The sequence below is a fragment of the Lathyrus oleraceus genome, chromosome 1, assembly GCF_024323335.1.
Source record: "Lathyrus oleraceus cultivar Zhongwan6 chromosome 1, CAAS_Psat_ZW6_1.0, whole genome shotgun sequence".
Classification (NCBI taxonomy): domain Eukaryota; kingdom Viridiplantae; phylum Streptophyta; class Magnoliopsida; order Fabales; family Fabaceae; genus Lathyrus; species Lathyrus oleraceus.
Genome location: NC_066579.1, coordinates 121,466,238 through 121,538,326, shown reverse-complemented (window position 1 = coordinate 121,538,326; position 72,089 = coordinate 121,466,238). Strand labels below are relative to the sequence as shown.

The window sequence follows — 72,089 nt, the reverse complement described above, 5'->3', positions numbered from 1 at the left end:
AACTACGGGGTTATGGATTGGGTTTTGGACGAACGACGTTACTACGCAATCTACCGGATGCTCGACCTTTGGAGACTTACTCGCCTGTAGTAGAAGGAGTTAACGTGTTCTATGGAGAAGAAAAATCAATGAATTTGTTTGCGTTTTAGGAACGCTCATACAAAAGGGAAATCCTAGACGAAGGAACCTGCATAAAGTAAACACACAAAACATTGCCTCCTATCGAGGTCTTCCAGCTAAGAAAGCGGTAAAAATACGGGAAAATGTAAAAGTAACACACGGATAAAGATCCCAAGTAACAGTAACTAACGGAACAAGGAAACCCTGAGATCCTTCCAAGCTAACACCATCAAAGAAAGTGAGTCAGTACAGGTAATCGGAATGAAACCTCCAGGCGGTATCCCACAAATAAAGTGGAACACCAGGCAAACCATCTCTACAAGAGTCATATGAGCCCTCACAAAACAAAACTCTACAAACAGGTTAGAGAAACAAAATAGGGTAACCAAGAGTTTCCCCCAAATCAAAATGTAACCACATGAATCATGCCATTAAAATTCACAAAAAGCAACCAAGGGTAGGAGGCCTAAACCTCTTGTCAAACACATGCATCAAAAGGGTATCAAATTCACCCATAATACCTCATACATTTAGAGCATTCAAATTAAAGGCATAAAGATGATGGATATAAGGCAAACCTGATGGGAGAGATCGGTTGAAATCAAATGGCACGGCTGGATTTGCAAACCAATGTTAGGGAAAATCTGAGATTTTTTCTTTTATTTATTTATTTATTTATTTATTTATTTTATTTTTTTTCGTTTTCGTTTTCTTTTTTTCTTTTTTTTTCTTTTTTTTTTTGCATAACACGTGGGCTTCGCCTAGCGAGCATGACAGCTCATGAACAAACCTTTGCTCCTTCAAGATTAACGTTTTGACTGACGAATAGACCCCTGTTGGAAGTAACTCAAGTCTTTCCCTTGTGTTGACTGATCATCTAAATAGAACCCACAAAGTGTCCTGGATGATGTTCAAGCTTCTTGGAGCTAATCCCGATTGACATGATGAAATGCAATGTATCTAATGTTAAATGACCTAAAAATGAATGCGTGAATAAGGAGGGTAAACTTTGGGGTGTTACAGATGCCCCTATTCAGTCATCAGCTAACCCGAGCAGGATGAAAGCGAACAACTTATCAGACAAACAGGGTGAGCTGTGATTGAATACCAAAGACAGACCGAAAATTTGCGCTCCGAGAACACCAAAAAATGCTGAAATACACTGCGCTGTTTATTTCTCTTCCGATCCTCTGGCTGAATCTGAATTAGTCTTCTGACTTAATCTGGAGTTTCGATCCTCTGGATGAATCTATACTCAATTTAGTCCTCTGGTTGGATGTTAATTTTGATCCTCGGGATGGATACGGTTTCAATCTTCTGGCTAGATCTTCTTCGATATTCTGGCTAGATCTCCTTTGTTTCGATTCTCTGGCTGAATCTATTTTCTTTGATTCTCTGGCTGAATCTACTTCGATCTTCTGGCTAGATCTGAATTGTTTTAATTCTCCGGCTGAATCTATTTTCGGTCTTCGGGCTAGACCTGACTTCGATCTTCTGGCTAGATCTAAATTGTTTCGATTCTCTGGCTGAATCTGTTTCCGGTCTTCGGGCTAGACCTGACTTTGATCTTCTGGCTAGATCTGGATTGTTTTGATGATAAATTCCCATCATCAGGATCTCGCATCTGGGGCATGCGCTGGTTGACCCTCTTTCGAAATCTACAGTCTTCATGTTAGATATGCAGCTTCGAGAATATCCCACTTTTGGGCTTCGTACATATTCTTCAGGCTAGAACATGTTATAACAACTCTTCGATTAGACTTTTTTTTAATGCGATCTGCGGGCTGGATCCTCTTGTAGGTTGATTTTCTGTTGAGTTGTCAATCTATTCCTCCAGCTGGCTTGCTGGGGAAATAACGCTCGTAGTCGACTCTCTGGCTGAATCTTCGAAATGACCCTCAGGCTGGATCTCTGGAAAACGATTCTCAGGCTGAATCTTCGAAATGACCCTCATGCTAGGTCACACACACACTTGATCCTCTGGCCGAATCTCATGACTTTGGTTGTAAAGTAATTTTTCAGTCTGCTTTGAAGAACCTGTTTATCAGCTTATGTGTATGTTTGATATGCATGCAAATGCAAATGCAAATGTTATGTATGGTGCAAAAGAAAAAAGAAATCTTCTTGGGGAAGCAACTCTGGCAGGGAGTGGATCGCTGTATCAATCCTTGAATGCTCTGTGGGGAACGATCCGTCTGCCGGGACCGGGGAGCCACAGAAAATAAATCGGCCTTTTTTGAAAAGTTGACCTTGCTAGGGAAGTATCAACTATGGAAACTTTGCTTGGCGAGGCTCTGCGAGGAGAGTCTGTGAGGAAAGCACTTCCTGGGGAAATATCGTAGGAATCGACCTTTGCTGGGGATATGAACTTGCTAATCGTCCTCAGGCTGGGGATTAAAACAAATCTGTTAAAAAAAATAATCTGCTGGGGACGAGATGAACATTGGGAACACCACCCTCTTGTCTGTTGGGTATGCGACTACTCCGCTGTTGCTGGGAAGATACAGTCTGGCACTGTCGACTCCGCTGGGGATATACAGTCTGGATACTGTCAACTCTACTGGGGAACCTGCTCTGTAGAGGAGAGGCTTTGTCAACCGCTTGGGGGTGAGGATTCATGACTTGGCATCCGGTTCCTGTGACCTGTAACCAAAAAATACACGTATGCCCCGGGGAATTACTCGGTTTGAATTCACCGTCCGGGATTAAGCACATTCAAAGAAATTTTGATTGTTTTCCTGCGTAAGTCATCTGCAAAAGCCACCATTACATTCAGATGCAATATGTTTCCTCAAGAATTCAGACATCTTTTGCAAACAAACTGATAAATGAAAAGTAAAGAGGATTTTTAACTGAATTATTCGACTTTTGTTGGTTGAAAAATTTGTGCCAAGAATAGGCGAGTACATCAGGAAGCTGATCCCTGGAAAGAGGCGATCGCTATAAATTGAACAAGAGAAACTATCCTAATGGCAATGTGGAAACGGGGTCCCACCGAGTTTCGACTCTGCTATGGCTCGTATGTCCTCAAGACGCTCTACTCATCTTGCTTTCTGAAGTGGATGATTAGTCGATCTTTTACCTTCGAAGATTGTCGGATTGAATGAAACGGTGATATAACACGGATGAACTCAGATCGCAGTTATTCGCTTATTCCCTAACTTTTGCGTGGACCGCCCTTTTGGGTTTTCAATCCACCGGGATACCCTTTTTTGCCTGAGCCGCCCTTTCGGGTTTTTGACTCACCGGGTGTACATCTTTTTTGATTTTTATATCCCTAATTTTTGCCCGAACCTCTTCATTCTTTTTTTTGGTTCGTCGGGATGCCCCTTTTTTGCCTGGACTATTCTTTTTACTGTCTAGCGGGTCTATTTTATGCGAAGTATTTTTTAACTGCGTCTGAGTTGACAGGGGACGAGAAGTCTTCGCCATCCATGGTTGTTAGCATCAGAGCTCCGCCAGAGAAAACTCTTTTAACCACGTATGGACCCTCGTTGTTCGGTGTCCATTTGCCCCTGTGATCTGTGTTGGGAGGAAGAATTCTTTTGAGTACCAATTCACCGACTCGATACTCCCGAGGGCGCACTTTCTGATCAAACGCTCTCTTCGTCCGTCTCTGATATAGCTGGCCATGGCATATAGTTGCTAGTCTCTTTTCCTCAACTAGGCTTAGCTGATTGTATCGAGAACGGATCCATTCTGCTTCGTCCGGCTTCATTGTTGGTGCAGGGAAAAGTTATTCTGGCACAAAATGGCATATGAACCCCCTCCGGTGTGATCATCACTGCACCAACTCCGCGACCATTGACGTTGACCGCCCCATCAAACATCATAATCCATTTGGATTCAGGGTCAGGCCCCTCCTCCGGGAGTGGTTCCTCGCAATCTTTCGATTTGAGAAACATGATGTCCTCATCAGGAAAGTCGAACCTCATAGGTTGGTAATCATCAATCGGTTGTGCGGCAAGATAGTCTGACAAGACACTTCCTTTGATGGCTTTTTGTGAAGTGTATTGGATGTCATACTCTGTCAGCATCATTTTCCACCTAGCAACCCTGCTGGCTTTTCAAAAATATACTTGACTTGATCCATCTTTGATATCAATAGAGTCGTGTGAGTCAACATATACTGTCTTAGTCGGCGAGCAGCCCATGCCAAAGCGCGGCAAGTTTTCTCGAGCAGTGAGTATCTTTGTTCACAGTCGGTAAAATTTTTGCTAAGGTAGTATATTGCATGCTCTTTTCGACCTGACTCGTCATGCTGACCGAGCACACAACCCATTGACCTTTCTAACACAGTCAAGTACATGATCAACGGTCTTTTCCTCTTGGCCTGTAGACTGGCCCCGATCTTGATCTCTTTCTTGTCGTCTTCGGTACCAATGTTGATGGTCTCAACCACCTCCTGATAAGGTGTGATAGCTCGGTCCTCCTGTTTCAACAACCTGGCTAACTCCTCAGGCAATTCACAATCTTCCTCAACCCCTTCTTCGGCTTGATAGATAGGATTGTCGAAGTCATACTTGGCCATAGCAGTGTCGTTAGCAGTGAGATCCGGGTGAGGTGTTTTTTGGAAATAAAAACGAAAAAGAAACATGAAAAAGAAACATTGCCGTTTTTGTAAAAGTAAAAATAATTGAAAGAAAGAGAACACAAAATTATTTGCAAAAGCTGTCCTTTATTGATGATGAAAATAATTGCGAAATGTAACTAAATGGATGACCCTACAGATGAGTCATTACACCTTGGTCAAAGTGTAAGACTTTGTTATGCATGTGATAAAAGGAAAACAATAAAAATTACTCCTTCAGTAGAGTAAACCGGACGACTTTTTCAGACGACCAATTGTCGAGCTTTTCTCCTGGGACACACGGGCGAATCCAGCTATCTAAGTCACAGTCACTGTCAGCCTTGTCTTCATCTGCAACATTGACGGTGTGGGGAGAAACCAAACCCCCGCTGGAGAAAGTACCAGCTTCATTCTTCTGAGACCCCGGAGTATACCCCAATCCAAACTTGTCTTCTTTTATGATTGGCTCCACAAATTTGCCCCAGCCTTGGGCATTACCAGCCTTAACCACTTCAACAGCTTGCTTGTATGAAGAGATAGAAGTCCCGACCTTCTCAGACTCAGGTGAAAAGACAGTTTCGGGCGCGACCTCACTGATGTTTATGGCTTCGAAGCCCTGACACAGCATCTCATGCATCTCGCCATCCATCTCCACATACTTAAATGTAGACAAGTGGCTAACAAAAATATCCTCTTCACCACAGACGGTGACGATCTGACCTTCTAGTCCATATTTGAGCTTCTGGTGGAGAGTAGAAGTAACAGCACTGACAGCATGAATCCAGGGTCGACCTAGCAGACAACTATAGGCAGGCTGGATATCCATCACATAAAAGGTACTCTTGAATACCTGCGGTCCAATCTTAACTAGCAACTCAACTTCGCCACAAATAACTCGCTTAGAGCCATCAAAAGCCCTTACAACTAAATTACTCGGCCTCAGGGTGGCGTCATCGCAATCCAACTTCGTTAAGGCTTTCTTTGGGAGAACATTCAGAGAAGAACATGTATCAACCAAAACATGGGAAAGCACCGTCCCTTTGCATTCCATTATGATATTCAAGGCTTTGTTGTGATTCCTGCCCTCAGATGTTAGGTCATAATCGGTGAAACCTAGCGCATGGCTAGTGTGTACATTCGAAACTACTGACTCCAGCTGGTCAACAGTTATCTCTGGGGGAACATAAGCCATATTCAGTACTTTCAACAAGGCTGCTCTGTGTGCCTCAGAGCACATCAATAGTGAGAGAATGGAGATCTTTGAGGGTGTCTGATTTAGCTGGTCGACTACCTTGTAGTCACTTTTCTTGATAATCCTCATAAACTCATCCACTTCCTTCTCGAGTGCGGTCTTAGGAGGAGCTTCCTCGGTAGTAACCTCTTCGGTGGATACCTGTTTTCCTTTAGCCTTGGCAGCTGCCTCAGCCTCAACATTCGTGTGCAATGTTGATGGTGCAAATAGGCGTCCACTGCGAGTGAAGCCACCAATTCCTCCAACATTGTCTACAGCGGAGCTACCAATGTCAATGTCTTCTTCGTTAACTTTCTGCCCCTGGCAGTAGATATCAGCCCCATAGTGCCACGGGATAGCACTATCTTTCTCATACGGAACAGGTCCTGGTACCGTGATGGTGACCGGACCAATCAAAGTCGGTTGAGGGTTGCCAGAGTAAATTGGTGCTGGACTTTCTGGGAAATATATTGTTGTCGGAGCGGGTCTCTCGGGAACATATATTTCTTCAGGAGTGAAATAAAACGTTACTGTCGACACATCATTCTTCACTAGACGAGTCTGATCGAACTGAAGACAACCTTCATCTATCAGTTGCTGAATACCCTTTCTCAAACTGTCACATCCGTTCTCGGCATCTTGATAATTTATGCACTCTTCCCCACAGCCCAGGAAAATCCGTCCTTTCAAGAGTCGGTCTTTGACCAACGATAGCGAAGTCTTCACTTTAGTCACATCAGAAACCAAATTCAAAGTTTCCCCACTATCAACAGCATTAATCCTCTGCCCGCCGTGAGCTGGCATCGGGTTTTGGATAACATTAGGCACCGGAGAAAAATTGACGGCCTGGGCATCTCTCAAATCTTGTACCTTTAGCTGGAGAGCCTTGCAATTATCTGTAGTATGGCCAGGTGCATTGGAGTGAAAAGCACATCTGGCGTTGACATCATAACCTCTAGGCAGATTGTTGGGATCGACCGGTAGGGCCAGAGTTCTCAACGTAACCAGATTCATGTCAATCAGCTTGGGAAGTAATACAGAATAAGGCATTGGGATTGGCTCAATGACCCGGTCTGCCTGCCTTGGACGTTGTTGATAGGATCTCTGCTGACCCGGATTACCTCCTTGTTGTTGATTGTTGTACCTGGGTTGCTGTTGCGGATGATACTGCGGTTGTTGTTGTGGTTGAGGAGCAGGTGTAGGAATAGTGACTGCGGCCACTTGATCTTGATAATAATTAGCGCGTCCTCTTCCCCTGCCTCTGCCGGCATACACAACGCTTGTCTCGTCTTCTCTTCTTCGCTGACCGTTACCAGCAAACGGTTTCTTGGAAGCACTATTGTCTTGAATCTGGCCCATCTTCAACAGACTCTCGATTCTTTCTCCAGCAATTACTATCTCTGCAAAGCTGATTAACGGGCAAGCAGCCAATCTCTCGATATAATTGCCTTGAAGAGTGTTCATGAACATGTCCTCCATCTCCCTTTAAGACATAGGGGGTTGGACGGATGCAGCAATCTGTCTCCAACGCTGAGCATATTCTCTAAAGGTTTCCTTGGCAGTCTGAGACATTCCTTGCAACAAGGTCCGATTTGGAGCCATGTCCCAGTTGTATTGATATTGCTTGACAAAAGCCTCTGCCAAGTCTTTCCAGCTCTTGATGGTAGTACGAGACAACTGAGAATACCATTCACGAGAAGCTCCAGTTAAACTGTCTTCAAAATAGTACATCCACAGCTTTTCATCTTCAGTGTGAGCTCCCAACCTTCCCAGATAAGATTGGAGATGAGTGCGTGGGCAAGAAGCCCCGTTGTATTTCTCAAAAGTAGGGGGTTTGAACTTGTGAGGGATCCTTACTCCCTGAACCAGACCAAGATTGGTGACATCAAAACCTAAGGAATTTTGAGACTCCAAAGATTTGAGCTTCTCAGCAAGCTCATCCATACGGCGAGTGGTCTCGAGGGCCTCGTCGTGCAAAGAAAATTGATCATACTGACAATCTTCAGTAACGGGGTGCCCGTTAATCCGAATCCCTTGATTCACATTGTACCTTCCGCCAATACCATTCCCAACATTTCCCGTGTTGCCAACATTACCCGGGTTTCCATCAACATTTGCGTTACCCGCGTTTCCAGTGTTCACAGGGTTATCAGCGTTCCCAGGGTTACCAGGGTTCCCCTCAGCACTTGGTATTTCCACCTCTGGATCGGGCCTCGGTTGCTCAACCAATTCCTTCAGCTTCGCCTGGCCTTCTGCCATACCAGTCATCAATGTCATGAACTGATCCATCCTTTCACGCATATCAGCCAGTTCTTTCTGTATCTGGTCCATTGCTAGTCGTGGACGGTTTTCCTTTGTCGAGTACCTGTGAACTCGCTTGGGACTAATAATTGCCTGCAACAGGGAACAAACATTAGACACTACGGTGACACATGCAAAACAAACAAGGGTTAGTATGTATGGTATGCGATGCACTGCTTATTCGATTTTAAGCCCCCCCCCCCCCCTTAAAAAGGGAATACCCTGTAAATGAATAAGCATGAGATGTTGGATGCAAATATGCAGATGATGTTATGCAATGCAATGGCATGTCAATCAGAATTGCTGGATCCGCTTGAACATCTGTCAGGTTGCACTGCCTGGAGAGAAATTAAGAGGATCAAGCAAAGCACACCAAACAAAGGTCATGGGATGGATCCTGTTATCCTTAATATCAACCATCCATTTTTGGTGGATTATGGTTTACACCTTATCAACACCCAAGTTTCATTGATATTAAGGATACCTGAACGGATCAACCATGAATCAAGGGTTTGTTGCAAGTCACGAGCATGGAGTTTAGGTTAAGAACCACCCAAAGGGAGTGTACTAAGGTTTAAACCTACCAAACATGTTCTACAAAAAGGTTCCCATAGTCATAATCCCATCTTTCGGATATTATCGGAGGAACGACTATTCGTATTCCAAAAATATTCTCAAGAGAGACTCTTATGAGTGTAGTATCGCGTAACAATCGTATCAAATCTTACACTTGAACGACTTTCGCACTACGTCCTACGAATAGGCCAAGATGGGTTTGGTAAACTAAGGTCCTTGGCTTCTAAGGTCTATATTGGAAAAAGTAATGTCTAACCACAACTTACTTGTGTGACATTATTGATCCCAAAATGACCTCCACCAAGTGAATGGGCTTGCAAGTCAACTTGCTAAGGAATAACTCCACACAAGTCAACAAGACTATGCCATTCTCCTATCCTAAGTGCACTCGAGTTCGGGTATAGAACTCATCTCACAAATAGAACCAGCAGATACGGCAGTCATATGTACACAATGCAATAAAGCAGGTAAATGCTGAAAGATAAATAACTGTACAAAAGAATAGACACCCAATAAACAAACAACCTACAAAAGCTATGAGGGACTCGCTTAGGGAAACCAGTTCCCCAGCAGAGTCGCCAGCTGTCGCAACCTGAAAAATGGAATGCGAAAAAAAAAACGGCGAAGAAAGATAGGAGAGTCGCCACCGTTCGTTATTTATCCCAAAGGAGGGAAAGGAAACGCTCGAAGTAAACCTGGAAAAAGGAAAGGACAAGACAGGGTCTCGCAACCAAATCTTGGGTTCGGGAGTCGATTATGCGAAGGGAAGGTATTAGCACCCCTACGCATCCGTAGTACTCTACGGGATCCACTTTTGTAGTTCTTGTCTAAAGGGTGTTGGTTTATCTAATGTGTTATTTACTAAAAAAAGGGGTTAAAAGAAAATGACTCGCACGGATGTCGCATCCACTGCATACGTATCTCATCTGAATATGAGAATCAGAGTCTTCGTAGCTCGGCTACCTAGGGGTTAAGGGTAATCGTGCTCGGTAAGACATCACGTCTTATGCCTACGTATCTCATCTGGAATGAGAATCAGAGCAAGTTGTAGTTCGGCTAACTACGGGGTTATGGATTGGGTTTTGGACGAACGACGTTCCTACGCAATCTACCGGATGCTCGACCTTTGGAGACTTACTCTCCTGTAGTAGAAGGAGTTAACGTGTTCTATGGAGAAGAAAAATCAATGAATTTGTTTGCGTTTTAGGAACGCTCAGGCAAAAGGGAAATCCTAGACGAAGGAACCTACATAAAGTAAACACACAAAACATTGCCTCCTATCGAGGTCTTCCAGCTAAGAAAGCGGTAAAAATACGGGAAAATATAAAAGTACCACACGGATAAAGATCTGAAGTAACAGTAATTAACGGAATAAGGAAACCCTGAGATCCTTCCAAGCTAACACCATCAAAGAAAGTGAGTCAGTACAGGTAATCGGAATGAAACCTCCAGGCGGTATCCCACAAATAAAGTGGAACACCAGGCAAACCATCTCTGCAAGAGTCATATGAGCCCTCACAAAACAAAACTCAACAAACAGGTTAGAGAAACAAAATAGGGTAACCAAGAGTTTCCCCCAAATCAAAATGTAACCACATGAATCATGCCATTAAAATTCACAAAAAGCTCACAAAAAGCAACCAAGGGTAGGAGGCCTAAACCTCTTGTCAAACACATGCATCAAAAGGGTATCAAATTCACCCATAATACCTCATACATTTAGAGCATTCAAATTAAAGGCATAAAGATGATGGATATAGGGCAAACCTGATTGGAGAGATCGGTTGAAATCAAATGGCACGGCTGGATTTGCAAACCAATGTTAGGGTTTGCTTGAGCTGAAAGTGTGTGAGTCAGAATGAACCTTTCAGAGTTTCCTGGAGGTTGCTACAGATTAATTCTCACTCTCTCTGTCTAGGTTTCTCTCCAGGTTTTGTCCAGGGTTTTGTTCCAAAGAAACCTCAGAGTGTTTTGCTTCTCTTCCTTTTTATGTTTGTTCTCCCTCTTTTATAACCTGATTTTCATGGCTTTGTGGGCTCAAATGAGAGAGGTCCAAGTCTGAGATTTTTCTTTTATTTATTTATTTATTTATTTAATTTATTTATTTTTTCGTTTTTCTTTTTTTTTTTTCGTTTTTTTGCATAACACGTGGCCTTCGCCTAGCGAGCATGACAGCTCATGAACAAACCTTTGCTCCTTCAAGATTAACGTTTTGACTGACGAATAGACCCCTGTTGGAAGTAACTCAAGTTTTTCCCTTGTGTTGACTGATCATCTAAATAGAACCCACAAAGTGTCCTGGATGATGTTCAAGCTTCTTGGAGATAATCCCGATTGACATGATGAAATGCAATGTATCTAATGTTAAATGACCTAAGAATGAATGCATGAATAAGGAGGGCAAATTTTGGGATGTTACAACATGGACGCAATACGCCTCTTCGTGTTGGGAAATCCAGTGTCGACCTTGCTAGGAGATTTCTTTCATTAGGTGCACCACAGGAATGAGAATAAAAAAGGAGGATTGTTGAATTGTTGTGCGCCTTTGTTTTATAAGTGGTTCAGTTCTCACCTACCCAAATCAGGAGAGTTCATTGATGTCGAGGACTCGTTGAGTTGGTCGAAGAGATTGATGGGGTTGAGAGCTGAAGATATTTCTTGGTGGTCTGACCGGAGCTTGCTTCGGGCGGATATTATTCATAGTTGTGGGAACTTCCCAAATATACCGTTGGTAGGAAGAAGATGAGGAATCAACTATAATCCTTCTCTAGCAGTTAGACAGTTTGGATATGCTTTAAGAACTCCGCCTTTGGAAAAGGATGTGGAAGAATCTCTGTTTTTCCATTCTTCGCCTGATTTAACTGTATCCCGTAAGGCAGCTGAGGCCTGGCTCAAGGTGATCGAGAGAGGAAGAACTGTGCTTGGAAAAGGAGATTGTAGAACTTACCCTCAGTATGAAGAGTGGCTTCAAGGAAGAGTCGAAGAGTTTGGTCTGCCGTTTCCTATTGGAGAACCTTTGTATCCACCTACTCCTGAGCAGTCAACAATGGTGAGCCGAGAGGAGTATGACAAATTGAAGAATGCCATGGAGGAGCTTCAAACTGAAAACTCGGAGTTAAGTGTGAAGTTGTAAGACTGTATGCATCTATTCCATGAGGTAGAATATCAGAAGGGGGAAGCCGTCAGGTTGCAAGGGGAAGCAGAGAGGAAATTAGCTGTGGAGGTGGACTTCTTCAGGAAGACAGACAAAGCCTTAGGATCATCCAGTTCTGAGTAGAGGCGAGTCAAACAGCAGTTAACAGATGCCCATGGTAGGTTAGCTGGTTGGCAAGAGCAATGGGATGCATTCTCAGCTTCTAGGAAGGTAAAGGAGAAGGAGATGGTGGCCGAATTGACTGGTCAGATGGAGAAGTTGAAGATTCTGCTGAAGGAGAAGAACAATGAGCTTCTGTGCGCCCGTTCAACCAATGGCTACATGATAAATCAACTCGACAAGGCTCAAGAACAGATTGAAGAACTCAAGGTGCTGGCAGGTTTAAAGAAATCCAGACTTGAAGAGGTATTCAGAGAGGATGATGGGAATTACTACATAGAGCACATCAACGAGCTGGATGGGATTATTCACAAGAGGAATTTGCTTATCCGGCGTTTGACAAAATCTCCAAATCATCCCGACACGGTAGCATTACTGGCTGAAGTGAGGAGCAGTCATGGGTTGTATACAGGAGGCTGAGTCCTGATTTTGTTCCTCTCTTTACTTATTGTGTTGTTGCTCTGTAGTGATAATCCACAAGCTTGTTGTGGAGATCCTCTTTTGATGTACTATTGGCTAAAGCCTTTATCTTTGAACTCATTTATATGATGATTTTCTCTCTATTACATCTTGATCTCCGAAGGTTATGGCTCGATCTTCTTGTGAGACTGGAATCAAGGGGGTAGAATACCCTTTGGAATTAATAAACATGTCATTGCATTTACATATTCATTTGCATGTCTTGCATAACAGGTACCGTTGCGGTGTTCTCATATTATTTGGTGTTCCACTAGCAGGATAGCTGATTCAGGAATTCACCGGTACGGTACCCGCGGAAATCAGCAGAGAGCAATGGAAAGCTTACAAGCAGAGCTCGCCGAGATGAGGATCCTCATGACCCAATTCATGGATGTGGTTCAAGGAGTGGCTCAGGGACAGCAAGAGCTCAGGCAGATGATGCAGAGGAATCCCGCCAGTACCCAACCAGAGACGTTGACTGATCCTCCAGCTGGAGAGGTTAATGGACCCAGTGGACCGGGGCCTACCCCGATCCCGCATGTCAACTCCGGTCAACAACCCGTCCATGATGATCAGGATGATCAGTTCACCCAGATGCAGGAAGACTTTGGCATGGGCCATGGCATGGACCCCATGTTTAGAAGGTTAGAGGAGAGGCTGAAGGCAGTGGAAGGACAGAATCCTCTGGGAGTAGACGTTGCTGACTTGGGATTGGTCCCAGGCGTGAGGGTGCCACCGAAATTCAAAGTCCCAGTCTTTGACAAATACAATGGCAGTTCTTGCCCAAAGACTCATGTGCAAGCCTACTTCCATAAAATGGTTGCATACTCTGACGATGAAAAGTTGCTTATGTACTTTTTCCAGGATAGCCTAGCTGGGGCATCTCTGGAATGGTACATGAGGCTGGACAGAGCCCACATCCGTTGCTGGAGGGATTTGGCTGAGGCTTTCATGAAGCAATACCAATACAACGCAGATATGGCTCCGGACAGAGCTCAACTTCAGAATCTGTCTCTTAAAAGCAATGAGTGCTTCAGGGAATATGCTCAACGCTGGAGGGAGACAGCTTCCCATGTTCAACCTCCTATGTTGGAGAAGGAAATGGCTAACATGTTCATGAACACTCTGCCTGGACCTTACTTGGAGCGTCTGGTGGGGTGCAATGCCTCCAACTTTGCTGATGTAGTCTCTACCGGAGAGAGGGTGGAGAATTACCTAAAGACCTGCAAGATCCAAAGTGGAGGTGGATCTTCATCAGGGGTAAAGAAGTCGTTCATTGGAGAGCATAAGCAGAGAGAGGGGGTGTGAATTCTTTGTCTTCATATTAGAGCAGGGGTATCCGGAGGAACAACTTTCAACCTTATCATCAACAACCGTATGTTGCGGCTGTGACCATTCCAGCTGCAGCACCACTACAACAACAACAACCACAACGCCAACAAACTCAGTACCAACAATAGCAACAACAGAGGCAAAGGATGATGGACCGGCGTTTCGACACTCTTCCAATGTCGTATGCTCAGTTGCTTTCTAGTCTTCAACAACTACAACTTGTGCAGTTACGCACTCTGGCTCCTCCTGTTGGTAGGCTTCCGGTGAGTTACGACGCTAACGCTAGGTGTAGCTTCCACTCTGGGGAACCTGGCCACAATATTGAGAACTGCAAAGCTTTTAAGCACGTGGTTCAAGACCTCATAGATTCAAAGGCCATCAACCTTGCATCGGCTTCTAATGTCGTCAACAATCCCATGCCACAGCATGGTAGTGCAAATGTCAACATGATGGAAGGGGAGGCCAGATCCATCAAGGATGTGTTGAAGCTGAAGACTCCGTTGTTGGATATCAAGGACTACTTGCTGAAGGCCGATGTTTTCCCCGGTTGTGGGAAGGGTTGTGTGGATTGTGCTACTCAGAGTGGGGGTTGTTTGAAGCTACAGCAGGGTATCCAGGCCTTGCTCGACAAAGGTACCCTCCAGGTTGAAGACTTGTTTGTCCAAGAGTCTGTGGAAGGGGTTGAGGAAGAGGTGTTTAAAGGTGTTGCTGATGAATTCGCAGATGTTGTTCCTGTTGATTCTGTAATTCATGATGATGTTTTTAATTTTTCCAATGTTGTTGCTAATATCCCAAACAATGTGGTTGATTCCGATGTAATTGAACTTGATTCCGATGTTTCGGATGTTTATGTTTCAATGAATGAGATTTCTGAGTATGACTATGATGTTGCTACTATCACCATTTTCTACCCAACTAATCAGATCAATGTGCCAGAAGCGCAACCGGTGCCACTAGTGCGACCGTCCACTATGACTATCACAACCCCTGGTCCTTTACCTTTCACCAGCGAAAGGGCCATTCCTTGGCATTATGGGGGGAGTGTATACACGCACGACCATGGGGTGGAACGGCCACTGAAAGTAGAAGAGGGTCAGAAGTCTGAACTCGAAGTTGAAGGTCCCGCAGTGGACAATGTTGGTGGAATCGGGCGATTCACCAGGAGTGGTAGACTGTTCTCACCACCGGTTACCCAAGCCGATAATGTTGATGCTGCAGCGAAAGCCAAAGGCAAACAAGCTGTGAATGAGGGTACCTCTGCACCACAGGCTGGTCCTGAGCCTACTTTTGCGAAGGATGTGGACGAGCTCTTAAGGATTATAAAGAAAGCGACTACAAGGTAGTTGATCAGTTGATTCAGACTTCGTCCAAGATATCCATTCTCTCACTCCTGTTGTGTTCGGAGGCGCACAGGGAGGCACTGCTGAAAGTCCTAAATGCTGCATATGTGCCTCAGGAGATCTCAGTGAACCAACTGGAAGGGATCGTTGCAAATGTTCATGCAAGCAACGGGTTGGGTTTTACTGATTCTGACTTAACACCAGCTGGACGCAATCATAACAAGGCTTTGCACATCTCGATGGAATGCAAAGACACCGTGTTATCTCATGTTCTGGTAGATACAGGTTCCTCTCTCAATGTGCTACCCAAGAGAGCCCTGTCAAGGTTATAAGTAGAGGGTTTGGTCTTGAAGCCTTCAGATCTTATTGTGAGAGCCTTCGATGGTTCTAAGAGGTCGGTGTTCAGAGAGGTAGAATTGCCAATTCAAATTGGATCACAAACCTTCAACAACGTCTTCTATGTGATGGATATCAGTCCTTCCTATAGTTGCCTGTTGGGTCTTCCTTGGATCCACAATGCTGGGGCAGTCTCTTCAACTCTACATCAGAAGATTAAGTTCCCGGTCAACGGACGAATTATCACCGTCTGTGGTGAGGAGGATATTCTGGTCAGTAACCTGTCTACATTCAAGTATGTAGAAGTAGAAGGTGAAATTCATGAGACCCTGTGTCAGACCTTTGAGTCAGTTCAAATCAAGGATGCAACTCCGGTGGAAGAGGTTAAGGTGGGTGCCTCTATCTCATCCTTCAAGCAGGCGCAAGCCTTGGTGGATTCAGGTGTTGCTCCCGGTTCGGGACGTCTGTTGGAGTTACCAATGAAAGACGACAAGTTTGGGATTGGGTATCAGCCAGCTCTGACTTCTACAACTTCAGCACTTCAGACTCGTCAAGGGACGATTACTTTCTCCAGCGCTGGCGTCATCCAATATGGCCAGATCTCTACGATCAATGATGAAGACGGGGATAGTGATTACGACATCGACAATTGGGTGCGTCCGAGGATCCCGGGTGAAGTCATCAACAATTGGTCTTCTGAGGAGATTGTCCAAGTCACTTTTCTGGAGGAGTAATTTTTCTTGTTTATTCATGCATGTCTAAGTCTTACGTTCTTCCCAGGACGTAATGACTCATTATAGGGTTCATTGTCGCATCCGCGAAAAACAACCGGCGGGCTAAAACAAAACAAACAGAGCCGCCACCGTGCGTTATTTATCCCAAAGAGGGAAAGGAAACGCTCGAAGTAAACCTGGAAAAGACATGGTCTCGTGACCAAAGAGAGATGGGATCGGGAGTCGGTTATGCGAAGGGAAGGTATTAACACCCCTACGCATCCGTCGTACTCGACGGGATCCACGCTCAAAAGAATAGAAGAAAGGTTGCTAAACACTGCTCAAAAGAATGCACGCACACACTGGAAACAACACAGGTGGAGGAAGAGGGGAACGGGCTCGCTAGGATATCGCATCCTATGCCTACGTATCTCATCTGGAATGAGAATCAGAGCTACCGTAGTTCGGCTCACGCACGCCGAAACAAACCACACGCAGGAAACCGACTGCCAATCGCTGGACTTACATCAGACTCCGAACCAACAAACACACACAGGAAACCAACTGCCAATCGCTGGACTTACGTCGGACTCCACACAAACAAACACCAATAGGATACGGAATGCCAATCGCTGGTCTTATATCCATCTCCTAACACACAAGAAGGATTAACAACAAAACAAGTTACTAAGGAGTCTGGCACTCGAGCCTAGTAACTGTCAAGCAAACACACAAAAAAAATAAAAAGGGTGCCCGGAGAGATCTCGTACGATCTCCTGCCTACGTACCTCATCTGGTATGAGGATCAGGGCAACGTAGTTCCCCTTAACAGGGGAGAAACTTTCTCCTGACCAGAGACTGGGAAATGACAAACTAGAAGGGAGACTGACTCGAGCCTAATAGTTATCATGTAATCCACAATGGTCCTAGGTTGAGGTTTCTATCTAACTTGCACAGGCAGCAAGCTATCCTAAACAACACCAGCAAAGCAAACAAACACAAGAGCAAGCATACACACAGTTAGCACACACTATATACAAACAAAGTGGGCTCACACAAGGTTAGGCTTTAGTCAAGGGGTCATGTCAACCTCGACAAACAAGCCACTGTAACAGGGTGATGTTAGCTCTTAACCCTAACATTGAGAGTTAGGGTGAAGCAGATGAAATGGGAAGTGAGGGTAAGACCTCACAACTCTTATCCCTGGCCTGGGAGAGCTTCAGACAAATGAAAGTGGGAGTTCAGAAAGTTGGAACTCTTCTCCACATATGACTGACTCAACAAAGATCTTGGGTTAATATCCACAATGCATCAACACAAGGTGTGTGAGCAAAGTGGATGACACACTGAATAGCAGGAGATGGATTGCACATCTCTTTTATCTGCCAATTGCCTTATCAAAGGACTTTTCCTGCTTGGCACAAAAATAAACATTCACAAGCATTGCCTCTTAAGGAGGACTTCAGACAGGTGCCTGCCCAAGTAACAGGACAGGTCTTCCAGACTACATGAAGTCAGAGAGTTATACCTTAATGCTTAAGCAACCAAGCAAAAGCAAAATCAAGTTCAAAAGAACTTAAGCAACTTATGTACCTGAAAAAAATCTAACTCAATCAGTATACAACTCAAAAAGTCAAACAGACAACCAATAGTCAACAATCAAACAGTACACAGTCAAACAAGCAATGCAACAAGGTGCAAGCCACAAGCTCAACTCAAATGAGATAAAATTAACCTACAAAACAAATCAAGATTAGTCAACATCAACCAATTAATCAATCCAAATGAGTGAATCAATTCCAATCATGGCCATGTGCTTCTTAACCTGAAAACAAAGCTCAAACATATGCACAAACCACTAGGACAAGGCCTAGGGTCAAAGAGGGAGAAAAATCCAAAACAGAACATGAAACTCAACATGAATCAACTTAAATCAATTAAGAACATAATCCAAAAGGTCTCATGTCAATATCATCAACCAAATTCATTTCACAAACCAATCATGGCAAGGTATGCAAGTTGAAATCACATTGAAGCAACAAAATAAACAAATGCACATTAATTCAAAAATGATTCAATAAATCTCAACAAAATTCATGGCTAAACAGAACACACAACATGATCATCACACAAAAAATTAGGGCAATTGGACATGATTAGGCATGGAAATCAAATCCATCAAGTCAAGGCAATCAAAACAAGCTCAAATAGGACACAACTTAACACCTCAACTTAGCACAAGCCCAAAACAGAAATGGAAAATGATAAAGATCTCAAACCAAAGCCACAATAAACTTCAATATGTCTAAAAACAATGTGCAAAATTTCACATTCATAGGATAAACAACCAGCATTTCACAAATCATTGAAGTTCAAGACCATTCAAAAGCTCACAAATGATAATCCAGAAAGAAAAATCTCAAACAAATCAGAAATGAATCCAAAAATTCCAAGAAAATTCATGATCAATCACAACATCCATAAGACGCATCATGAAAACAATCACATCAATTGGAATTTATTTGGCATGGCAAAGAAATTAAACAAGTTGGACAAGCAAAGGTGTGACACACATTGTCACACCTACATTAACATGAGCATATCTCAGCAACCACAAATGATAAAACTGCAAACTCAACACCAAAATATCCAGCAAGATGTCTAGTTTAAACATGTCAAATTTCAAAAGCATTGGATTAAAACTCATCATTTCACAAAGCATATGGCAAGCAAGGTTCAAAAAGCATACATGTTAACATTCCCTAGGCCAAACAATTTTCCAGCCAGGCACAATTTGTGGAAAAATGCTCATAAAAACTAGAAACAATGAGGAGCATGATGCAAAAAATCCCACATTATTTGGATCAATACTTATTTAGTTATGAATTTTTAAAGTGGAGGAAAAATTAAAAATCATGAAGAACATAGTATGAATGGCATAGAATAAAATGTGAATGTCATTTTGGATTTGTCATGAGCCAGGAATCGAACTGAGTAGGATTTTGAATTGAGGCGCTAGTAGTGAAACACGCCGTTTCACTTATCCTACGTGGCCAGGCGAAGCAATATTATCCACTCATTATGCCATGCAAGCGACAGCTGGACCAATACATGTCCACAAACACACAAACACATGCAAAAACGCGCTGGAATGGATCAAACAGAGTTCTGGACATGAAACCCTAGCAACTTCATACGCGTTCATCACGTTCATACCAGGCCACGAACAAATGTCTCAGAAATACAAAACAAGCACATCAATGTGTTCATCTCTTAACATATAACATGAATCCATGCTTACTTTAACCTAATTCCACACATATTCAAAGAATCGAGCAAAAGAATGTTAATACATCAAACTTTAAATCACTATATCTACTTCAATACTGCATGGAAATCATCGATCTAAAGCTCAGCTTGCTCAGTGTTCAAAGATCTACCATAATCATCTAACAATTTCATGAATTAAGACATTCGAATTCTGACCTTGATGAAGATGCAGAAGTGAAACAGCTCGATTCAGGCCTTACTAAGCACAAACAGATGATCCTTAGCTCTTGTATGATTGAATGGATGAATAATGAAAGCTTAATCGTGCACAATCCTTCCAGAATTCTCAACTGCCATGGATGAACTTCAAGTTCCAACCAGCTTCCAATTGCACGATTTCCACTGAATCTTGCTTCAATAATGCTCCAATATGCTTCTAGGTGATGAATCAATCAAGGAACATGCAATGTATTTGAAGAAAATTGATGAAAAGTTTGAGAGAAGAATTTGTAAAAATGGATCTAGATCTGAAAAAGTGATGTTGTTAATCTGAAAAACAGTTATGGTTATGCTTATATATGCTCCACTAATCATGATTAATTAAATTAAACCAAGTGCTAATGAAAAATGGTTAAGTTTGGAGGTGTTTTGCAAAAATGATTTTTTCACCTTATGCATGAAAATTATTAGTGAACAATACACGTTTTTAGGATTAAATTCACTCAAAAGATCATTTTAAGGCCAATGGAAGTGGTACCATGTTCAAATAATGCACACATTTCAAATTCTATTTTTCCCTCCAAAAATGCATTGAATTTTCAAATATTTATGTGATGAGAATGCATGGCATGTGATGTATGTTTTGGATAGTATATGTCAAGACATGAACAATGCAAAAAGAACCACTCCATTTGGCCTTTTGGTTTGAAAGTTATGCTCCTTTGAAGTTCCATGTTCACTTGACCAAGATTGATCCATATATCTTCAACCATACATGGGAAATCCATGATATTGGACTTTTTGGAAATGGGAGAGCAATATCTACAACTTTCATGTTCAACAAAATTTCATTTGAAGCTTTCTTGATGATGTAATCTTGAGGAGAAAACCTTTCCATTTTTGGCAATTTTGAATTACAAGTCACTTTCTATTTTTGGAAAGTTTTGTCCTGACTTTATTTTCTTCAAAGTTGATTTTTGAAATGTCAAATGAGACTTGTTTGAATATGAATGAAGTATTTCTAACCACTTCCCACCTCCAAATCCAACAGTTGACTTTTGGTTGACTTTTTCAATTGATAGATGACTTGGTCATGCACAGATGAATTTGAGCCTTAACCTCTTGATGAAATGGCTCCAAAATGAAACCCTAGCTTATACAAGCTCCATAAAATCATATAATGATCCCCATCTCATGAAAGACCTCATCTCCTTGAAAAACCTTGATTGGCATAATTCAACTGATTAGGGTTGACCAGAGGTCAAAACCCTCATCCCAAGGCACATGATCAGGAACAATGAACCTCTTGGTGATGATGAGACCATGATGATGGTGATGTACCATTTCAACCCAGATAATACCCAATCTCCTTGAGGAACCAAGAAACCCTTATTGAAGCACAAACCCTCAGATGGCTAGTGATCAACTCAATAAGACCCTCAAGCTTGAATCTTTCAACCTCTTTATCTTCTGAGCAAGACTTAGGAGGATGACTTGGTTATTGTTTCCACATGATATGCAAAATGTAATGCCTAATGTCCTACAAGATGAAATGCAATATGCTAAGCTAGTCCCAAGAGAGGAGGGCAAATTTTGAGGTGTTACACTCATCTACGTGAATACCTGCATTTTTATCATAAATAAAGGACGTCTTTTTGCATTCAAAATTTTGTTCACTGTTTTTCTATTTTTGCAGTTTTCAAAATCCAAAAATCAAAAATATCTGGCAATGTTTTGTTTAGTTTTCACTTTTTTTCACACTCATAAGCACATACCATCACTCATGCAGATGCACATCACCGGATCCTATTGATAACATTTCTGCTATGGCTCGCTTCGACTTTGAAAGTCCAATCTTTCAAGTTGAAGAAGAGGGTGATGAAGACTGTGAACTCCCTGAAGAACTTTCCAGGCTGTTAAAGCAAGAGGAAATGGTCATTCAACTGCATCAAGAGTCTACTGAAGTGATTAATCTCGGCACCGAGGACGTCAAGAGAGAAATCAAGATAGGGGCCGCTTTGGAAAATGATGTGAAGAAGGGGTTGATTGAACTGCTGCAAGAGTATGTTGACATCTTCGTTTGGTCGTATCAGGACATGCCAGGGCTTGACACAGACATTGTGGTACACCGTTTGCCTCTCAAAGAGGGTTGTCCTCCAGTCAAGCAGAAGCTCAGAAGAACAAGACCCGAAATGGCTGTCAAGATAAAGGAAGAGGTGCAAAAGCAGTTGGATGCAGGATTTCTAGCAGTTACCAATTATCCGCCATGGGTTGCAAACATCGATCCTGTACCCAAGAAGGATGGAAAGGTACGGATGTGTGTTGACTACCGGGATCTGAACATAGCTAGTCCTAAAGATGATTTCCCATTACCTCACATCGACATTTTGGTGGATAACACGGCTCAGTTCTCGGTATTCTCCTTCATGGATGGCTTTTCTGGCTATAACCAAATCAAGATGGCACCAGAAGACATGGAGAAGACAACCTTCATAACCCCATGGGGCACCTTCTGCTACAAGGTGATGTCGTTTGGTCTGAAAAACGTTGGGGCAACATATCAACGAGCTATGGTAACTCTTTTCCATGATATGATTCATCATGAAATCGAGGTTTATGTTGACGATATGATTGCCAAATCTCAGACAGAAGAAGAACATTTGGTGAATCTGCAGAAACTGTTTGAGCGTTTGAGGAAATTCAAGCTGAGGCTTAATCCGAACAAGTGTACTTTAGGGGTGAGATCTGGAAAATTGCTGGGTTTTATTGTTAGAGGAAAAGGGATTGAGGTGGATCCTGACAAAGTGAAAGCAATACAGGAAATGCCTGAGCCGAGAACAGAGAAGCAAGTCTGTGGTTTCTTAGGAAGGTTGAACTACATAGCAAGGTTCATCTCTCACCTAACAGCCACGTGTGAGCCAATTTTCAAGTTGTTGAGAAAAGATCAGGCCATCAGGTGGAATGATGATTGTCAAAGGGCTTTCGAGAAGTTCAAAGAGTATTTGCAGAATCCTCATATCCTCATGCCTCCAGTCCCAGGGAGACCGCTGATTATGTACTTGACAGTACTAGACAATTCCATGGGTTGTGTTCTCAGTCAACACGACGAGACAGGTAGGAAAGAGCATGCCATCTACTACCTGAGTAAGAAGTTCACAGATTGTGAGTCGAGATACTCAATGCTTGAGAAGACATGTTGTGCACTTGCATGGGCTGCTAAGCGATTAAGGTAATACATGCTGACTCACACAACCTTACTGATCTCCAAGATGGATCCAGTCAAGTACATATTTGAGAAGCCAACTCTCACCGGAAGGGTTGCTCATTGGCAAATGGTACTGACAGAGTATGACATCCAGTATACATCCCAGAAAGCCATCAAGGGGAGTATTTTGTCAGACTATCTTGCTCAACAACCGATTGAAGACTATGAGCCGATGAAGTTTGATTTTCCAGATGAAGACATCATGTTCCTCAAGATGAAATACTGTGAAGAGGCAGTTGTTGAGGAGGGACCTGATCCAGATGAAAAGTGGACATTAACGTTTGATGGGGCCGTCAATGCCAGAGGAAGTGGAGTTGGTGTTGTCCTTACTACTCCGAAAGGTGCCCACATGCCTTTCACCGCTCGTATGACTTTCGATTGCACCAATAATGAAGCTGAATATGAAGCCTGTATTTTGGGTATTGAGCAAGCCATTGATTTGAGAATCAAGACTCTGGACATCTTCGGAGATTCAGCTCTGGTAATCAACCAAGTGAATGGTGATTGGAATACTCTCCAGCCTACTCTGGTCCCCTATAGAGATTACACGAGAAGACTGTTGACTTTCTTCACAATAGTAAAGTTGCATCATATACCTCGTGATGAGAACCAGATGGCAGATGCTCTTGCTACTCTATCCTCCATGATCAAGGTGATTCGGTGGAACCATGCTCCCAGGATCAATGTGATGCGCCTCGACAGGGCCGCGTATGTATTTGCTGCTGAGTTGGTAGTTGATGACAAGCCCTGGTATCACGACATCAAGTGCTTTCTGAAGAATCAAGAGTACCCTGCAGGGGCATCCAACAATGATAGAAAGACTTTGAGAAGATTGACAGGCAGTTTCTTCTTGAACAAAGACGATGTATTGTATAAGATAAGCTTCGACATGGTTTTGCTCAGATGTGTGGATAGACACGAAGCAGACATGTTAATGCAAGAAGTTCATGAAGACTCCTTCGGTACTCATGCCGACGGACATGCAATGGCTAAGAAATTATTGAGAGCGGGTTATTACTGGATGACCATGGAATCTGATTGTTTCAAATATGCTAGGAAGTGTCATAAATGCCAGATTTATGCTAATAAGGTGCATGTGCCGCCAAATCCTCTGAATGTGATGTCTTCGTCGTGGCCGTTTGCTATGTGGGGCATTGATATAATTGGAAGGATTGAGCCGACTGCTTCCCCAATAGGCATCGCTTCATCCTTGTTGCCATCGACTATTTCACCAAGTGGGTCGAAGCAGCGTCATTTGCAAAGGTCAGCAGACATGTGGTTGCCCGATTCATTAAGAAAGAAATCATTTGTCGCTATGGGATTCCCGAAAGAATCATTACTGATAATGGTTCTAATATCAATAACAAAATGATGAAGGAGTTGTGCCAGAACTTCAACATTCAACATCACAATTCTTCCCCTTATCGTCCTAAGATGAACGGTGCTGTTGAGGCAGCAAATAAGAACATAAAGAAGATTGTGCAAAAGATGGTCGATACGTACAGAGATTGGCATGAAATGCTACCCTTCGCCTTGCATGGATACCGTACTTCAGTACGTACATCGACCGGGGCAACCCCTTACTCCCTTGTGTATGGTATGGAAGCGGTTCTGCCTGTCGAAGTGGAGATTCCTTCTCTAAGAGTCCTGTTGGATGTCAAGCTAGACGAAGCTGAATGGATTCGAACAAGGTTCAATGAGTTGAGTCTTATCGAAGAGAAGAGGATGGCAGCCATTTGTCATGGGTAGTTGTATCAGAGTCGGATAAAGAGAGCCTTTGATCAGAAAGTGCGTCCTCGGTGCTTCCAAATCGGAGATTTGGTGTTGAAAAGGATCTTTCCTCCTCAGACAGATCACAGGGGCAAATGGACTCCTAACTATGAGGGACCATATATTGTCACCAAGATTTTTGATGGCGGGGCCTTAATGCTTGCAACTATGGATGGTGAAGACTTCACTTCCCCTGTGAACTCAGACGAAGTTAAAAAATACTTCGCATAAAATAGACCCGCTGGACAATAAAAAGAATAGTCCAGGAAAAAAATGGGCATCCCGACGAACCAAGAAAATGAAAAAGGTTCGGGCAAAAGTTAGGGATTTAAAAATAAAAAGACTGTACACCCGGTAAGTTAAAAACCTGAAAAGGTAACTTAGGCAAAAATGGGTATCCTGGTGGATTGAAAACCTGAAAGGGCGATCCAGGCAAAAGTTAGGGATTAAGCGAATGACTGCGTTCTGGGTAGTTCTGAATCTCATCCCGTATCGATAACTGGAAGCTTTCGAAGGATAAGAAACAATTCAATCACCTTTCCTAGAAAGTTGATCATCTGGAGGATCTTGAAGACGAGCGAGTCATAGCAGAGTTGGAATCCGATAGAAATCCATTTCACATTGCCATTAGATTAATTTCTGTTTTTATCTTTTGTGCAATTACCTCTTTCCAGGGATTGCTTCCTGATGTAAATGCATATTCAGAGGCCATTCAATCAATAAAATCATGTTATTCAGTACATCTTTGTGTTCATTTTCATTTTACTGTTTTGTTTGCAAAAATGACGTCCGAATTTTTGATAAACATTGCATCATGAAACATAAGAGCTTTACAGGTACATGCTCAATGAACATTTAAAATTGCTGTAAATTTTAAGTACTTTGAATCGTCTATTCAGAACAGGTACACTCGAGGCATTGCCTTAAGGTCCCCACCAAATGATCGCGGATGTTTTTCCTCAACAGTTGGAATTTGGTGTCTTATCCCTGCAGAGCTGGTCCGAGCGTTGGATTCTTCAATCCCGAACAGGCTCTCACTGTTGTACTTCCCCAAGCATGTGTTTCAGACTATACACTCCCCAGTAGAGTTGACAGTGTCAGACTGTATATCCCCAGCGGAGTTGACAGTGCCTGACTGTATCTTCTCAGCAGAAGTAGCTGCTCCTTAGAGTTCGATGCCAGATTGATGATCTCGATGACAGATCCGTGGTCTCTTTTCTTGGAGCAGAATCTCGGTAACGTATCGGTGTTTGCTTCCCTTGCTGAGTCGTCTCTCTCGTAGATTTTGTTTGCCAGAACCACCGTCGCTTTCCTCAGCAGCAGGCTTGCAGTGCCATTCTCTCCCTAGTCAGAGTCTTGTTATTTTGTTATTGCCAGAGCACCGTGTGGCGGGTCATCTCCCCATAGAGTTCATTGTGCTGTGCATCTCCAACAGCAATGCCAGGATCCAGAGGATTGTAATCATTTCCCCAGCAGAATTCCTTGCCTCGGCTTGGCATTCTTCCCCGCATTTCGCATCCCTGCATGTAGAATCATATTGCATTGCACCCTCCCATATCGCGTAGCATTTCCATTTTCATGGAGCATTACGCCATTGAAAAATTCAAACATACGCATGTGAAGCATGAAACATTCTCGGTATCTCAAGTGATAAGCCAGAGATTTGTTTCCAGTACTCAGACTGAAGAGTTTTTCATGACTTATTCACCCCAGCATAGGTCGTTGGCCCGCGTGCCGCCTTAACTATCATTTTCCCTATTTCTGCCGATGCTGACAGGCATGAAAGTTTTTCCGGTATTCAGACCGAAGTGGTATTCAGACCAATTTTCTGGTATTCAGACCGAAGTGGTATTCAGACCAATTTTCCGGTATTCATACCGAAGTGGTATTCCGACCAATTTTTCGGTATTCAGACCGAAGTGGTATTCAAGCCAATTTTCCGGTATTTAGACCGAAGTGGCATTCAGGCCAATTTTCCGATATCCAAATCGAAGAAGTTTCCGACATTCAGGTCGATGCAACTTGTGGCATTCAGGCCAATTTTCCGATATCCAGATCCAAGAAGTTTCTGACGTTCAGGTCGATGCAACTTGTGGCATTCAGGCCAATTTTCTGGTATTCAGACCGAAGTGGCATTCAGGCCAGTCTCCCGGTATTCAGACCGAAGTGGCATTCAGGCCAACTTACCGGTGTCCAGACCGATGTTAATAATCTCATATCTTTCGATGCTCAGATCGAAGTCATTTCCGATATTCAAACTGATGAGCGGCATTCAGGCCATGGGTTATTTCTCTGTGACCATTTATTTTGGTATTCAGACTTACATTCTTTTTCGGTACTCAGACCGATTCTCACCGTACCAGACGGATTTTTGTTCAAGACCACCTTTTTGCCGATTTTGACAGGCATTGTTACTTCACTTCACTTCAGTGTAAATTTCCGGGTTTTTATTGTATTTAATCCCTTGATACCTCGAAAGTGCGAAAGTCGTTGCTATCTTCCTTTCGGGTCTCCAGTTGATTGAATAGGGGCAGCTGTAATACCCCAAAATTTACCCTTCATTCTTCTTGGAAGCATGGGATTGTGTTTCACATTGCATTAGCATCATACTAGGTCATACTCATTGCATGCTGCATTAGTGACTTGGAAGTCAGGGTTTGATTGATCACTCCTTAACAGAAGGAGCCCACACAAAGCAAAGTTGAGAGTTGGATTTCATTCTCCAATTATACAAGTCTCAAGGGTCTCAAGGAGTTCCATATGTCTTATTATGTTCCTCAGTTCATCAGTGGAAGATTCAGAACTCTCAGAGTGTGCATATGGAGTTAATAAGAAATCAGGGTTTCAGGGTCATCTGCAACAGGCAAGGTTTGGTTGGAAGTAGAAGGGATCATTCATGTCATGATTAGAGAAGCATCTTGGCCTAAGAATATCCACAATTATCTCACAAAGATCCATTGGCAATCAGTGTAATTAGTTCCTGGTCATTTTTGCCCTAAAACCAGGGTTTGGTATAAAATCGGGATATTTTTGATTCCTTGGGTGAAACTCATTTCCATGGCCCTCCATATGTCCACAAGAGTCTACATACAAAAAATTGGCTCTTTATTTGAGCCGGAGATGCTTCAATTGATCAATGGAATCGTAAATCAGACAGATTGGGAAAAGTCAACTATGGGGCCAGAAAAGTCAACTCCTGACAGTTTGAAAGTGGAATCTCAAAATTCATGCCTAAGGAAGCCTACAGGTGAAATTTGATCAAGGTTGGATCATGGATTCATCATTTAATCAGGAGTTGGAAAAGTTGCCAAATTTGGAAATAGTTGGCTTTCCATTTAAGGCAAGTTTTTATGGTTTTTGCACCCACTTTAAGCCTATATTCCGTCAAGATGCAAGCCCCATTTGAAAATTTCTTCAACATGAAAGTTGTTCCTCTTGTTTAAATATTTCTAGAGATATAAAGTTTGTTTCATTTGGATTAAAAGTGAGAAAGTTAGGCTTGGTCAAAGTAAGACATTATTTTAGAACACTTAGAAATTTTTCTAAGTCCAAAATTTGCAAAATTTGTCAAGACTTATGGACCAAATTTCTTGCACTTCAAGGCATATTTTAAAAACACTTTCTTCATGACAGTTGTACCTTGATATGTCCTCTTTCACACCTTTTTGGAACCATCCCCATTTGGATCATTGGTTTGGAAGATACACTCATCTAAAGTTGGTATCATAGGCTGAATTTTTTGACAGCATTTAGGCCAAACTGGCCCAACCATTTTGCAGCCATGAGACCTGAACTTTATGGCCATTTTTCACCTCTTTCCACTCACCATTTCAAGATGTGTTCAACATGAAAGATGTTAATCTCCCTACCCTCTTTCTACTGTTTGCATTGCCTTGTCATTTGGTCATGTATTTATCAAGATACAAGGTCTTAAAATCACCCTGTTGGGCCATTTTTGTGTTGCACTAGAAAATCAAGTCAAACCAAAAATGACCTGAAATTCTAGTTATCAGACTTTAGATGTCACACGGTTTGTTATGACATCCAATTCTGCACAGACAAGAATTATGCAGAACTTAAAAGTAAGTGCAGTAAATAACACAAGTAATTGTTTACCCAGTTCAGTCCAACATGACCTACATCTGGGGGCTACCAAGCCAGGGAGGAAATCCACTATCAGTAGTATTAATTCAAAGCTAAACTCACCCATTTACAACTCTTCACTTAATCCCTACCCAATGCAATTTCAATCTTACTCTAAGATCAGAGTTCCTACTCACTCCCCCTCAATCACCTCAGTGATTACTACCTTTAATCAATATTAAAGACAATTTTGAAGTCACACTTCAAACAACTCTTGATTCTGCTTAACAGCTTTAATCAAGATACACAACACTCACGCTTAAAAGCTTTGAGCGACACAACACTTACAACTCAATGAACACCCAATGCCAAAGCAATCATCTACGTGATAATGGCTTGGCTAACAAGATATGTCTAATACAAGACTCACAAAAATACAGCAGTGAAGTATGATGGACACACTAAATCTTCACGCCTCAAAATCCCCAGTTCTGAATGAAGGAACGACTTCCCTTTATATTGCAGTACTTGGGCCTTTGCACTTGTATTCTCTTGAATTTAAGGTCACGCGAGTTCCCCTAAATTCCACATCTAGGTTACTAACAAATAGGCTATTTGTTAGGTTCATTAAATGTAGCTTGGTTGTTGATTTCCTGGATTTTCTCTCAGCTGTTGAATCCCTGAAGAATAGCCTGAGAAAAAGCTGAAACAGAAAACTGAACAACCTACAATATAGCATATGCTGTCAGGAATGAATGTCACGACATTCAGCTTGACATCAAGGATCATATGCTAAGTCTGTTTTTCCAGAATAAGGACTGTACAATTTTGCTGACCTGTATATGACCAAAATGACCATACTACAGTAACAGCTTACATTAATAAATGTCAAAGTATCCAATTTGACATTTACACATTTGGCCTTAAGTCAGTTCTGTTATCCTCTTGAAGAACAGACTAAGAAACATGTTGAAGTATAGCAGAACACCACTCTGTCTATTGTTCAGTATATGTTGTCAATGATGAATGTCACAACATCCAGTTAGACATTCAGTCAGTAGGCCTTATGCCAGGTCTGGTATTTCCTTGATAACCAGACTGGAAATAGATACTAAGTTCTAACAGAACACCAGCTGTTCTATTCCTTAGTATCTGCTGACAGGGATGAATGTCACAACATCCTGTTTGAGATTCAATAAATCTTGTATTAGCTAATCCTGCAGTAACTACTCAAGTGTGTCATGACATCAGTCAAGACATCAGAGTACAGTTAGATATTCTAACCTACAGTGCAGTCACACATACACACCATGTCATGACATCAGTCAAGACATTAGAATCCAGCTAGTGTTTTACCATATAATGCAGCCAATTAAACACCTACACGACCCACACACCACTCTTTACCTCATTTGGCCATTTGCTTTTGGTTCACTCACTTAAGATTTGCCACAATTAGATCTTCTAATACACCTCACCTTTTGGCACCACTTTTTGCATCATTTTGTCATAATCCAAACCAACATTCCAAGCCCATTAAGACACATTAGACCTACATATTTAAAGCTTCTAAAACCCTAATCTGAAGAGGGTTGGCTGCTATATTTTCAAGGTAAGGCAAGAGAGAAAGATCAAGTGTCATCCCATTTCCATTTCACAAGTCCTTGAAGTTTCAAAGAGCATATCATTCTTCCTTCCTTTCTTCCAATACCAAGAGGCAGTGGACTGTTTTCCACTAGGTAAGCCTTCTATTCCATCTTCCATGACTATATTCCATGCTTGTTCACTTCTATCTTCATGCTTACCATGCTTGCTTCATATTATTTTTTTCATTTATGCCATTATTTCCATGCTTATTTTTTATGTTGTTATTATGTTTTGCATGCTTATGAACCCTTCAACATGAAACATTGCCTTAAGTTGGAATTTTGTAACATTATTTTTTTTTGTTGAATCCGGCTGCCTGAAGCCCCCTTGTTGTTCGCTTTTCTACATGTTAGAGTAATTATTTTTAACGAAACAAAGCACCATTATGTTCTACATGTTCCAAACTCAAACTTTGATTTTTACATCACCTCATTTAGAGCCCTGTAGCATTAGTTATGTTGGTTTGAAAATGGAGGAAATGGGTTGTGTTTTTCATGTGTGCTGAATTTGGGTGCATGAAGCCCCCTTGTTGTTCACTTTTCTACATGCTAGGGCCACTATTTTTTATAAAACAAAGCATCATTGTGTTCTACATGTTCCAAACTCAAACTTTGATTTTGACATCATCCCATTTGGAGCACCATAGAGGGAGATATGTTAGTTGGAAGTTTGAAAAAAATTCCTGCGTTTCACGTGTATGCATGCATGGCTGTAGGGCTTTTTTTTTTTCATTTGCATAAAAAAATAACACGTATCCGTGTTAGACACGGTTCAAACCCGCACGCTCCCATACAATCCCAGCCGTCTACCCATTGTTTTGTCCGTTAGTGCATAAGTGGAAGCATGGCGAATTAATTCACATGTCACATGTTATTTCAAAATGTACATTTTTGTAATTATGTCACATGCAAAATTTTATTCCGCTGGACCTGGGCTGCACGCGCGCTGCTATCCGCCCCCCCCTGTATTCAGACCCACTAACACACTAATCCTTTATTTTCATTTCTATTTTCTTTCTTTAATTCTTTTATTCATTTTTTATTCTGTTTTGATTTAATTAATAAAAAATATTTTATTTATTCATAAAAATACCAAAGAAATATATTTTACATTCTTTAATGTTTTATTTAATTTATTTAATTTTTATTTTCATATTTTATTTAATGTTAATATTTTATTTCAATTATTTATTTCAAATAGTCCTTTTAAGTACACTTTTTATATTATTTTTACTTACATGACTTAAAATTATTTTTAGATTCTGATTTTTGGGATGAGGGTTGACCAATGTCTCATGGTCAACCTGACATTTTATTGGAATTTTATTTCCCATTTTTAATTTATTTTGGATTTATTTTTGACCTAGTTTGCTTGGTTAACTTTTTATTTGACTTCTGTTTTATTTCAATTAATTTTTACACTAATTTTCATTATTTTTAAAATCTTTTTGGGGGATGATGATGTCCTGACCCCACCTCATTTAATTTATTTTTTCATAATTTATTGAAATAATTTACTATTTATTTGATATTTTTTAAGTTGACTTGACTTTTCGGTTGACTTTTCTATGATTGATGTTTGACTTAGGGATTGCTTAAGGCAATTGAAGAGATCTTTTGATCCTCCCTTGTCCATCTCATATGCCACATATTAGAGGTTTTTCATCTTGATTTTATTTGATCCTTGCATCATTCCCCGATTAAATTATTCATTGATTCTTTGTATGCATAGTTTCACTTGTCTGATTCATCTGATATTTTTTATACTTGTTTCTTTCATCCATGCTTCTATTGTTTGATTGCTTAACATGTTTATACTTCTCATACAATGTCTAATGCTCATTCATTTCTTTCTTTAATTCATTTGATTTGATCATACACTTGTTTATATATCTTATTGTTTGATTAACTGTTGCCTACTTGTATGATGTATGAGGCATATATTATTATTGTTTGATTGCCATGAACAATCCCCATTCATAACAAATGTATCCCTCTCCCATGAAATGTATAATATTTATTCTTTCACTCTTTATTCATCTGTTATTACAAGAATTAAAATGAACATTCGATAACCATTTCAAAACAAGATCAGAACCTCGATCCAACGTCGAGTAATCATTTTTTTCAAAACCTAACAGAACCAGCATGTATTCATCCATTTACCTTGTAAGCCGATTGCTTTATGCATCGCCATCAACCTTGTAATTCGATTGCTTTATGCATCGCCATCAACCTTGTAAGTCGATTGCTTCATGCATCGCCATCTACCCTCATCCTTAGCACCTCTCCTTGCTCCATTCGTCGATTCTTGTTCCATTAGGTAGAAACCTTTGTATGATAACATAGGTAGGATTCCCATATCCTTTGTATGATAACATAGGTAGGATTCCCATATCCTTTTGTATGATAACATAGGTAGGATTCCCATATTCTTTTGTATGATAACATAGGTAGAATTCCCTTATTCTTTTGTATGATAACATAGGTAGAATTCCCTCATTACTTTGCATGCTAACATTAGGTAGATGTTCCCATTTGTAAATCCTAACTCATAGGTCACAATTGCATGACAACTCTAGGGCAGAGCTTCCCCACTTTTAGACCTTCCGTGCGTCTCCGATCCTGTGGCATGTCATTCCGTCCTATTGCAAAGATGTAACTGCCTAAGACTCGATTCAGTGAGCTGCGACACCTGCTGCTAGGACGTGAACACATTGCCCACTCTCCTTTGACACAACTGGTGTCCTCCTTTGTAAGTCCATGTTCAGATGGCAATCCCTATGTAGCCGAACTACGGCAACTCTGATTCTCATGTTCAGATGAGATACGTAGGCACTAGATGCGATGTCTTGCCGAGTTTGACTAACGACTAACAACTAATCCTTGTTTGTTTTCGCCCTCGTTGCGATTCTTTTCTCTCGCCCTCGTTGCGATCGAGACCTTCCCTTTCTCTTGCCCTAGTTGCAATCGAGACCCTTGTTCCCGTAGTTAGCTGAACTACGGTTTGCTCTGATTCTCATTCCAGATGAGATACGTAGGCATAAGACGCGATGTCTTAGCGAGCACATTTCTCTTTAACCCATAGGTAGCCGAGCTACGAAGACTCTGATTCTAATATTCAGATGAGATACGTATGCAGTGGATGCGACATCCGTGCGAGTCATTTTCTTTTGACCCTCTTTTAGTAAATAGTACATTAGATAAACCTACACCCTTTAGACAAGAACAACAAGAGTGGATCCCGTAGAGTACTACGGATGCGTAGGGGTGTTAATACCTTCCCTTCGCATAATCGACTCCCGAACCCAAGATTTGGTTGCGAGACCTTGTCTTTTCCTTTCCTTTCTCCAGGTTTACTTCGAGTGTTTCCTTTCCCTCCTTTGGGATAAATAACGCACGGTGGTGACTCTTCTGTCACTTCTTTCTCGCCGGTTGTTTTTTCGCATACTATATTTTTTAGGCTGCGGCAACATGGTCTAACATATATGGTATACAATCAATGCAATCTTGCAAATATGCAATAACAAATATGAATGAATGAATGCTTGTAAAGTAAAAGGATATGGAAAGGGAAAGATACACATAGATATATAGTGCTTCAGCATTCGTCCTCGCTTTGCCTACATGCACTCTTCAATGGATGACCCATCAAAACATAATCATAGTCTTTCACTATGATGATAAAATGTTTACAACATTTTGATTATAAAGAACTATCACATGATAGTCCCCTATGATGATGCAGACACTAAACTGATAATAAAATACAAGACCCCTTAAGATCTTGATCTAGTAACCTCGTTATCCATAATAACATGCTCCAAGTATTCGTGTGTGACGATCCCCCTGATCCCACCGATTTCTTGTTTGAGCGATTCTCATTAACTAAGCGTATATTAGAAAACTCCCAATTTTGTATGCAAACAATCTTTCTCCAACACCATCAAAGAAGGACAACTTTCTACTCCACCTTACAAATTGTTAGTGATTGATCGTGCCAAAGTCTTCTTTGGAGTATAATGGAAACTCTCATCTTGTTAGATGATAAGTCAATGTCAAACTCCACTCAAGAAACGATACATGCACCTGTTACAATAAAAACTAGCTACACACAAAAACTTTAGATACCATAATATACCACTAGTCTCCCTTACACTCAATACTTAGAGGAGGATCCATAAACAAATAAAAAGACTAAGGATGGAGATGGTGAACAGTGCCAGATCAACCACTAACATACGAGTGATTAGTCGACTGATTCCATTTTGATGAATGATGAACATACACACAAGGGTTAATCATGTTTCTAGATAAGTGGGTCTTGGCTCTTGATTGTTATGAAGAGCTTGATCAATTTTCAATAAGATTGATCAACTCATTCTCAAATTCACACAAGAATAAAAACCAAATTGCACAAAACAAGATACAACAAAAAAGATAAAGAAATGACATGGGTTCAATATCAAAAGGTTGGTGTTTTGAGAAGAAGATAGAAGAATGGTGTGAAGATGAACACACTAAGAATAGAAGACGAAAATCACAATTTTTGTATTTATGGATCACCATAGGTTTCTCACAACTGTTACTTTCACCATAAGAAATAATCATTTAAATAAGTGATGGAAAATTAGATTTTTTGAGGTTTGATTCAAATCAAGAAGGATTTGTGATTCAAATCAATCTGGACAGTGCCAAAAAGAGTGTTTTTTAAAGCTAATGATTCGAATCACTATTTTCACTTGATTAGAATCAAATGATGTTATGATTGTAATCATGTTCAGTTTTTGATCTAAATCATTTAATCTAGAATGATGCTCCAATTTTTAACAGGTGAGTGATTCAAATAAAAATAACACATGATTCAAATCAAATACCAAATCATCAAAATTCAAATGTTCTAACTTGTGACTCAAGCTACTCATGTGGAATGACAAAATAGTAAATTTTATAGGCTCAAAAAGAGAAACACTAACAAGGATCAAATTAATATGATTATGAAATGTAGAAGGTTCTTAGTGATACGATTTAGTAGCCGAAGCAATTACAATTAAATGGAAAGAATATTACAATCACACAGAAGAATTGAGATAACAAACAAATTACAAATACGCAATGAAACAATAATAATCAAATTGTAAAATATCAAAATACAATTGATACTTAAAGCACGTAAATATTACCAAATGATACTATGTGTTTGCACATCTGAGAGTTGAGAGGTTAAACAATTGATGATCCTTGAAATAAAAAAATTCACTTAAATGACGTTTAGCCATAGTGTTGACTTTAGATAGATGATTTTATCTTCAATAGAATCTTCAAAAGGATAGCTTGACACTTAGGGTTCATCTTGATCGAACACCATCACTTGATAAAAAAACTTGTCAAGTACCATCAGTTGAGCAAACACATCAAGCACCGTCACTTGAGTAACATACCAAGCATTATCACTTGATAAACAACTCGTCAAACACCACCACTTGAGCAAATATATCAAACACCATCACTTGAGTAACATACCAAGCACCATCACTTGATAAACAACTTATCAAGTACCATCCCTTGAGGAAACACATCAAGCAACATCACTGGAGTAAAATACCAAGGACCGTCAATGGATAAACAACTTGTCAAACACCATCACTTAAGTAAACATATCCTTGAACAACAATACTGATGAAGGCTCCTCTTAAGAGCATTGTCAACATTAAAATAAAGTTAACATGTTGTTGCAGTCTATATACCTTCAAGCACATAGATTCACGAATGTAGGTACATAAGTTGAGACCCACAGACCAGCCATCTAGATTACAACGCTATCACATCCATGATCGTGTCTCACGGTGATCGTTGTATGACATAAAGCAAATATAATTTGGTATGATCTGGTCAAGAGAAACTCGAAACAGCTCAGTATCCTGATTCCCTTTGAGTGGGATGATCGAGCACACACATGACAATGTCTTAAAGTAGTCTTCTGTACATACCCAACCGATCAAAAGTGGAAATTACTAGTGGATCCATGCCTGAAAATGGTTCAGATGAAGTATTAGTAATAGTGTAACATACGTATTATGAAGTTAATATCAATAAAGGTGGAAAAAAATTATCGTAAATGGACAGTTATTTCTTGTCAACTATCAAGTCTTTCATAAACTACTCTCAGCTAATTTAGTAGAGGTACACAAAATACGAAATCCCTAGTTGTACTCGTGAATCCTATCCAAATTAATGAAATATCTAATATAGGTAATGTCGACAAAGGTCACACTTTTGTCCATAAAAATGGACATTCTGACTAAAACCAATAGGGATGACCTCGATGCACTATGGTATGAAACTCGTGCATCATCACCATCAACATCCACAATTGTAGCTAGGTGGTATTGATACATATCCCCCAGGAATGAAAACCTAGCATGAAATCATCTAGTGTCATATATCACTTGTTGGGTTTTTCCCGGGTCAACTCCCAAATAAGTCACCATCATGTCCAATACCTTAGGTCTACTGGTTTTGGAGTAGTTTAATAATTTTCTCTTGATCGGGAGATGTAGAATACATGATACATAATTAAGTGTGATGGATATCTCATCAATCGTAAGATGAAATGAAGACGTTTATGTCTACCATCTCTCCACAAAAGCAGACAATAACCCATGGCTAATATAACCATATACAGTCTTGCATAAATCTTACAACACAGATAATTGCATGACATCTTGAAACCATGGCTCATCAGGTTGCACAATCTTTACAAGCTTCCTACAGGGACTGATACATTTTAACGTATCATAGTACTGTAAAAAATAAATACATCCAATGTTTGACAGTTCAAATATTATAACACAAATTTTTAAAAGAGTAATTAAAGATTTATGTTACATGTCCCTTCCACATGTGCCTACCAACATGGTCTGAATATAGAGGAAGAAATGAAAGGAATAATGGGCCTCTTGGGAAACCATCAAGCACAATAACATCAGGACACCATGGGATTTTAGGGAAGTAGGGGATACATGAACTTGGGAATATGATCTCACACCAGCAATCAAAGTCTCTCCGATTGCAGGTCGTGATGGTCTAGCTTTTTCTCTATGAACAGAAGCACGTTGGGTCACACTACCATGTCTTAGCCTTTCTTGATTTTAAGTGATTTTTTCTACAATCAAACAAGCACAGAGAGACATGTAATAACAAATTACAAATAAAAAACAAAGCAAAACAAGCACATAAACAAAGTAATCCAAAAAAAAAGATAATGGTAATTTCGAATTTTGTTCTCCGGACTAAGGGTCTGGATTTTAAAATCCAGACTACACTGAACCAAAAACATAAACCAGAAACAGAACATGCACAAATCCTAAGCTCTAATGTTCAAAATTTCAAAGCAAGGCAGTTAAAGACAAACAAAAATGACATATCTAACCATTAAAGCCTAATGTATCGTACTTATAAATTATTTAGGTAATGCATGTGAAATCAAAATAAAAAGGGAAAAGAAATGAGTAACTTACCAACGCAATGGAGTAGAACTTCATATATGCGCAATGAAAATGAGTAGACACATGTTAAGATTTCATGTAATGGATCAAATCCATGAGGATTATTGAAAAATGATGGAACAAGCTTTCAGAACTCAAATGAGGAGAAACTCTCTAGTTCTTTAGTTTTGCTCTATTTTCATAATGAAAGTGGGTAGGGAGAGGGAAAGGCGCGAATACTTAAACAGATGTGTCTGGATTCTAATCTCCGTAGGAAATATGGACATTAGACTCTGGAGTATTTTAAAATTGTATGATTATGGAATAGGTATATGTGTGATGTGTTAGGCGCGTCCGAAGTTTAATCTCCGTAACTTATTATATAGTGTCCAAAGTCCGGAATTTTTTTAAACTCTAACGCTGATGTGTTCTAAAGAGGGCTTGTTGTATATTTAGAGCATCCGGATTTTAAAATTCAGATTTGAGGATTATTTTTAGAATTTCACCAGGGTGTGTGAGTAACTCATGGAGTGTATTGAACAATCTCCTTCAAATTATACATCAAATTACCATTTTTCAAATATTCTTTTTGTTATCAAAGGCTCGCCAAATGCAATGGAAGGTCCTTTGAAGCGTTAATTGTAACTACCAATTGAATCGACATATCCCTCTTCTTTTAATATTTTTAGTTATGTTTTATTTTTCTGCAGATTTTCCAAAAAAATGTTTCCTTAGAAATTTCCTATGAATTTTTCAAAGATGCAATCTTGAAATAATACAAATTTTATTAAAATCTATCAAAAAATTTGTAAGAAAATCCGCAGAGAAAAAATATAATTGAAAAATGAAAATAGTGGTCCTGCCAATTTAATCAGTTATACCACTTTAAGTTTTTATTTTGAAAAATAATATAGTCTAATATATAATTTAGAAAATGTGGTAGTTTGATATAATTATATAAAAAATGACATATTAGGGCAAAATTAGATTTTTTTTTCAAAATAACCATTTTTAAAAAAAAATCAAAAATAACCAATTATTCAAGAAAATTACCAAAATAACCGTGTTTTGAAGAGGATGCACCAAATGAATTGGCGCATCCCCAATGCATGAAGAGGAGGCGCCAATAGCATTGGCGCATGCATTGGGCTCCTCATGAGGAGGCGCCAATGCTAGTGGCACCTGCATTGACCCTCATGAGGAGGCGCCAATGCTAGTGGCACCTATGTGTGCTTGGTTGTGTGGGCGCCAATTCATCTGGCGCATGCTTGCATATCATTGTGGGCGTCAATCCCTCAGGCGCCCACGTGTTTTGTACAATTGATGTTCCATCTCTATAAATACCACGCCTTGGATATAATATTTTTCACTCAAACTCATCTCATAATACCATAATTTGTCTAATTCAACCACCATGAATTTCAATTTTCTCTGTTTCAACAATGTTTGCATACATTCAAAAATGAAATGCTGATGTAATATTTTCCGCCGTTGCGGCTCCGATACAGATTCGACTTTGGAACACGGATACGTTTGAACGTCTTAATTGGACGTTGTATAGTGGTTAAAAGGAGAAATTGGAGAGGGTGAACGGATTAGAAGAATACAATGGCTTGTGTCCACGTTCAACCAAAACAGAGAAGTGCGTGAATGGGTGGATATTAAGACCGACCAAGACGCTCGTAGGATGATCCATTACTTGTTCAAAATTGTTTTGATGGTTGTAATTTTATAGTTCTTGTATTGTATTTGTGATACTCATTTGTGTTACTATTTATGTAATGGTACTTTCGTCACAGACGTCTAATATGAAATAAATTTAGTTTTTCATATATTGCAATAGAGGTACATGTAAATTTATCTGATTGTGCTCGTTCCAACACTAGGACAGTTATTACGATTGTGACCTGATTGACGGCATGAACTACATAGTCTAACCATTTTGTTCGCTGTATCCATTTCGGTTCGAATCCGGGTGTTATTTGGGCGACCCTTTTTCCTCTTTCGCATAACTTCGTTGTGCCAGACGATGTCCCCTTGATATTCTGGCCAATAATCCTCTTTTGCCACTACGGAAAAACTAATTTTATAAACATTTGAAAGGCTGAAGACTTTGTAAACTTCAGATAACAAGTAGGGTGGATCCCTTTGAACCTTTGAGCATGCCGCAATGACATGAGAGCAAGGGGTACGAAAGGCTTGGAACTTTCCGCAGTCGCACCAACCTATATCTAGTTCGACTCTGTACTGTCCCATCGGCATGCCCTCATTGTGATCCATGGACTCGACAACACTATACCAACCTTTAGTTCGGCCAAATACTGTAACCACATGTGTGTTTGCTTTGGCAGCTTCATGTCTGATGAATTTCATTGAAGCATCACTGAACAACTGTCAAGATTGCAACACTGAACTCCATTTTGAGCGTCTGGTTTCAAACAACACCCCTAGCCTGAAATATGTAGCCTGCACCAAAGCGGTTATTGGTAGGTTATGGATGCCTTTGAAGACAGAGTTCATTGATTCCACAAGATTTGTTGTCATGTGGCCCCAATGCTGACTGTTATCGTATGCCCTAGTCCACTTCTCCGATGGAATACTATCGATCCACTGTACCGCATCTTCGTTTGACAATCTTATTTCCTCGCGGTAGTGTTTGAAAGAAGGTTCTGATAATGCATAACCTGCATTGACAACCTTCTTCCGCAACGTCTTATCTTTGATTTCCTGCATGAAATTCTGAGCAATATGTCTAATACATAACACATGCGTCGAAGGAGGATTTTGCCAGCCGTTATCAATGTTATTATATGCACTGATGATTGAAGGGTGTCTGTCGGAGATCAAATATAAGTTAGGCTGAGGTGCAACGTGCAATCAGAGATTTCTTAGGAAAAAACTTCATCCCTCAGCAATCTCCCCTTCAACTAAGGCAAAGGCGGTTGGAAAAATATTGTTGTTCCCATCTTGTGTCACTGCCATCAGTAACGTTCCTTTGTATTTTCCGTACAACCATGTACCATCAATTTGTATAATTAGTTTACAGAAAGAAAAACCTATGATACATGGTTGATACGCCCAGAAGAGACGGTGAAATATTCTATTTCCAACAGCACATGTACCATCTGGTGTATAGGCAGGCAATGTTTCCATCTTGACAATTGTCCCGAGAGCATATTGCTTTAGAGCCAACAGGTATTTTGGAAGTTGTTTGTAAGACTCCTCCCAATTGCCAAACACTTTTTCAACAGCTTTTGTCCTAGCTATCCATGCCTTCCTATATGATGGAGTGTACTCGTACTTTGCCCTAATATGCGAGATTATTGTACTCACCTTTAACGACGGATTATCGCCAATGACATACAATATTTCATCGCATATTAGCTGAGAGCTTAATTTATGATGATCCTGCATTGGGTTTGTCAGCATGCATGTGTGATCTGGACCCATTGATCCAATCTCCCAAGACTCGCTCCTCTTCTGGTACGAAGCTGACAACCTAAAAAGGCAGTGCTCACTCGGACAATAAACTTTATACCTTGATGTGTCCATTCTGTCAACTCTGAAATCAGCTGATAGTTGCATGTGTAATTTCTTAATGGATTTTACACATTCCTCTTTTGTGTGAAATGTGTCTCCTTGATTCAAAGATCCTTGCATCTACACGTAAGGATTATACCATACATCTGCTGAAGGTTCATCTGAACCCAAATTCAACCTTGTCATGTGTTGGGGTGGGCAGTATACATGACTTACTGGTATTGGCTCCTCTTCCTCTTCAGCATTCACCACCGAGTCAACCATGATCTCAGCTTCTTCTTCTTCGTCATCTGGAACATTCACCTCAGCTTGTTCGTCATCAGTCTCACAAAACACTTGTGACTGATCAATGAACTGAGACACCTGTTCTTGATGTGGTAATATATACAACTCTATATCGTTGTAACCGCATTGTTCGTGACTGACAAACATATGTTGAACATCGTCATCATCTCGAATCTTCTTCTGATAAAATTTTACCTGGTTTTCTGCAAACCAAACCGGATTTTTATAGATGATTTGGCCCACATTACTGCACTTCAGTTTCTTTTCTATTCTTTGTTTCAGATGTGAAAATTTTGATTGTCGATTTATTGTAAATCGAGTTACCTCTGTGTTTCGAAAACAAAAAACGAACAACTGATGATCAAATATTTCACCTCCGACATGGGCACTGATCATGTACTGTTGTGTGGAAGATATTTTGTTCAAATATTAAATATGTAAATAGCTTTACTGGAATTGATTGCATGGGTAAGTTGTTCATCTGCATAACATAAATAGCGTTGAATTGATAACTTGGTCGTTGCATTGATAACTTGGTCATTGTCTGTACAAACTTGACCATGCATGCAGTAAAAAGAATCTAACATACAGTGAAAAGAGTGACAAGAACACACATGCGCCATGGAATCAAGGAATCTCTAAACCTTGAGCCCTAATATTCCCAACACGCGCCCATTCCCTAGACGCCATAAAGTAACTTGGGCACCAAGAGGAAGGGCGCCCCTTCACAAAATTTGTACCTAGGAGCCACTAGGAAGGGCGCCCCTTCCCATTTCCCTACACTAACGCGCCAAGAGGAAGGGCACCTCTTCCTTGCATATGAAGAATCACATGCAGGCGCCAAGAGGAAGGGTGCCTCTTCCCTTTGCATGTGGATTCTTCACATGCACCTAGAAGAAATATTCTTCACATGCTTTTTGAATTTTGTCATTCCCTTGTCTTCTCTTGCCATTGCATGCAACCAATCTCATTCTTCTTAGGTTGCAAACCTACTCACTCATTCAATCTATGAATAGCCTCTCATATCAACAATATCAAATCATCTTCATCAATACTCAATTATATTCTTCTTTGTCACAATAATCCTCTATCATTCTTAAGCTTTGCAAAATCAAATCATGTCTTTGTTGACTATGGACGATGAACACAGAGGCACACTCGAGAATATCTCGACATTTGTATGTTATCTCTCTCTTTTTACTTTTTCTGTTTTTAGTCTTATACCTTTGTTATCTATGTTTTTATTACTTCTTATAGAGTTGTGTTTGTTGATTATGTATTTCTTCTTCTTATTGTATTTTCTTGCTTTTTTGTTATTAGGATCTGAAGCGGTTTAGATGTCGTGTACATGAATATGTACCCCACGATCCTTTAATAGAACCATATATTAGAGGACGTGGATTTGGAAATCTACTCAACATTGTTTCGTACTCGGTGGACTACAAGTTCATTCTGGCTTTGTTGGATAGGTGGAGACCCGAGACCAACACATTTCACCTTCCGATTGGTGAGTGTACCGTCACACTTGAGTATGTGTACATGTTGTTGGGTCTCCATATAGATGGAAAGACAGTGAATGGTAGAGTTAACCAAGACAACAATATCTGCAATGAATTATTGGGTGCCTCTTTGTTAGACGATGAAATTGATGGAGACACATCTGGTCAAGCAAGGGGGCAAGGTATAAATTTAAAATACCTTAAACAATATTAGGCCAGTATAGTATTGTCCGAAGATTCAACCGAGTATGAGAAAATAATAAAAGCTCGGTGTTATATTATTATTTTATTTGGTAATTTTTTGTTTCCAGAAAGTACAGGTAATTCTGTAAATATAATGTATTTACCTTTATTACGCAACATTAATAAGGTAAACACTTATAGTTGGGGTTCAACTGTGGTGGCCCATCTATATAATGCAATGTGTAAAACTGCAAAAAAGAATACCTGTATCTTTTTCATGTGCGTATTTGCTTCAAGCTTGGGGTTAGTCAAGAATGTCGTCGCTCGCCCCGATAAATGAGTGTCCATTCGTGTTCCCGTTTGCAACCAAGTAAGTCTAACACTTTACCATTTACCATTTAGTTAATTATATTTTATATTATAATTAACAGTAAATAATATTTTTCACTTTTTTTTATCTTAGGTGGTCAGTAAGGGGAATGAACTACAACAGGTGTCTGAAACACGCTATTGTAGTCTATCGCAATCTATTGGACCACATTGGACATGACAATGTAACAATCCTATCCAACTATATTTTAATTTAAAAATACTTCTCAAATTGTTTTCCATCTAATCGTTTCGTATTGTTTTACAGTTTGTCTGGAGGCCATATCTGGGTCTGGATCATGATGTGAACCATGACGATGCCGCAGTTTGGACAGCGAAGACACCGATTATCCGATTCACTGCGGTGGAAATGCACCAGAGTGACCAGGTCAAACTGCAGTTCAGAATGCTACAACAGATTCAAGAATCTCCCACGTGTTTGGGGAATTGGCATCAAAAAAGGGTTGATGCACAATGAGATTATTCTGATTGGAGAGACTTTGCAAAAGAGATGTGTCGTCAATGAAGGAATCGACGACAACACATCTTAAACGAACCAGTCATCCATGGTGTAAGACTGACTCAACAATATATGACATGGTTTAGATCGGTAACAACTCAGCAATTTGTATCTGAGCCGCGGTATTTGATGGATCCACGCCAACTTGCTTCATCATCGTACGCCCCACAACAATTCACCACCCAACACCAATGTGAACCCACCCAAACCCAACAACCAACCACACAACATCAACCAACCACATACACACAACAACCAAACATCCAACATCGCAACCCGTTCATGCCAACCACCCAACAACGAACCATCCAACGTCACAATCCATTCATACCACTCACCCAAACACAAAACCAAGAATCAAACCCCGCAACCACAACCGTCTATAGCCCATATGATTCATATGGGTCACTTCATCGTAGCCCCCCACCAATGACCACTCAAACATCCCATCAACATAACACCCAACCATTGTTTAACTATAGTACGCCCCAGGAACCGTTGATTCATTTCCAAAACGACTCAATGGCCCAATTTGGGCAACTATACCGTCCCTAATTCACTCAACCCCAACGACCTAACTACGACGACATGGACACCGAACTCCATTACGGAAGCGCCGTTGGCCAAAGCCCCTCCGGATATTGGGAGCAAATGATGGCACATCTGTCAAATACCGTTGGAACTTCCGCCGGACCTTCCAACCAGTCATCGCTCGATCAGGTCAGCACACAAAGACCCCAAACACCTCAAGAAAATCGTGGGAGACCTCGGAGACAAACTAACGCACCGGGATGTGGAACATGGGGACGTTATAATCGGGTCGGTCATTAGTTTATTGTCGGTCCAATGTAACCAATTATTACATCATCAATGAATTTATTTATTTTCATTACTATTTCTTATTTATTAAATAATGAAAATTAATAATTAATAATTAAAAAAATTTTAAAAAAAAATTTAAAAAAAAAATACAAGGGGTGTATGCGCCAGATGAATTGGCGCATACACCAACCAAATACACATAGGCGCCACTAGCATTGGGGTGCGCCAATTTATCTGGCGCATCCTCTACAAAACCTGATTATTTTGGTAATTTTTTTGAATTATTGATTTTTTTTTTGTGTTTTTTTAAAAAAAAAATGGTTATTTTAAAAAAAAAATCGCAAAATTATCTTATAGTGACTTGTTTGTGGGCGCCTTTGTTCTTTTACGAGCCTCTTCCTAGAAATCAAAGTCCTCTGTTTCCCTCTAATTTACCTCATAATTTGGTTCAGCTAAAAAATCGAAGAGAAAGAGATGATTTTGGAGAGAAAATGTAAAGTTTCTCCGTCATTGAAGATTGTTGCCGTGTGTGACAAGCTAAGCTAGCTGATTTTTTCCCGCCTGAAAATTCATACATCTGTTATTGATTTCAAGCAAGAAAAAAAATCAGGTATAAATAAATTAGGGTTAATTCACCTATGTGAACATGACAATAGTATCATTATGTTGAACTATATGATTGATGCATTTGATTAAATTACCAACTTGTTATTGGTTTATTTAGGAGCTAGATACTACCACTGCTGTTAATGTTGATGAACTTCAATAACTTTTATCATAGTAATAATATGTTATTGGACTATATGATTGATGCATTAGATTACAATATGCTGGTTTGTTATTGGTTTTTGATATGTATATGGAGTGAATCACCAATTTAGTCCCGGAAGTTTTAGGGTTAATCAATTTGGTCCATGGAATTAGAGTTTCAATATTATGAAGTGGTTATTGTGGTATTTGGATCGAACTTTAGCCTCGATAGAGATAGCTTCATGGTTCGACAGTAGTCAAAGATGTGCATGTCATAGTCGAAGTCTGTTCTAGCATGCAGATGTCTAAATTAGCTTGTTGTTTAAGTTAGCATGTTGAGTTTGGTCCGTCTGTTGGGTCAATTGTTTAGTATGTTGTAAACATAATTCCCTAACGTGTAATTGAATCAAGAATCCAGAGTTTTATACCACTTTGAATTGTTTCTCTATTCTCAGTTTTCTATCTTCATGGTTTTCTTGCTGATAAAGAAACCGATCATTCTCTATTATTCTGGCATCGATTTCACATCAGTTATTGATATGATTATATTTTATATTCATCTGTCAGTGTAATTTGAATTGCTCTGATAAATATAAGACATTTGTTATTGTACTTAAAAAGATTGTCACTGATATATACATTTGTCTGCATCTCTACATGTATTTCATCAACATATACTCCAACCAAGTACATGCAAAACTAGACAAAAACATCAAGACTTTATAAAACAAATCAACTTTATAATGTTAATTAATTAGCTTATTAATTATTATTACCCCTTCATACTATTATTAAGTTCACATAGAAAATGAAGTTCTCAGATTAAACCTTGCTTAGCTCGAATTCCTATACTTGGTAACTGCAGTTTCATGCAATACTCACCAGAGTTGTTAGTTTTTCACTTCTTACAACTTCAGTTATCAAATCTTTGAAGATCAGTCTTTCAATATCCAACACAAGATTTGGTATCTCATTGCAGCATTCTGTAGTTGTGCAATGCTGCACCGAATCTTCCGCCACGATACTCGTCAAATACTCGTCCTCGTTAGCAAAGCCGATGTTCTTATTATTATACTGTAATTTATTGATTTCTGCGCAAAGCATGTCCAGAAGCTGTTGTCCTTCTGGTTTTCTTCCTTCTGGATGATATGGCTTGTAAGAACTTTCGGTTATTAGCTTTTGAAATAGAATTTCGTTAACCACGTCGAATACGAGCTTTCTTTGCATCTTCTCTTGAGTGTTGTTTGTCGGAGCAACGTTGAAATTCGTCGTGTTTGTTTTGATTTTCTCTAGTGCAAGAAACAATGTTGGGTTAATTGGGTAACCCGACAAATGCAATGCCTTGCTAGAGTCGGGACTGGTGAGCCTTCCCGATGCTAGTAGTATTTCTGCTATATATTTGTGGTCGGGATCTTTGTGGTCGCTGAAATTCGTGAATCTTTCATCGTCGCTGTGGTCAAATTGTTGAAGAACTTGAACCAAATTATGAGTTATCAAGTCAATAACGTTGGTTCCATCGCTGAAGTTGACTTTCGCGTTCGTGTTGGTTGAAAGAGCTACATCTTCTGAGTCCTCCTCACAAATACCACAATTGTTCAGAACTTCCTCTGTAGAAAAAGTTCGAAGGGATTATTCACAAGCGAATGACACAAAAAATGTAATCGGCGAAGTGATTCATTTGACCGGTAATTTTATACTATTTGACATTCAACTATGTTGTTACTTGGAAATGAAGTTATCAACATACCTAAATCTTTTGAGATGTCTGATTTTCTTTTAACCGGAGAAGGTGGATCTTCTCGATAGAAAGCATCAAGAACAGACACGGGACTAGGTTGTTCTGCGGTAGCTTTTGATTCAGCCGTAAAGTTTTCGTTGCTCGAATCTTTTATATCACCGCTAGAAACAGCTTCAACTTGCTTAAAATCCCTCCTTTGATAGCCGATCTCACTGAAGCTTTCATTTCTTTCCTTCGAAGTAGAGAATTTTTGTCTAGATGTTTTACTCGGGGAAGACAATTCCGTCGATTGCTTATTTTGTTGTCTTCTGTTACCGCTGATATCTGATGATGGGCTGGTTGGCGGGGAACGCCTCTCCAAACCAAACTTTTTTTGTAGTCTCGGGCTCCTGGTCTCCGCCATCATGCTGGAGCTGGTGTTGTTTTCTGCAATGACGACTCGAGGAACTTTCGAGGATTGGATCAATTTTGAAGTTATCTTGTTGCATTTATCGCGAGTATCTTTGACATTCGTAACATCACCGCGGTAAACCTTGTTACTTGATGATTTACCGGGAATTGAACTTTCTGTTGACGAAGAACTATTGGTTTTTCTTGCAACCTTTCCTGGTTTCATGATGACAATTGGTGATTTACTACCCTGAGTTGAATTCAGCCTCTCAACAGCGATCGATGTCGGGTTCTTCTGCCGTGTTCTCGGGCTTTGTACACTCAAGCTTTCACTGACACTACTATTACTCCTATTGTCATATGGAGAATTTGAAGCCTGATCACTTGTAATATCTATTGATTCTTTGTATCTGTGCATTGCTTCAAGAATCTGTTTAAGGGCTCTAAGATCCTTTCCGGACTTTTTGAACTCTAGATCCGCCATCCTTTTCTCAATTTCACCGTAAACCGAGAGGGATCGGTTTGATGCTTTTGTCGAAGATTCGCTACTCTTTGAAAATTGTAAATACGGTGTTACATTCGTGATCGAGCCATCCTTCCTAGATCCTATAAACGTCTCGCTTTTGTCAGTGTTGCAGCTGTCACAAGTCTCACTCCAATCAGGGAATGCTTCTATTCCCATCAACTTCGCCACAACGCTAGATGGTCTTTTCGCACTTTCTGGTTCTTCTATCTGCTTTCCGATTGCATTGGAGCCTCCACACGCTTTCTGTGGACCCTTCAAAAGGTTTCGAGTTTTCGTTCCTTCGTTGAAACTCTTGATTGATCTTTCCTTGCTGTCCAAGGAAAGCCTAGGAAGCTCCTTAAACTTCGTCGCAGATTTTAATGCACTTTGTAAATCTCTCCCATCATAGGAGAGTCTCGGTGAATCCCAAGCAGTCATAGGCCGCGGAGAGTCGACGTTTTTCAGTACTCGACTCTTCTTTTCCTGTTTAGCCATAGTTTTCACTGATAATCTTTGTGAATCTATAAGCATCGAGTCTTTGACAATCTCATGGAAATCAAGTGACTTATCGCGTTGCTTCACCGCTGCTTCTGAACTCGAGTTTTCGTGGATTTTCATTTGAGTTATCGACGGTGGTGGTTCTATCTGTATTGTTCGATTAAACTCGAGCGACGACATGCTTGACGAACAAGACGACGAAAACATCGACGTTCCTGATGACGATTCTGTCGAGGATTGTTGATTCTCTCTTGCAACCTTCACATTCTTTGTCTTTTGTGTTGCATTATTCACCTCTTTGATATTATTACTTGTCCCCCCTGCGAATCGAAATAGATTTTTAGTCGGAAACAATTTTACAAAATCAATACATTAAAAATACCTTTTAGTCAAAAACAACTTTACAAAATCAATTTTTATCACCGCAGAATCAAACACACGCAATTTTATGGTTGCGCTGCTGCGCGCACCCCCTTACGATACATGTACCTAACAGTACTAAAACTATTTAATAAATCATTTCTATATATGGAAGTTGCGTATGGAATCTTAGAAATCTTCATAGAAAATCTCAAACCTAAAATGCTTCACATAATTATAAGATTCTTGTCTTTTTTCACTAAACTACTATATGTTACTGAAATGTACAAATTCTGAAATTCTCCCAGAAAAATCAGCATATTCTAGCTTCCAAGTTCCAAAAAGTCCTTTGTTTGGTTTTAATAGTAAATAAAAAATAAATGAAAAACAAAAAATTTAAAAATAAAAAATGAATGAAAAACAAAAGAAAAGATAAACTTTTTTTATTTTTTTCTTCCAATACTGTTGAAAGAAAGTGATTTACACCTTCATGTCTATGTCAATATGATTTTCTTCATTAATCATGTTTGTTAGTTAAGAGAAAAATCAGTTTTTTGGCCCTATCAAAATCTTGTCTGCCAAATAGTTTGCAAAACACTATTCATTTAATCAAGACATTTTTTCACTTACTTTTACTCAAAATCATATCTAACTTATAACCAATTATATTATACATTATTTAATTAAAGATTAAGCCTTTGAAAAACTTAAAGATAATTTTTAAAAAAATTTCAATATCTTAACTTATGCTTAAATTATGATTAGAGGGAATTCACAAGACAAAAACATAACAAACACAATACAAAAGAAACATCATCATTCTTAAAACTTCATAACATAATAACATTAACAAAACAAAAGAAAACAAAGATGTTGTTGTAGATAACCTTGATTTGGTATGTTTTTGTGACTGTCGGTTTGGCCTGTGAGGAATCTGTGACGGTCAAACATCTGAAAAAATCCACTGATACATCCAATTTGTTTCTGCAAATCTTGATTTTCATCCTTCATTGATTTCAAACCCTTTTTAGACATTTTTTTCTTCTTTTTGCACCCCCTTCAATTCTCAGAATTCTCTACAAGGCTTTGCTTAAATAACTAAACTACTTTCCTTTGACCCTTTTTCTCTCTCAAACTGAATATATAAGAAAGTTAGTATCTTTTGTTTTGGGTCTCAATTGTTGCAAGAAAAATTTGATACGTCACAATGTAATAAGAGTATTGTATAAAAAAATAGATGAAATTTCACAATGACTTGTCATGAGACATGTGTGAAGAAGATAAGAGAATGTCTCTATGAATATGAAGAGAAACAAAAAAATGAGATAAATTAAGGATGATGTTGGGATTACACATAACAATTGGAGAGAATATGTTCTGCAAAAGCAGAAGGAACAAAAAGAAGTGGAAATGAAGCAATACCAAAGTGATATATGCTAGAGCAGTAAATTCAGAGAGATTTGATAGACCCAAGAAGAGGTGTTTTTATATTATCTATCAAAGAGCAAGAGGTGTTGTTAAGGCTATAAAGTGATTGTGAGAGAAATTGTATTATATATGATGTGATGATATGATATGATGAAGGGAACTTAGGCAACTAGGCAAGTGTTGAATTAGGTTTATAAAATAATAATTTGTGTGATTTAGTGGCAAATTTTTAATTAGATTACTTAAGAGAGTATTGATGTGAGAGAATGTGATGGAGTTAGTATTAAAATAGCATAATAGTCATAATCATACACTTTCCAAGGTTCATTTTTTAATACACTTCTTTAATCTAGTCAAGTTTATATTAATCTCATTGGTCTTCGGTCAATTGCACAGTAAATTTTCATTAAGTGTTAACAATTTCTGTGTTGGATCGGAACAAGTCATATAGAATTTTATTGGTGTTGTAAAATTAGAGATTGAATAACATTTGTGAAGAAAACTAGTTTGGAGAAAAGAAGAAAGATGGTGAAAGGGAAAGGTGTGTATGTATGAGAAATGGTGGGTCAAGGACTCAGATCTGCTATGGTCATTTCCTATCATTTGTATGTGTAGACAGTACAACGTGGGTGGGTCTGTGGGTTGGACCTCTAGCAAGGAGCATGTGGAGTTTGTCAGAGGGAGGAAAGACACAAAAAGAAGAGGAAGAGAAAGAGTGGAATTTGTACCAAAAGAATATCAAAATTGAAACAACAATGTAGGGGCCAAGAATAGTATATAGTTTAAAATAATCAAAATATTTAAATTAATCGTTGTAATAATCAATATATCTGATCCATGTTTTTTATCTGCGTAGATGGTAAATTTGTGTAAATGAAGAAATAATCAATATATCTTATCCATGTTTTTGATCTGCGTAGATGGTAAATTTGTGTAAATGAAAAAATAATCAATACATCTGTCTGTAGATGGTAAGTTTGTGTAAATGAAGAAATATGTGGGTTGATGTACTTTTTGTGCATGGTGAATATTGAAGCTTAAAGTATAATTGTGAAAATGGGAAATGAACAAGATTGGATACAAAATGATTAAGTGCTCTAATGTATTATGCCAATCAAGCTAGCAACAAGAGTGGTTCATTGGCAAGGCTATGTTTGGCTGTGTGGTTTTTTGTAGATATAGATTTCAGAAATGTGGTCCAATTTTGTAGACCCAAGTATCATGCAAAGCTAGACATGTACCTACTCTAGAGTATGTTAGGAGGACCATTAGCATTTCCAAAATATTGAGTTTATTAGAGAATAAGCAAATTTCAATGAATCCTCTAAAAATTCTATCATTATTTTTCCTAAAAGCTTTTGGTCCCATGCTTCCCACTTCTTTCAGACACTACCACATGTTATATTAATATTAAATATATTAAAATATTCATTGGATCACTTATCAGATTTAAGAGAGACGCGAGAAGTTAATATTCATTGGATCACTTATCAGATTTAAGAAAGACGCGAGAAGTTAAGGGATCGTTTCACTCATAACCCTAAATATGCAGTAGTAACATTTCATAGCTTTTGAATTTTTTAATCATGTAAAAGTTTTGGTATAGCCATTCCAATGCAAATGTGGCTACATTTTATTTTGTTGATGTTAACATTGGTGAAGAAAGTTGTATATATATTTTTATCCTGAGACATTTAAAAATACAAAAATTTTATAATGCAATTTTTTTTTAACCTGTGAAAACAGCAATTTTTCGAATGTTAAAAAAATAAGGTAATTTAAGATTAACGTATTTTTGTGGAAGTGGAGATTTCTCTATTTGTTAAGAAACTCATAACAAGTAATAAAAATTTGCCATTCAGCAAGTAAGTATAGCTCAAACAAATCCATTCTATTTCTCGTCTCACCAAAAATAGTTTCACATTGCTTTGAAATCAAGGGCAAGAGTACTGTATATTCAACACTACAAAGCGCTTTCTCGAAAGAACAAAATCGTAAAAATTCTCACATCCAAAGCAGATAATATCTCGTAGCCGCAGTGACGCGGACTTGAAGTCGATAAGAACACTTGAATACACACATTGCACACAAATCACTTGCATTTCTTTTTATGAGTAGGAACCAAACTCGGTACTTCCGGATTTAAATCAGTCACACACATTGCACACAAATCACAATGAGTAGCAAAAGATAAACTATTGTTGCATATACCACAATGTCTGAAGGATCAAACATGTTGAGATTCAATATTGTAGCCAAGAAAACACTTATTGGCAAACAAGACAAAACCACACTGATTATAGTTTAGAACAATCAGGACATGGAAAGTAACCTCTGGCTTGACAATTTACACAAGCTATCTTCTTCACCTGCGATTCGCGATTACCGATTGTTTCAAACAAATCATCTATAAGGTTAAAACTAAGTAACCCTCCTTCTTTGATCGACCCGGTTCCTTTGCATTTAGCGCAAGCCGTTCTTCCTACATTGCCACACCGCTTGCACAACCCCAATGAGCTGCAAGTAAAGAGTTGTGACATATATATGTCAAAAAAGAGGCAGCAAAAAGAATAATCTATTGTGTTACTAAAGTTTGGTTTTGTTTAGATAAACAACTTGATCAAACACTAATAGCATATGAACTTATCATATAAGTGCTTATTTAGCATAGAATTTTGACAGAGAAGAAGTTTTGCAGTAATGATAACTTGAGAGCAGAGAAAGACAGATACATTAAAAGGCACATGTTATTGACAGAGAAGAAGTTTTGCAAGATATGTTTAGAACAGCCAAAACAAAACAAGGAAACGGGTTGTTCAAAAAGGAAACTGAAAAATCCAAGAAAAGTGATTCTTAATAACTTTCTCCACACAAAATTAAGGAATGTCAACAGAAAAACAACAACATAATGATAATAAGATAACAACATTCACAGAAGTGACACATAACTCAATCAACATCTAGAATTGCATAAATAAGCAGTCCTCCAAATTCATAAAAATATAGAAAACATGAACTAGTCAATTATTGGAAAACACAGAAGTTCTAATTAGATCCATTCCCTACTAGAAAAATCACTCATTTTAAGCTCCGTAAAACTAGTAAACTCAACCTATGAATTGTCTGATGTTCATCCGGCGACTCTAACTTACTGAGTGCTACATGATTTCTTCAATCCATTCTAGATTTTTGCAAAGCTAGACTAACTTATTTTGGTAACTAGAAAGCTTGAATCAAGATCTCACCTTCAAGGGCAGAGAAAAGTCCATAGTGTGTGTTTATGGTAGAATCACAACACACCACCATGATTTTGGCATAAGCTATACTTTAGAACTTCAACAAAATAACGGTGCCACCGTGAACACCATGAATTCGTCAAATTCACTGTCATTTCAAAGACACCGACACTGACACGTCTACACTACCGGTAATAATTTGAAAAAATAAATAGATTAAACATAACCATAAATGTCTATGTCAGTTTCAGACACCGACACCGACACAAACACACATTTTTCAGATTCTGAAGTTAAGAATCTAATATAACTGATAAATATTGAACACAACCTTTCAATAATCAAACCTATCTCCACTTTCTACCAACCTTGTAAAATTGCAAGAAAGCTATATAAATTCACAAATAGTACTTTTAGGATTCAACACAAAAAGGCATAAACTTTGATTTCATTCCTCTATCTAAGTGCTTAATGAATCATTTAGACAAATTGTTTTAAAAAATGGGTCATTGAAGATATACGAAAAACACTTAAACAACAAGAGATAGTAACAAAAAAAATAGAAAACGAGTTAGAGGAAAAGAGATAGAACCTGCGTTGAGAAGAAGAGAAGAAAACATCGATTTTGGGAGCAGCAATGGTAGCAGAAAGAAGCAGAACACCCACTGCCAAACCAGCTACTTCGCTTGCCGTAATATTATCCATTCTCTCTTAAATGAATATTTAATATATTTAATATTAATAACATGTGGAAGCATGGGACCAAAAGCTTTTAGGAAAAATAATGATAGAATTTATAGAGGATTCATTGAAATTTGCTTATTCTCTAATAAATTCAATATTTTGGAAATGCTAATGGTTCTCCTAACATACTCTAGAGTATGTACATGTCTAGCTTTGCATGATACTTGGGTCTACAAATTGGACCACATTTCTGAAATCTATATCTACAAAAAACCACACAGCCAAACATAAAGCAATCAACCCTTTTCATGTGCACTTTACTTGTTACTTCAATTTCAACATTATTAATTGTGTTATAATAAGAGTTTATCTTCTACAAATTATTGGTATAATGGTGGTCCTGTATAAAATACTAAATACGGTAATGTATTTAGTTTCATCCATAAGCTCCCACAAATTGTACCTACAAAGTACACTATTGTGGTACTTGTTATTTCATGCCTTAGGAATCTCACCATGTGCACAATATATAAATGTATTATGTATATAATCACTTTTTCTATCAAAACTAAAGTTACCTTAAATTTTGTATTTATTTTGTACAGATTAATACATAACCGGTTACAAGCTGACACTGACTTGAAAATTTTCCATTTTCAAGGGTGGTAACCGGTTACTGATAAAACATAATCGTTTAAAGACTTGCTAAAACTCAAAAATTCACTTGTTTCTCATGTTTTCTCCGATCCAAACACATGGTTAACATGTAAAAACATATAGGGAAGTCTAACAAACATGCCACATAGCACTTGCAAAAATAAATTTCACACACATTCAATGTAAGAATGGAATTTCATAAGATGAAACAAGCAAGTTTCAAGAAATCAACTCAATTCTCTTCATGCAATGATCTTAGGGATTATAATCCCAATTAAAGCCTAAAAAAGAACCCCACCTTAAAAACTTGAATTTAATGGTAGTGAGATGAATTTGAAGATGAATTCTTGAAGCCTTGCTCAAATTAGCATTGATTCTTCTTCGAAGTACTCTAATATCACACATGCAAAGAAGGATCTTCAAGCTTGAACAAGAATTTTCCACACCACTCGCCCTTTATCTCTTTTCTCTCCTCAAGTTCTGAACTTTGAAGCAACAAGTGAATGATAAATGAGGTTTTCTCAAATTTTGGTTTATATATTTAAGGGTGGAAGTTACCCTTTTGCCCTTGCCACTTAAGTCATATTACTAATCAAGTTGTGAAGCTGATAAGGTAAGGATTGTCAATCTATTCAAGTTGAATGATTAAAACCAATGTTACTAACAAATCTAAGAGAATTTTACATAGCACCAATTCCATTATACATGACACCCAATTAATAGCATTTTTACCCCCAACATCCTTAAATTAATTTTTTAGCAATTAATATTGGATTAAGAAAAAAAACCAGTATAAAATCTATATTTTTATACTAAAAAAACGAATATAAAATCATATTTTTTTATACTGAATTTTCAAATATTTATTATAAAATTATATATTTTTGAAAACAAATTATTACTTTATATCAATGTTTTTCTAACATTTAAAAAATTACAATATATACTAGATTTATCAAAGATTCCGATAGTATTAACTTGTTTTTTTCAATAATTACTATAAGATATGGAAAGTGCCAAATATGAGTTCAGGAGTGCAAAGTAAAATTTTCCAAATCCAAACAGAGTGCCAAATTCAATTCAGTGGGATGTTGATCATAATAATAGAGTTTTAACCTTTCAAATTATTAGGATAACTCTCTTAATTTTAACACATTATAAAAAATGAAATTTATAAACTTAATCCTTGATTATTGTCATAGTGTATTAATAACTTATCCCACAAATTTATAAAAAATTAAAAACCTGTAGCTGTATAATTCAATCATCGTAGTTTAGTAATGGACAACTGAATTCTTTGTCAGAATCACAACCAGGCAAGAATAAATATCATGTGCTATTGGATTGCTTATCATAGAAAAATAGCATAAAGTTTAAAATATTTAATCAACAAAATGCATATATTAAATATAAATTAGCTAGTTGTGACCTGTGAGCCTCTTTCAATTATATATAATATATATTGTCCTCAATTATGGTACCGCCATAATGGTTGGGCAGAGAGAGGAAATGGGACAATGTATTTATTGTGTGTAAATGAAAAATAAATACTACGTACCATGTCTTTACAAAATACTAAATACTTATGATACATATTATATATTTATGACAACCAAGTTTGCTTTAGGTCTTACTTGATATAGTTACTGCACTCGAGTACTCTTTTTATTTCTTCAAGTAAGGTATATTTTGAGAATGAAGAAGATGAAGTTGGTCCTAAGGTTTATCTTGTAAAATTTTGTACAAAATGTTGTTATCCATTTAAGTTATAAGATAGTCAAACAAGAGATTCACTGTCAAATACTGAAAGGAGCAGACAAAAAATGAAAAAGTATTTGATTCATCTAGATAACTTTTTTATATATAATTCTTTTATTCATATTATTAAAATAAAAGATGTAATAAAACATGCATTTTAGATATTATTTATATCCGTTTCATTCCTTACAAATATCTATCAGACAGATATTCGTAAAAATTGAGATATTTACGAATATTTTTGTAAATAATTTTTTTTATAAAAATATAATTAACTAATCTTTTTTATATATAAAAAGATTTTAGAATTTAGCACAAAATAATAGTAATCATAAAATAAATCACATTCTTTTAATTTATTCTTTTATCATAGAACTATACTAGAATTAACAAAATAATAATAATAATAATAATAATAATAATAATAATAATAATAATTTTAGATTCAACAAAATAATTTTAAATAATTTTGACAATTATTAATGGATACGGATAGTCATGGATATGAATACCACCAAATCTATATATATACACGTGAACTAACAGGTAAATACCCGTTAATTTTACTTGTGGAACCCAATAAACCATCAAATGTGTGTCTGTGAGGAGTTTTACCAACAGACTAGTGTGCATACATCAGGTGTAGAGACGAATGACTTCTCCATTACAATAGGTTTGCATTAAGGTTCAATCATAAGCTTCTACTTTTTTACTTTAATTTTTTATGTGCTCATGAAACACATCCAACAGCTAGCACTGAGATGCATGCTTTCCATAGATGATATAATCATACTTAGAGAGTCGAAGGAATGAAAGGTTGAACTTTGGAGTCAAACTTTTAGAAACACATGGTTTTTGCCTAATCTGAAGTAAGACGGAGTATATGGAATGTAACTTCAACAAAAGAAGAAGTCTTTCTAACCTAAAGGTAAAAGTTGGAGACCGTATCATTTGACAAATCACGTTATTTAAACATCTTAGGTCCATAATATAAAACGATGGAGAAATAGAAGGGGGTGTAAACCGTCGAATTCAAGCTGGGTGATTGAAATGGAGGATGAATTTTGGGGTTTTATCTGACGCAAATGTATCACTCAAGTTGAAGGGAAAAATTTATTGGACTGTTGTAAGACCTGTGATGTCGTACGAGATAGAATGTTAGACAATTAAGAATCAATACGAGAATAAAGTAAGTGTAGTAGACATGAGGATCTTGCGTTAGATGTGTGGTAAGACTAGAAATGATAAGATTAAAAATGACAATATTATAGAGAATATTGGATTAATATCTATAGTTGAAAAGATGATGGAAATGGGTTTAGTTGGCGTGGGCATGTAGAGAGAATATATGTAGATTATGTGGTAAAGAGAGTAGATCAAATAGAGAGGAATCAAGAGTCTAAAGGTAGAAGAAGACCTAGAAAAACTATAAGAGAAGTTATTAAGAAATATATAAAAATAAACGATTTTGATAAAAGCATGGTTCTTGATAGAACATATGACAAAAATTTATCTATATAATCGACTTCACTTAGTGGACAAGATTTGGTTGTTGTATATTAAAACAAAAGATGAATAATTTGGTACCATAAGGTTTTGTTTGTCATTTAATATATATTTCCTTCAACATTCAATAATTTAATAATATATTATTTTATTTATTTAATTATTTTAAAATATTTGATATTTAATTAATTTTATTTGTATCAATACCATATACAAATTTAGAATACTCACCTTTGAATAAGCCTAAATTAAGTTATTGTGTTTATCACGTGGTGGACAATAACATTTTAAATTTATAGACTAATCCACAAATGCCTTTATTAGAGTCGATATTCGTTCAAAATATACATGTTGAAAAAATATCACATCATCTAGTAATGTAAAAGAAAAGTGTACTTGCTAAAAAGTACAATGAGAATAACCTGGTGTTTAAGGGTGTTTGGCTGTATTTAGGGTTAGCTCGCGTAGGGTAGTGAAAGGTTCTGTATACAACTTTTGTGGGGAAGATTGAAGATCCTCCATCATCCCTAATTTTGAGGTATTTATAGAGGCTTCTTGAGCCTGCACCAAAGAACAATTCCCATAACTCCCTTACCAGATACGTGGAGAGGAAGGGACCCATTCTCCCTTGAATCATGGAGAAGACGATTTCTTCCTTGACTCCCTATTTAGTTTGTTGTTGCTTGGACATTTCATCTCGCACTTTTACTAAGTAAGGAGATTTTATTCTGATACCCCCCATCTTGAATTGGAACCCCCACATATTTCCATAATGCCCATGTCACCCTCTTCAAAATTTTATAAAAAAAATCCAGACGAAAAATCCGACAGAACAATCAAAATATCTGGTAGTAATTGAAAAATATGATAATGTATTTAAAAAGTTTGGTGTATCGGATATTTTAAAAATCTAGTATATTGTGGGACATACTGGTTTTTTAAAAGTACCTATCTTTACCAGATTTTTTTATTACAATTGAAAATCTGGTAGTTCAAGATGTACCATTTTTTAAAACATTTGTTACTTACCAGAGTTTTGTGGATCAGTGAAAAATATGGTAGTGTTAAGAAAAATATCTTACAATGCCTCAACTTTTTTCCAAGGAAGAAGTGTACTTTAACGAGGTAAAACCTCTTGTAGAGTTTCAGCTCCCAGAGGGCACCATATATCTTGTTGTTCTTAGATCCAAGTTGAATAATATGTTGTTCAACACCGAGAATAGAAAGTTGAGTAAGATCGAGTTTCATGCAGACTGGATTGATAGTGATGGAAGTGTGAAATACGAGCTTATAAAGTTGAAGACCGATGAAGATTTAAAAGTTATGTGGAGATCATATCACTGTAGGATAACTAAGGGACCGATGCGACAATTACTAGATCTGTCGATGACATAATCAAGATTTTGAAATGTCCATAATCATCCGGTAGTGTTTAGGTTTTCTTATTTATTATTGTTTTGTTAAAATATATAATCGTCTGTTCAAGTTAGGTAAGCTTTTGTCAAATATTAAGTTATGTTCATCATGCATCACTGGAAGTGCAAAAATCTTATATAATAAATAGTGTTGTACAAATGTCTAAGTAATACTACATATAATATACAAATAATACAAAAATGATAATACAATCTAAATAGATCCCTCGCATATTATATGTGTTGCATGAAATTCCAAAGTATAAACCTCACCATATGGATTCACAAACTCGTGATGTTATCCATAATGATTATTATCATTTGCAGACGTTGAGCGTCATCCGCACCACGTGGAGGCGATGGACGTGACGACATGTCATCAAAAGGTACTCCAACATCAGCATGAGAAGATTCAGCATGGGAAGATCCAGCATGGAAATCTACATCATCATCTCCGTGTTGTTTAGGTGGAATGATATGAGGGTGTGATACAGTAAGGTGCCACTCCAAGCACCCATCCACACACTTTGTATGGAACTAGACATCAAATGCATGATCTCTAATGTCACGTGTGTAACACCTTGATTTTTAAATTAACATTTTATTTAATTATTGGAGTATTTATGTGTAATGTTTGAGTTATTTTAGTGTTTTGGAAGATTTATGGGTATTTTTATAATTTAATAATTACTGGAAATATTGAGTTTGAGAGCAGAGAAATAAAATAAGAATAATTTGAATTATTGGAGATAATTAGACAATTTTAATTTAGTAATAATTGGAGAAAATAGAAAAATTAGAATAATTCACTTTTTGAGGATGTGTATTAAATACTTATTTTACTTTAAAAAATTATTTAATTAAAGTAATAAAAATATGAGAGTTGTGAGTGTTTGGGTCAAATTATAATTTTAGTGAAATTGGAGTAGCAGGGAGTATAAGCCCAAGAGTTGAGGGAAAGTTGCGAGTTAACATAAAATACTTTAGGTTATTTAAATAGAAAAAAATAAGGATTTTGGGAAATTTTGCTGATACATTAAAGTGGAAAAGAGAGAGAAAGAGGCAAGAACCCGAAGGAACTCTAAGAAGGAGAAGTCATAGCCAAAAGGTTGAAGGTTCTGCAATTCTAAGATAAGGGAAGAAATTTCCTTTAATGATGGATGGTTATATGCAGTCATGGTGGTAAAGGGTTCTTACCCTCACATCAGCGTCAGGGTTTATGCTCTATTTTCTTTCTGAAATGTGTTGGCCAAATTAGGTTTGGACAAAATCTTATTGGTAATGATCGATAGATAATTTATCTTCTTTTGATTACTCTGGGTGATCAAATGAAATTTAGGATAAATCCCATATGACCACCTTAGATGTTTTGTTATTATGAGTATATGTGTTGTGGTATTACATTGTTATAACATGTGTTAACTTTTGTGATGTATTGCAAGAAGAGTAAGTAGGTTATTGTGTTTGGACAAATAGGGTTTCGACAAAACCATATTGGTGACCAAAAGAGATTTAGGATAAATCCCCTATGGTCACCGTAATATCATATGTTGTTGATTGTAACATCATTTATTATTGATTGGCATATTTGTTATGATATGAATATATGTTTGGTCGAATTTTTGAGCATTTGGGGGCGGTTGGGACTCAAGTAGGCGAGTTTTGATTCGGTTCAATACGAAGAAAAACACAGACAAATTGTGAAAGACTAGGTTGCATTGTGGAAAATAAATTCGTGGTTGACCTTTGTTTGGACTCAATACATCACTTGAGGACAAGCAATAAGACAAGTTTGGGGTTGTGATCGGTCACCATTTCCATTGAATTCCAACCGTTAATCCGACATATTTTCATCACTTTGGTAAGATTTATGTTTGTTTATAGTTGCTTCAGAGTCATTTATCATGTTTTGTTGGTTTGGTATCGCATTGCATTTGATTACAAGTTTATGTCAAAAAGATCTCTTTTACGCTTCGTTTGGTAGTGTTATTGTTACAGGCCATTGCATAGGTTTAAAAGCATTAATAGTGAAGTTATGGATACTCAGAAAGGCAAAAATATGAAGAGACAGCAGGTCAACACGGGCACCCGTGTGCTACAACACTGCTCGTGTTGTTGGTCAGGCAAAGCAAAATGGGAGAAGAAAAACAGAGATCAACACGGGCACCCGTGTGGTGACACACGGCCGTGTTGTTTAAAACAGTGCATTAACACGGGCACCCGTGTGGAGGAACACGACCCGTGTTGTTGCCTCTGTAGCTTGATTTGAAGATGCCCATTTTGGAGAGCACACACGGGCGCCCGTGTGTACACACACGACCCGTGTTGTTTGGCGCGGCTTGGAAACCTAAACTTTGGCTTTGTGAACCTATTCTGCTCATTAAGGGTAGTTTGGACCTTTTGCTTGGAGGAGATTCATCTGAAGCTATTAGAAGGCTTGGAAGGGAAAGGAGAAAACACTTTTTGACGTACGAAAGAAAACACGGCGTTGAGAAGATAGCTACTACGGAGGATTCGAAGACGGCGAGATTCAAGGGTTCCGACCATTGAAGATCCAAATCTCCTAGTTCTTTGTAATGTCTAATTTTCATACTATGATTTCGTTTCCTACTATGAGAGGCTAAACCCCCCTATGTTAGGGGGATGGTCCTGATTTGATCGTCTGTTATGAATTTGAACAAATGATTTCCTTATTACTATGTTACTTATTTCAATTCAATTGTGTGATGTTATTATGCATTTGTATCGGACAAATACAAATTGATCTATGACTATCAATAACAGGATTGTGATTGTTAGGGTTTTCACACAATTAGGTTTATGATTGCATCATCTAGGACTAGTAACTTTTGTGAACCACCGCAAACCTTGATATTGTTTATGATTAAAACCAATGATTAATTGAATGGATATTTGAGTAAGAATTGGTAGTTTAATAGTTTCTTCCTTACGGACTTAAGGAAGAACATTCTGAGGTTAGGTAATTGAATGTGTCATATGTATTAAGGAAACCTTGACTGAATTCATAACTGGTTAAATCAACCACTTCCCCTAGCATGCTTTAACTCAATCAATTACATTTTTACTGTCTTTTGTGTTTATTGCTGAAATTCCTAAAACAACCAAACCATTATATTTTTGTTCTGATAGAATCAAAGTTAAATAAGTATTTCCTACGCAATCCCTGAGATCGATACTTGGAAATAAAACTCCTTATTACTACATCGGTAAAAATAGTACACTTGCTATTTTTCCGATCAAGTTTTTGGCGCCGTTGCCGGGGATTGCCAAAACACATATTTTAATTTCTATTCTATCGAAATTTTGTTGCTCGCCAACCAAAATTTTATCTGTGACAATTTTGTTATTCAATTCTAATCTTTGTCTAACTTGTTTATGCGAGGTAAGGCCTCAGCGGATTTTCCTTTTGACGCAGATCCAGAAAGAACTCTTCGCACTAGGCTAAGACAAGCTAAGAGAGAGAAACTGGAATTAGCAGAGAAAGCGGAGGGGGAAGTTGTTTCAGTGCACTCAGAGAATTCAGATTCAGACGCGGAAACAGTTCCTGAAATCATGGATGCTAATCCACCACCACCACCACCAGAGAGACTCCTCGGTGACTATGGTGAAACCAACACCCCGGGTGGTCGTATGACAATTGTCAACCAACCGGTTAATGTAGAACAATTTCAGCTGCATCCCAGCACCATTAATCAACTCGAAAGACGGTCCTTTTCTGGAAGAGTGAATGAAGATGCCAACAAGCATTTGCAAAGGTTTTTGACTATGAGCACAACACTGAAAATGCCTGGATATAACGAAGAAGCAATCAGACTTCGTATGTTCCCATTCACTTTAGCAGATGAAGCCGAAGAGTGGTTCTATTCCTTACCTACTGGTAGTATCACTACATGGGAGCAAATGGAAACAACATTCTTGCAGGAGTATTTTCCCGCATCTGTGTCATTGCGGAAAAGATATGAGATCCTAAACTTCAAGCAGAAGGAGGGTGAGTCACTAGGAGATGCCTACAAAAGATTCAAGAGAATCCTAGTGGCTTGTCCTACTCACAACATGGATGAAACTGAACAGATGCAAATGTTTGTCAATGGTCTTCGAATTCAAACGCGACAAATCCTTGATTCAGCAGCTGGTGGCTCAGCTAACTTTGCAACAGCCATCGGTATAAAGAAGATAATTGAAGTTATTGCCTCGAACGAACATTTGGAGCTATATGATAGGGTGTCAAGCAAATCTGCAGTTATTGACTTAAAGCTTGAAACAAACAAACAGGTGAAAATTGAAGAAGTTGTTGCTGCGGAGGTAGAGAAAAGGTTGAAAGCACTAAACATAGGTGCTCAGAAAGTGGCTCAAGTGCAACAGGCACCGAATGATGTGTGTGGCATTTGTAATGGACCACACAATACTGTTCATTGCTTTGCTACACCGCAGCAGATAGAAGATATAAAGTTTTTAAAGCAAAACAATCCTTACTTTAACACATACAATCCGGGGTGGAAGAATCATCCCAACTTTGCATGGAAAGATCAGAAAGGGAACGTGCAACAGCAGGCACAGGGTCAATATCAAAATCAATATCAGCAACAGCAACAACAGGTCCCTAAGAAGGCAGATTGGGAGATCGCAATTGAAAAGATGGCAACTCACAACATCCAATTCCAAGAGGAGACCCGAAATAATCAGAAGAACACTACAGCATCTATTAAAAATCTTGAAATTCAGATGGGTCAAATTGCTCAACAGTTAGCCTCCAATTCCCAGGTACCTGGCACGCTTCCCAGTGGGACAGTTGTTAATCCCCGTGATCAAAGTCACATTAAAGCTGTAGTCACCAGAAAAGGAAAAGCTAAAGAACAACAAGTTGACGAACAGGTCGAAGATGGGTTGTTGGAAGTTGACTTGGAGATTAGAGAAGAGCAAAAACAAACTGAAGAAGTGGTGGTGAAGCCGGCAAGCCAGCAAGAGAAACAAAAACCAAAGATCATTCTTCCTTTTCCTACAAGAACAAAGAAGAAAGATCTCCATGAGAAAAACTTTGAGAAGTTCTTAGATTTACTCAAGAAGCTCGAGATCAACATACCTTTTGCTGAAGCTCTGGAACAGATGCCGATTTATGCCAAATTCATGAAAGACATCATATCGAAGAAAAGATCGATTGATGGTGAGCCAGTCATGCTAACTGAAACTTGTAGTGCTATTTTGCAAGGTCTAAAAATTCCGGTGAAGAAAAAAGATAGAGGTGCAGTCACTATTCCTTGTACCATTAGAGACAGGTCATTCAAAAAGGCACTGATCGATTTGGGAGCAAGTGTTAGTCTAATGCCCCTCTCGATTTACAAAAAACTCGAGTTAGGGGAAGTGCAAGACACTCGCATGACACTGCAGTTTGCGGATCATTCCATGAAGAGACCCTACGGTATAGCAACAGATGTTCTAGTGAAGATTGATAAATTTGTTTTCCTGGTGGATTTTGTGATACTCGAGATGCCAGAAGATGAGGAAATCCCTCTCATATTGGGAAGACCTTTTCTTGAAACTGGAAGATGTATGATAGATATTGAGGAAGGAACCATGACCCTAAAAGTCTATGATGAAAAGCTAAAAATTGATGTGAGAGATACAATGAAATTCAAGGATGATGAAGGTGCGAGTAAAAGTATTGAAGTGTTGGATACAGTATTTGCTCAATCTATGCAGATTACAACACCCCAGCTTCCCTTGGAAAGATTTTTGAGTCTATCTATCATTGAGGATACTGAAGGAATTGATGAGAAGGAATCTGAAGTGGTGTCGATGTTAAAAGCACAACCGCCTTGGGTTCATTCCCGACCACAACGGTGGGAAGAGCTTCGACCTCAAACATCTCTGGAATCAAAGCAAGATATAAAAAAGGGGATGCAATTGAAACAATTACCAGAACACCTCAAATATGTCTTTTTGGACAATGAAGAAAAATTTCCAGCAATCATCAATTCCGGTTTGAGAGAGATCCAGGAAGAAGATCTAATCAAAGTACTCAAGAAATACAAGAGTGTTATTGGATGGGCGATGGACGATTTGAAAGGAATCAGCCCGACACTATGCATGCACAAGATTTTGATGGAGGATGATCAGAAACCGGTCGTCCAACCTCAAAGAAGACTGAACCCATCTATGAAAGAAGTCGTTCGCAAGGAGGTTGTTAAACTTTTAGATGCAGGGTTGATTTACCCAATATCTGACAGTGTGTGGGTGAGCCCAGTTCATGTGGTACCGAAGAAGGGAGGGACAACTGTGATAAAAAATGAGAAAAATGAGTTGATCCCCACCCGTACAGTAACAGGTTGGAGGGTTTTCATTGACTATAGAAGACTCAACACTGCAACCAGGAAGGACCATTTTCCCTTACCTTTTATCGATCAGATGTTGGAGAGATTGGCAGGTCATGATTTCTATTGTTTTCTGGATGGGTACTCAGGATACAACCAAATTGCTGTGGCACCTGAGGATCAAGAGAAAACAGCGTTCACATGTCCGTATGGAATCTTTGCTTATAGAAGAATGTTGTTTGGGTTGTGCAACGCACCAACAACATTTCAAAGGTGTATGACATCCATATTTTCCGATATGCTCGAGAAGCATATGGAGGTGTTTATGGATGATTTTTCAGTTTTCGAATCTTCTTTTGAAAATTGTTTGTATAATCTATCACTTGTGCTGGAAAGATGTCAACAAACCAATTTGATCCTGAATTGGGAGAAGTGTCATTTCATGGTGAGAGAAGGGATAGTTCTTGGCCATAAAATTTCCCATAAAGGAATAGAGGTTGACAAGGCAAAAGTGGAAGTGATCGCCAATCTCCCTCATCCTGTGAATGAGAAAGGTATACGGAGTTTCTTGGGACATGCAGGATTCTATCGTAGGTTCATCAAAGATTTCTCTAAGATCGCAAAACCGTTGACTAGCCTGCTTGTGAAGGATGCTCCGTTTCTGTTTGACAAAAAGTGCAACGAAGCCTTCGATACTCTGAAAAATAAATTGGTGTCTGCTCCTATAGTGATCTCGCCTGACTGGTCTCTACCCTTTGAGATAATGTGCGATGCGAGCGACATAGCAGTAGGGGCAGTCTTGGGGCAAAGAAAAGACAAACTCCTCCACGTCATCTACTATGCTAGCCATGTGTTGAATCCAGCCCAAATGAATTATGCAACCACAGAGAAGGAGTTACTGGCTGTGGTTTATGCCTTTGACAAATTTCGGAAATACTTGTTGGGAACAAAGGTAATTGTTTATACTGACCATGCTGCTTTGAAATATCTTTTTTCTAAACAGGACTCGAAGCCAAGGCTGCTCAGATGGATCTTGCTGTTGCAAGAATTTGACCTTGAAATTCGAGACAAAAAGGGGTGTGAAAACATCGTTGCTGACCACCTATCTCGAATGTCCCCGATTGAAGAGACGGAAGAAGAACATCCCATAAAGGACGAGTTTATAGATGAAAGAATCCTCGCGGTGGTGGGTGTTCCTTGGTTTGCTGACTACGCAAACTACCTGGTGGGTGGTATAATTCCTGACGACTTTGATTATAACAAAAAGAAAAAGTTTCTTCATGATTGCAGGTTTTATTTGTGGGATGAACCATTCTTGTATAAGAAAGGGGTAGACGGACTGATTCGTCGATGTGTCCTTGAGGAAGAACAAAATGAAGTCTTAAAGGCATGTCATGACTCAGATTATGAGGGACACTTTAGTGGAGACAGGACAACCGCAAAAGTCCTCCAATCAGGGTTGTACTGGCCTACGTTGTTTAAGGATGCCCAAGTCATTGTGAAGGAATGTGATAGATGCCAACGGACAGGGAATATTTCTAGGAGGAATCAGATGCCTCAAAAGGGCATGCTTGAAGTGGAATTATTTGATGTTTGGGGGATAGACTTTATGGGGCCATTTCCACCCTCATTTGGAAAAAATTATATTCTGGTGGCTGTGGACTATGTCTCCAAATGGGTGGAAGTCGTTGCCCTCCCTTCTAATGATGCGAGAGTAGTGGTAAACTTTCTCAAACAAAACATCTTCTCAAGGTTTGGTGTGCCTAGAGCACTTATCAGTCATGAAGGAACACATTTCTTGAATAAGCTCATGGAGAACTTATTGAAGAAATATAATGTGAAGCACAAGATTGCCACACCATATCATCCCCAAACGAGTGGGCAAGTTGAAGTGTCTAATCGGCAAATTAAACAGATTTTGGAAAAGACAGTGAGTGCTTCAAGAAAAGATTGGGCGATCAAATTAGATGATGCTTTATGGGCGTACCGAACCGCTTTCAAAACCCCAATTGGCATGTCGCCGTATCAACTGATTTATGGTAAGGCGTGTCATCTTCCTCTGGAATTAGAGCACAAAGCCTTTTGGGCATCCGAGTTCTTAAATTGTGATCTTGCAAAAGCCGGTGAATCCCGAATTCTTCAACTTCACGAGTTAGAAGAATTTCGTAATCAGGCATATGAGAATGCAAAGATGTACAAGGAGCAAACACATAAGTGGCACGATCAGAGAATCCTCAAGAAAGATTTCTGGGAAGGACAACTAGTATTGTTGTTCAATTCGAGGCTCAAGTTGTTTCCTGGGAAATTGAAATCAAGATGGTACGGGCCATTTGTCATGCATAAGGTCTCTCCCCACGGAGCAATAGAGATTAAGAACCAAAATAGTGGGGATATATTCAAGGTGAATGGCCAGAGGCTGAAGCCCTATTACATAGGCCAAGAGTCTGGATTAATTGACCATGTGCGCCTCGCCTAATGAGGTGGACAATCGTCGAGCCATGCGACGTTAAACGAAGCGCTTCGTGGGGGGCAACCCACGTGTTCGATTGTTAACTTATTTTGTTTTTTTTCTTTTCTGTGTGTGTGTGAAACGTTGTTGCAGGTAAGGAGTGGAACTTGGAGAGTATAGTCATAATCACCTCTCAGCGAAAGGATACCATACATATGAAGCATATCAGAATTCAAAATTTGAGGAAAACAGGTCATCCACACGGCCACCCGTGTGGTGACACACGGTCCGTGTTGTGCTGCAAGAGGGAATACTGGGCATCCACACGGCCACCCGTGTTGTGACACACGGCCGTGTTAATTAAAACAGTGGATTAACACGGGCGCCCGTGTGCAGGAACACGGCCGTGTTAATTAAAACAGTGAATTAACACGGGCGCCCGTGTGCAGGAACACGGCCATGTTGTTCTTAACGGGTTGATTTTTGAAATTTTGTGATTTTGGGCACTTTTAATGCTGGGACCCACTTGATATTAAATCTCTTCCCTACCACTTATTCTCACTTTTTCTGATTTTTTGAAAGCTTCTCTCTCCCTCTTCCTCCATTGTTAACCTAGCCTTCACCCTTTAAGCTCCACTTTTCTCATAGCTCCACTCACTTTTACCTCATCTCACCTTCACAAAAAATCGTTCCTCTCGCCGTCCTCTACACAGTGACGGTGGCAGTTTTCACTAATCTGTTCTTTGGATTTTGAGAATTTTTTTTCAGGTACCATTATGCCCCCAAAGCATATAAGCAAGGAGAAGGATGTAGCCACATCTTCTCGGCCGAAGCAACGGGCTAGACGCTCTCCAAATCCTCATGGCATTTTGTTTGAACAACCGAATCATCAAGAGTGGTATGCGATTCTCGCTAAACGTAAGCTCATTCCGACACAATATATGTGTCATGCTACACTGGATGAGTTAGGTTTAAAGGAAGAGGTGCACCGCATGTTTCACAACATCGGTATGTTAGAATTCATGCAATTCGAAGCACCGACCTTCGCTCGTATCACACTTGAATTCTTAAGTACGGTTGAGTTTAAGATGAGGAGAAGGTGGACAGGTTCAAAGATGGAATTTTATGGTCAAATTACTTTCCGATTGTTCGATGAAGACCACGAGTTATCTGTTGAGGAACTTGGGAGTATTCTGAGACTCCCGGTATCTAGACCCGGAACCCCTCCAGACACTTTTTCAGCAATTGATTTCTGGAGGGCTATTACAGGTAAAACTGGCTATAACCCTAGCTCGGGAAAAGCTTCTGGGATTCATAACCCTTGCTTCAGATATGCACAAAAAGGGTTAGCCTACACCTTGTTCGAACGGGGTGATAGTACCGGGGTCGCTGCTAAGAGAGAGTTATTTTTTCTTCATTGCATGGCCCATAATGAGCGAATCATTGCAGCTGCTTTTGCCGCCAATCATTTGAAGCAAGTTGGCCACGCAACTACCAGTGATATTTCTGTGGGTGGTATGATCACACAGATTGCGGGCCATTTTGGGTATGATCAACTCTTGCTGGAAGAAACTACAGTGGTGGGAAAGACTAAGATCGACATGCACACTCTAGTCAATCAGCAAATGATTGCCATCATGCCGACTCATTACTCTCTGGTGATTCATAATGTGGAAGTGCTTGCACTACCAACACCTGGTTCCATTAGCATTGCAAATGTTGCTAACTGGTTGTATAAGGTTCAGCTCCATCTGTAGGGGACGATGCTCAGTTTGACCATGACCTTTCAGGTGAGGAAATGGAAGAAGATGAGAGGCCAGCTACCCATGGTATGCCACCCCCACATGATTCGAGCCTACATGGTGAAGGATCCTCTTTTATGTCTCAGGACCAGTGGGGTTGGCTCCAAACTGAGATGGGAACTCTCCGCACCGAGCAAACCAGACAAGGTGCGGAATTAGACAGACAGGGTGTGGAACTGTTCCGATAAGGGACAGTCATGGATGACATGCAAGCCATGATGCAACGTCTGATGTTGCATTTCCCGCACGATCCTCCGCCTCCTCCATAACAGTGATCACTGTAAGTCCCCTTTGTTTTTGAATTTAAACATTGAGGTCAATGTTTAGTTCAAGTGTGGGGGGGGGGGGGGTGTTTCTCTTTTCATGTTTTAATTCTCTTTCAATTTGTTTTGTTTTTGTTATGTTATCGTTATATTAGTGTGTTTGTTTGTTTTCTTTTCTTTTGGACTTACTGTGTGTACAGAGTGATGAGAAACGGTTGGACGATCCCGGGATCAATGGTAGTGGATAAATGACACCCCTCAAACTTAGGCTGATAAGGCACCCCGGAAGTTGATGCAACCTTGAGAAAATAAAGTCGGACACAATTTGGGGACACTGGACCAAGAGAGCGGTATGGAAAAACCAAGTCAGAAAAGAACCACATAACACGAGGAGGCTTCAGAGCTTGCAAAGCTAACCAACATGGTGAGACCACAAAAAGCCAAACACTGAATATCAGCATGAGAGTTCAGCCAGGTATGACTCTATCACTCTAATTTTGCGTATGTCCTTTTGACACGTCACAGCATGACAACACACACTGAGGCAAGTTGTTTGTTTAGCCAGGGCCTTTCTAACCATCCCTATCTGTATGTTTCCCTTCGTGAACCCCGTTGAGCCATAGCCTTTTGTTCATCATAAACCCATGTTAACCACTAATCATTCATTCCTTTCATCACTCGGCATGATTGTTGTGAGTTGCAAGATGTGCATAAAGCTAAGTTTGGGGTAGTAATCTAGAAAGATAGGGCAAGTGCATAATAAGAGATCATACAAAAAGAAAAGAATTGTGTATGTCCATACAGAAAAAAAAAAGAAAAAAAAGAAAGAAAAACAAAAGAGAAAAAATGCACTTGTCGAGACTTAAGACTCTAACACCTATAAAATGCTCGAAAAATTTGAGTAGAAAAAGAGTCAAAAGAGTGAAATTAACCCCCAGAGTATACGTGATGCACGAGAAAAAGAGAAAGAAAAATCACACAACATGACTGCCGAGTTCAAAACCCTTTGTTATCCATTTTTTTTTGTTTATCCCACCGTACCCAAGCCCCGTTACAACCCAAAAAGACCTCG

General features: G+C 38.9%; 2 protein-coding genes across 2 annotated transcripts; both read right to left on the bottom strand.

Annotated features, from left to right (window-relative positions):
* Nucleotides 1-46,599: 46,599 nt before the first annotated feature.
* Nucleotides 46,600-51,097, bottom strand: LOC127121234 (protein LONGIFOLIA 1). Its single transcript, XM_051051800.1, has 3 exons — nucleotides 50,378-51,097; nucleotides 47,747-49,450; nucleotides 46,600-47,606 (listed from the first exon to the last, which is right to left on the bottom strand). The coding sequence occupies exons 1-3, from the start codon at nucleotides 50,523-50,525 to the stop codon at nucleotides 46,867-46,869; spliced, it is 2,592 nt and encodes an 863-aa protein (XP_050907757.1). The 5' UTR covers nucleotides 50,526-51,097; the 3' UTR covers nucleotides 46,600-46,866.
* A 1,902-nt stretch (nucleotides 51,098-52,999) lies between these two features.
* LOC127121221 (uncharacterized) lies at nucleotides 53,000-56,129 on the bottom strand. The gene is made up of 3 exons (XM_051051792.1): nucleotides 55,794-56,129; nucleotides 54,747-54,864; nucleotides 53,000-53,435 (listed from the first exon to the last, which is right to left on the bottom strand). The coding sequence occupies exons 2-3, from the start codon at nucleotides 54,857-54,859 to the stop codon at nucleotides 53,216-53,218; spliced, it is 333 nt and encodes a 110-aa protein (XP_050907749.1). The 5' UTR covers nucleotides 54,860-54,864; nucleotides 55,794-56,129; the 3' UTR covers nucleotides 53,000-53,215.
* Nucleotides 56,130-72,089: the final 15,960 nt, after the last annotated feature.

Excerpts from the sequence above, each read along its gene's own strand:
- LOC127121234 (XM_051051800.1), bottom strand. The coding sequence starts at position 50,525 with ATGTCTAAAAAGGGTTTGAAATCAATGAAGGATGAAAATCAAGATTTG. Across the intron at positions 49,451-50,377 it reads CAAAAACATACCAAATCAAG|GGGGGACAAGTAATAATATC; the intron begins GTTATCTACAAC and ends TTCGATTCGCAG. Across the intron at positions 47,607-47,746 it reads AGACATCTCAAAAGATTTAG|AGGAAGTTCTGAACAATTGT; the intron begins GTATGTTGATAA and ends CTTTTTCTACAG.
- LOC127121221 (XM_051051792.1), bottom strand. The coding sequence starts at position 54,859 with ATGGATAATATTACGGCAAGCGAAGTAGCTGGTTTGGCAGTGGGTGTT. Across the intron at positions 53,436-54,746 it reads TTCTCTTCTTCTCAACGCAG|CTCATTGGGGTTGTGCAAGC; the intron begins GTTCTATCTCTT and ends CTTTACTTGCAG.